The 72,089-nt window shown below is 39.7% G+C and overlaps 3 protein-coding genes and 1 long non-coding RNA gene across 4 annotated transcripts; 2 read left to right on the top strand and 2 right to left on the bottom strand.

Annotated features, from left to right (window-relative positions):
• Positions 1 to 23,029: 23,029 nt before the first annotated feature.
• On the bottom strand, positions 23,030 to 32,021 carry znf217 (zinc finger protein 217). Its single transcript, XM_088292306.1, has 5 exons — positions 31,875 to 32,021; positions 25,702 to 27,038; positions 25,275 to 25,382; positions 23,658 to 24,938; positions 23,030 to 23,256 (listed from the first exon to the last, which is right to left on the bottom strand). Exons 1-5 carry the CDS (start codon positions 31,889 to 31,891, stop codon positions 23,177 to 23,179), a joined length of 2,823 nt encoding a protein of 940 aa, XP_088148432.1. The 5' UTR covers positions 31,892 to 32,021; the 3' UTR covers positions 23,030 to 23,176.
• A 3,903-nt stretch (positions 32,022 to 35,924) lies between these two features.
• Positions 35,925 to 53,023, bottom strand: bcas1 (brain enriched myelin associated protein 1). The gene is made up of 15 exons (XM_088291624.1): positions 52,930 to 53,023; positions 52,794 to 52,858; positions 52,635 to 52,710; positions 50,564 to 50,871; positions 44,764 to 44,904; positions 44,043 to 44,132; positions 42,548 to 42,583; positions 42,060 to 42,278; positions 41,323 to 41,385; positions 41,172 to 41,213; positions 41,010 to 41,066; positions 40,005 to 40,043; positions 39,246 to 39,368; positions 38,169 to 38,387; positions 35,925 to 36,756 (listed from the first exon to the last, which is right to left on the bottom strand). The coding sequence occupies exons 2-15, from the start codon at positions 52,830 to 52,832 to the stop codon at positions 36,685 to 36,687; spliced, it is 1,524 nt and encodes a 507-aa protein (XP_088147750.1). The 5' UTR covers positions 52,833 to 52,858; positions 52,930 to 53,023; the 3' UTR covers positions 35,925 to 36,684.
• On the top strand, positions 38,192 to 46,385 carry LOC148339929 (uncharacterized). The gene is made up of 4 exons (XR_015842583.1): positions 38,192 to 38,396; positions 39,251 to 39,570; positions 46,026 to 46,158; positions 46,274 to 46,385. It is a non-coding gene; the product is annotated as an uncharacterized LOC148339929 (long non-coding RNA).
• Positions 53,024 to 55,700: 2,677 nt separating the features above from the next.
• On the top strand, positions 55,701 to 59,240 carry pfdn4 (prefoldin subunit 4). The gene is made up of 4 exons (XM_088291623.1): positions 55,701 to 55,819; positions 56,988 to 57,095; positions 57,690 to 57,830; positions 58,948 to 59,240. The coding sequence occupies exons 1-4, from the start codon at positions 55,712 to 55,714 to the stop codon at positions 59,077 to 59,079; spliced, it is 489 nt and encodes a 162-aa protein (XP_088147749.1). The 5' UTR covers positions 55,701 to 55,711; the 3' UTR covers positions 59,080 to 59,240.
• The last annotated feature ends 12,849 nt before the right edge of the window (positions 59,241 to 72,089 follow it).

Here is a 72,089-nt window from a genome sequence, read left to right as displayed (position 1 = left end):
TTTGTGCGTGCTGCTGCCTCATTTGCTTGACGTGGTGAAAATGGGTCCTGAACGCAGCCACTTCACTTAAGTGGCCTGGGCCTTATTTGTTATGATGCACTGTTTTTTCACGGGGAATCTTTTCTCTTGAGATGGAGCTGTCACGTTGTTTAAAAAAAAAAAAAAGAAGAAGGAGTGGGGGGTGGAGAAAAAGAAGCCCCCGACGCTGGCAGGAGCCCCCGGGCAAAATGAAAACAAGTAAGTGGCATAGATAAATCATGCCAGCCAACGTCTTGTTGATGGATCAGATAAGACCAGAGCATCTCAGGAACACTGCGCTTAATGGAGGTCCCAGTGGCAGCTGTGGGTGGCTTCATCATGACTGACTATAAGAGTGCTTCTTTTGTTTATGTCAGATCACGATGCAATAGCTAGATATAGAGAAGCAGTTAGGAGTGCCGATATTTGCACAGGGACAGTTCATACAATTTTTGCCACAAAGCACGACCACGATGGATTTAAAATACATAAAACAGCCAACATATAAGTCCAATGTAGACATTTTTAAGTAACGATGTTTCAGCCAAATGTGGCTTTTAATATTCAGGAATTGGAGTGATTTCCATACAAAATACATCCATTTTCAAACAGGCATAAAATGGAACCATCCTCATACAGTAACCAGAGATATATAGAATGAAATATGTTGAAACAGACAGCAGATTATGAGGTTACATATTAATTTATAGTCACTCATGGCGATATGGTTCACAAGGTTGACTTTACTGATGGCAGCGTGGGTTCATTTGCCGCTCATTCCCTTTAAATGCATAGAAATTTTATCTTACACCCGTCAATTTTCTTCTTCTAATGTTGGCCAAAGTGTCCAATTGGAGAGCTGCACATTCATTTTCAATTTCTGGTCTAAAGGCCATCAATGAAACACAACATCCATGATACACAACATCCTTTTAGGTCAGTGGTCTCCAACCACGGGGCTGCGGCCCGGTAGTGGCCCTTGGAAGACTTTGGACCGGGCCGTGGAGCGTCACACAGATGTAAGAAAAAAATCTTGTAGGACTTCTGGTTCATTTATTATTCAAAGTTGAAAATCATTTTCTTTTGAAAAGTGACTCTCTCCGTAACATCAGACTCTTGACACATGTGAAGATGCTAACTGTCACAGTCGCATTACACAAATTTTTAGGCCCACAAGCTGGTAAAATGAGTAAAAAAAATATGTTGTGTGTATATATATATATATATATATATATATATATATATATATATACATATATATATATATTTATTTATTTATAAAGAATCTGCAGTGTGCTGTTGTAACTCCAAAGGATTATCTTATCATATCTTATAATTATTCATCAACTTGTCAAGTGCACCCTTACTCCTTGTATGTGAACAAAGTGACAGTGAGTTAATGATTGACATTCCGGGCTGGCTTCGTGACCATCATTTGTCCACCGAAAGAGCGTCAAATGCCACGGTGTGGGGGTGTCCAAACAATGGGCTCACTGCTGGGCTTTTCGGCCCTCTTGTCAACGGTGCTTGGCCCCCATTTGGAAGGGGTCCGCTTGGTCGACATCCTCGGACACTTTGTGGTGCATCATTAGATGGGCCTGCCAATTTTCCAGTCTTGTGTTTTGCTGGATGCTCTCGATACGAGGCATCGGTCCTCCTCATGTTTGCATCCACCCTGCTGCTTAAGGAGTTTGCCGTTTGTAGATGAGATATTTATTTGCTTAATTTTGGCCAGCCTGACAGGCAACCCAATTGTAAGGCATCACAGTTTTCTTCTGCTAAACTTGCAAAGGCGCTCGAACAGGTAAACATGGTTTAAGATAGTGTACATTTATCCTGACTTCAGAGTGGATTTGTTCAGCGCCTATAAAGGGCCAAGACAGGTTTAGAGCATCATTACTCCACAGGGAGTTTGTAGACGCCGAGTAGCCATGCTGGCGCATGGCTAAATTGGCTGCTTGTCAGTCTGCTTGGCCGTTGTGAGGCACTAAGAAGCCTAATGATGTCTGGTCCGGGCTGCTCCACTGTTTGGACATTTGATCTTCCTCTGCAGGTTCTGTAAGGTTTGAGCTGTTACCACCGAGTTAACAGCAATAAGATTTTTCCCAATGCATGTTATGTGTCCCAGCGGATAAACATGGATACGGGACGGAATGTTAATTTACAGTTGGGCCTTTGAGTTTATTGTGCTGTTAAAAAAAATTATGCTATGCTTTGTTTGGAGACTTTTACACAAGTTCTGTGGATGAGCCGGAAAGAAAAAGTGATCTTGAATTGCGAGATTGTTATCTTGCAGGTAACATAAGCCAAACTGGACCAATATCATTGATTGCATTTGACAAAAAATATTAAAATATTAAATATTAATATAAGTAATATTTTATTAAAATATTAAAGATTAATATAAATAATATTTTATTCAAATATGAACATTTTCGCTTCATTGAAAACTGTAAAGTGGACATATTGTAGGCCTGATTGATCACCACGCTGGCTCAGATGGGTCCGCTCCAGCTCACTTAAAACGTTGAATCGATTAATTAAATCATATTTATATTTGTGAATAATAATTTAAAAAAAATCTAAAATGAAAATAACATTGACTTCTCAATTAAGGAAATGACCTCTCCTTTCTCAAACCTTTCCCTGCGAGAATAAAGCTGCAAACCGACATAAGCAAGCAGGAATCGAAACTCTAAAGCGTTGTGTCGTGTAACCCTTTCCTTTTAATTCCAAATTCAAGCTGTCAAAATTCCTGTGTACTTAGGGCAAAGCCTGCCCACTTCACTCTGTCCCTAAAAGAATGAATAATAGAATCAAGATCATAAAGTAAACACGGTATTTGACATGGAATTTAGGTTCCAATTCAGAATGATCAAAAAAAAAAAAAAAAAAAAAAGATTAAACTCAAAGTGATTCCTTCATTTAGCAGGATGAATTTTTAGATGGGAGGGATCCAACCAAGCAGACCTGCGGGATTTATGGACTTTAAAACCATGCCCACATTTTTTCCCCCCGTGCTAAGATGGTATTTCCTGTGTAGCCTTGACACCTTTGACAATTGGGACGAGAGGCAACCTTCACAACTTTCAAGAGCGCATAAAACTTGTAGGTTTTTTTTTTTTTTTTTTTTAAGTGCAAAAGGAGCGTTCCGGCTCACCACTGAATCAACATTTCAAAGTCTTCCCAGAGCCCTTGACTTGTGCGGCACATGACGGCAAAGACTCATTTACATTGTTGGGATTTGTGCAGAAACTTGAAGGGAAAAATACTCGCTGTATTTGAAACTTGTAGTTGGTGTAAAATGGAATAGATTAGAAAATAATCAAATGACTTATGATTAAAATTAAATGTGAAGATTTATATGGAAATTTTATCAATTATGAATAATTTGGACTTGTATCTCCTCATTCTGTTACCAGATATGAAAATTCTATAAAAATTAACGTACAAAAAAAAATACAATAAAAAAACACAACACTTGTAATTGGATTGTATTCACCCCCAAAAAGGAATAAACTTAAATGGAAATTTTCATTTGCTCTCATATGAACCCATTTTAGGCAATTAACAATTATACTATTTGAAACATCCAAAGTAATTATTGATTTCAATCTTTTATGGGCAACACAAATATTTGGAAATGCCATATTTCATTCAGGGACAATTATTGGATTCCATTGCAAGACTGTCATCAAGCATACTGGTCACCTCCTACATTTATTTGAACATAAAAATATTACATAAAAATTAAGTTGTGCTGCAATGAAATTGGGTTTTTAGTTCGATTGCTTTTGCGTCAATACAACATAATCATGCTAATATTATCCATCCATCCATTTCTGGACTGCTTAAGCTCACGAGGGTCACAGGTTAGCTGCAGCGTATCTCATCTGATTTTGGACAAAAAGTTGACTCCCTGAGTGAGCTGTCAGTTGATTAGTCACCTTGATTAGCATTCTTAAAAGACGCTGGCGCTCTGGATTATTTGCATTCCCATTTAGCCGGGATTTTGCGGGAGGCGCACCGCGATTAAACTTGTCAAGGGGACTTGATTGACAGGGTCACATCTCTACTGAAATGAGGAGACGGACGGGGGAGAATGAGAAAAGTAAAATGGACACTCCATGTGTCAGCTTGCATTTCCTCTGTCGCTGCAACGCTCCCCCTACCAGTCTCACTCAGGAATGTTTTAATTTTACGACTTAGATTCCGCCTGTCAAGAGGAGCTGGATGGGCCTTGGTTCAGCCGAGGAGATGTGATGGGTGTAAAACAATAAAAAAAAAAAAGGAAGAAAGAAAAAAAGAAAGAAGATTAGGAGATGGGCGAGGACAAAAAGGAAAATAGCTCCCTTTATTGGACAGATTTAATTACACTGAATAGAGATTAAGGCAGGCGCTCCAGTGAGGTGTGAAATTAACCCTTGATTACTGATGGAGGCTGAAAACAAGCGTTAAGATTGACCACTTGCTGGTGCAATTATATTGGAGATCATTGCCTTTTTTTGGACCCGCACACGGATAGGTAATGTTAGCGCACCTAAATGAAGAGCGAAAGGTAACTAACTACATTATTAAGCGCTCTTCTGAGAGAGAAAGGACTTGATGTTCAGCCAGAATCGAGTATCTCGCTTGCATCGCAGCATGTAACCTTTCAGTTATGTTGGGCAGAAAAAAAAAAAAAAAAATGAACAACTATTTTAACAATTTTTATGGCTAACGATAAAAACAGGATTTTTACAAAAAATCGCTAGCCTGCATAATTTCAACAACTGTGGTATTAGATTGCCACGGCAAAACACGCAATTGACGCATTTCCATTTTCTAAAGATGGCATTATGACTGAATGGTTGTTTGTCGATTGTCCTGTTGTATTGGCAGGAGACCAGTTCAGGTTGTAATCAGCCTGTCACTGGGGTAGACACCAGCTCACCCACGAGAAAAGTGAGAATAAACTGCTAAGAAAATGGATGGGTGATTTATTTATTTATTTATTTATTTGTTTGCTTCTTTATTTATTTCTGGGGGGTGGTGGAATTCGAAGCAAACATTGAATAGTCCTCATAAGTCTCGTGTGTGATCTTGAGCTTATCCCAGCTGACTTTGGGCGTACACCCTGGACTGGTCGCCAGCCAACTGCAGTTTTATTCCAAACTTGCTGTTAATTACTTAAATTACTTTTTCATTTGGAAACTTTCAGTTGATAGCCACACTCAATACATAACACTTGTGATATTATTTGTCTTGATGTATAATTGTGAAATTGTACATAATTGTATATATAGTCCAAAATTCAAAAATTTGGAGTGACACAGAATTTTTTTTTTTTGGGCAGTAAAATAAATCTGAAAGACAATCTAGACATGGTTAGTGTATTAAAAAAAAGTGCATGTTTTCCAAAAATGATCATAAAAATATAATACATTACCCCGAAATTTTGAACTGTACAAAACCAGTGTTGGTCATATTGTGCATTTTAAAGCTACTAAGTTTGAATTGAAACCAGGTCAAGGAAAAAGACTTCAGCAGTGTACAATTATAAAAAATAAAATAAAACAGTAGCAATCAAGAGCCCATACTTCTGCCAAGACTTAAATTTGTAAATCACTAAAAGCAAGCATTGAAAATATTATAAACAGTTTTGTGAGGTTTATGATGTCATAAATGCAGTAAATGTCATTAACAGGAACGGCCAGCTAAAAACAGTATAGCCTCATCAACAAATCAAATTCACGGAAGCAAAACATCCTTTGTGAAGGGAACAACTGAAAAATCAAAAGAAGAACAATTGCTATTATGAAGTGGTCACATTCCCGCAGCAGGCTGCTGCTCTTCCCATCCCACACATCAGTAGTCAGTCATCCAGGAGGGAAATGTGCACATCCGCTCATTCAAACCTGATGTTCACGACTCGGAGACAGCCAAATGCGCTTCCCCCCGCCAAGGCTGTGGCTGTTTTGTATAATTAGCAGTAATTAATGAGCGCAAAGTCAGGAGTCGTTTGTGTTTTAAATCATCTTAAACGATCCCATTAGCACTTGTCATAGTCGCGTACACCAAACAGCGTGAGATCAATTAGATTTTTGTCAAATTAAAGTGGTTTCATGACGCCTTATTGTGAATCTTCCAGTGGGCCTCCTCCACACCGGACCGGTCCCGGGCTAAATAAGGAGAAGGCAGTAGAAGACCTCCAGCTTGTTGGAATGTGGAATTTTTTTATTTATATTTTTATCGGCAGCAGATCATTTAAACGTGATAAAATCGGTTCTTTCACTTTCACCATCACAAAACCTTTATACGCTGTTCATGTAGCATTTTTAGTAACATTTTAACATTCTCAAATGTAATGCAAGCGTAAAAATAAATTACAAAAAAGGATTGTGGATATGAGACCTACGATTGAGAATTAGGGGCACAAAGAAAAGAAAAAAATGGTATGGTAAAACGAGGAGTAGAAGCTTGCTTAAATACAAAGTCCAATTCGGAATTTAAAATCAGAGTCAGGTCAGATTTTATTCTTTCATTTATCTAATTTATATATTTGCTTAAAAATTTTTTATATTGCCCTGGAGAGGGGAGCTCTCTAATCTCGTTGCACACTGTACAATGACAATAAAGGGATTTCTGATTCTGATTCTGATTTTAAAATTAAAATTCCAATTCCAATTTTGCTGTGTAAAATAAAACTGCAGTAGAGTAGTAGTAAAGTAAAAACTGGGGCTTGAGCTTCCAGTTAATGGCAGTTACGGTTCCACGATTTGCACGATTTGCAGCACCTGCACAATCTAATGATCTAATGTTCCTGTTCTTCTTTTATTGCTTCTCCTATGCACCTTTGGTGGTTGGTAAATACAGTTGATGTATTACCCCCATCTTCTGGTGACCAGTGGTAGTGCACAAAAAGTGTTTGCCAACCAAAAAATGAAAGTCAACACGATTTAGAAACGGGGGATTTTGGGTGTCTGTCTGAGATCTAATTTTGATATAGACAAGTCACACCTGAGTATAAGTCGCAGGACAAGTTAAATTATGAAAAAATAGGATTTCTAGTCTGAGAAATACATTAATTCAGATTCAGACTTGTATTATTATACCGTATTTTATTATAACATAGTTCACATAGCGACAAATATTCTCGGCTTCAGGAGGGCAGATTTTTTTACTTGTGGTCCGTGATTTTGAACTGAGCAACCAGTATAAAGATATTTGCATAACTTTTTGACTTGCAGAAAAAATCACAACACCAGTTCTCACTGAATTCTTAAATTTGATCTTCATTTCTTTTCTTGGGGTGTGTTTTTCACCAAAAAAATGGTGCAATTTTGTGCTTTGCACCGTAAGCACAAGCGCCGGCTTCCAGGTTGTGTGTGCGTGACAGTGTGCATACCATAAAATATGTAGCCTGTCTTGTACGTTTCATTGCTGCAAGCTGAGCAGACAAGGGGGGAGGACGTCGAGGAGAAATAAGGTGCCATAATGAATCTAAAAGGCATAATTCATTCAGATCAAGCGCGCTCTGGGATGAGTCATGCACCGTTGAGCCCCCCCCCTCTCTCTCTCCCTTGAACCCAAACCCCCCTCCCACCCTCCAGACCAACCCAGAGGTCTGAAGACAGCGGTCGAGACGATGAAGGCGGAATTGACGAGCGCACATAAATTCTAATTATTCCCAATGCATGCCACGCTGCAAATGGCCGTCCTCACAGTGGTGGCCCATGATGCCTTTTTTCCAACAAACTAAACCCTCCCTTCTCAAAATGCCTCCTTGGACTATTTTATGAAGAAGCAGGAAGGGGGGAAAAAAAAGAGTATCACAAAGGGCTGGAAAAATAAGGTAAAGCGATCAATTAATCCAGCCAGTAATTGGACGAGTGTGTACATAAGTCCGTAATGTTGTAATGAAAGTCATCCATTGTGCGCGGTCCCTACCTCCCCGGCCAGTGAACCCTCCCCCCCCCCAGCTCCCCCCAGCCCCCCCCCCTCCCATATCATCCTCTGGATCTCAGGTGCTTAGCCATGCAAATCTGTCTGACAGCCCAGTACATCTCTGTCCGCCTAATTGGACAGTATGGAGTTGTTTATGGATATCACAGACATTTAGGGCTCAGTCGGGGGCTGCTCAAAAATCATTAGCAAGCGGCCCCCGTTACTGGCCTGTCAGCTTCGCTTCACCCACGTCAAAGGCGTGCGATAAAGAATGTTTATCTCCGGCGGTGGAAAGAAGAGGGCTCCTTACAGACGACACAAGAACTTGCTAAATGCTCAAAGGAGAGAGTGGAGATTTTAAAAGACGTGTTTTGCTTAAAACAACACAGTTTTACGTTATATGTTTTTGCGTTCACATTGTTGAAAGTAGTCATAGGACCAACATTGATTATCAAAGTGTGGTAGGGGCACCACTTGTGGTACACGGGCTACACAAAAGAAGTACTGACTTAAATTCATAAAGTTATAATGGCTTAAATTTGTATTGTGTTTCAGTACAGTACAAATTTGCAGATTTCAGTTGAAATTTTTGTAAGTAAATTTCATCTATTAGGCCGTTAGCTCTTTTATTTAGGTACACTTGATACCGCTCTGTCCAACAAATTTTTATTGAATCATTATATAAGTACGTTTTTCCTATTTTTAGTAGATTTGTTCAGAATCGTACATAATGTTACAGTGGCTTATAATATTTTCAACTACACTTTTGAGGAATAAAACTTTAATACAACTTGTCTCGTTTTTAACTCACAGTAGCTACTACGCTCTAGTATTTTTGAATATTAGTCATTATGGCAGCAGTTACCCTGCAATTGTCATCTTGTTCAAATTGAGTACGCTTCATAATGTAACGGCAGCAAACGCACAATTGCTCATTTTTTCCTCGACACGTATGGGGTCTCTCATATTTTAAATATTGGTTAAAAATCAGTTTCTGCAACATGCTTTAGGGAAGAGAGTCCAGTACTAGCTTCTTCGGCCCATGCGTCACATATGTCGCTAATCTTTGTCAACTGTGACCTTGTGAAGCCCTTTGAGGAAGTGGACTTTAAGTTAAAGTGATGATGTAATTCTCTTAGTTTTGTTAAAATTGACAATAAAATTCAACTGGTAGTGGCACAAAATAGCTTTTGGGTAAAGTTTGTTCTGTCAATATGCTTCCTTTGTGTAAGTGAGTTGCATTCACTGTCATCATTCATTGCTGGGATCTCAAATTTTTGTTTGCAGGTCAAAGCAAAGAAAAAAAAAAAAAAGTAACCCATAAGTCGGTTGACTCGTACTATATGACGTTTAGCAGTAATCTGCTCTGCTAAACGTGTTTTTCTAAAGCTATGTCATTTCTAAGAAAGAATACATCAAGAGAGACAAAGTCATCTCAAAGACAAGCTCGACAATGCCATCATCGCCGTCCCGTCATCGACGGCTGCCTTTTAGAAGAGGAACTGATTGATTGCGCTCCTTTCCCAAGATTTGATGCAATGCACAAAAACAGGTGAGAGGAAAAGGTTACCATCAAGGTTCAGCAACGCTCACTCGGCCACCTTTTTTTTTTTTTTCCTCCTCTTCCTCTTGAAGCCATTCTATCTTTATTGGTGGACCAATCAATGGCAAAGCGGTGTCTATTGTGTGTTCTGTGCTCGGGCCACTGGCCTCCTCCTGCACCCTACCATTATAGAAATGTTTCTTCCCATCAGTGCCTTTACTTATCACTTCCCCGGTGACATTGAACTTCCGATGCCCCCGCCGACGAGACACATCTCTGAACTCGCACAATCACTCTTCATCCCCCACTAACAATTTAGTAATGAAGTATTGATTTCCAGATTCTCTCTCTTATGGATGATATTAGATTTTGTTTGATAAACTGTGCCCGGGCCACTAATCTGCACGCTCCCCTTTTCCCACTGTCTGTAAAACAAAGTGCCACTGGAGGGATAATGACCGGGGAACATCGATGAACTCATTTCATCAATTTGTAACACTTGACAATGAAAAAGGGCAGGCATTTTTCAAACGGCAATGTCAAAGTTTATTGCTCTGGGTACAGTCTTATTGGAAGCCAGACATCTTGAGCGGCGTTGGGGCCCTAATTTACAGGCCCCGGTGTGCTAGTTACTTTTAAAGGAAATGTTTGGGTACTGGGAGGATATTACAGCTGCACCTGGTTCATCTGATTCCAACGGGCTCCCCAGGGGATTGGCGTGCCATGTTAGAAAATCGGAAAACAGCGGAGGGGAGCTCGGTTACTTGCAATGCAACACGATGCTGCTTTGAGGACATAAATCAGTGGAACGTTCGTGTTTGGCTTTCATGGCTGCAGCAAACGTGAACAACGCTTGCAGGGAGAGTCTCTATGACTCGCAATACATTTTATATTTCAGATTATTTATAGCACTTTACAAAAGTCCACCTCGAGCTTTGTTCTTTTGATTATCTTTTTCAGAGTCAATGTCAACGTAGTGAAATAGTCGAACAGTGCGCATAAAAATACAAAACTGTATAAGAATGGTCCATTAGGAAGCAATTACGTCGGCATCTAAATAAAGGCGCGGAACGGGAAATGTATTTTCACTGGGATCGATGGAAGCAGACAGCAAAACGGTGTTATTTCTGAGCTATGTATGAATTTGTGAACGCGTCAAACCAATTGCATCTCTTCCCCGTCATTACAAATGTACAAAGAAACGAGTGTTATGGGTTTAATGAGAAATTAAGATTATTTTTTATTCATGCACTTGCAAAATTAGAAGGGCAAAGCTTGAAATCTGGGCACCTCATATGGTTGCAATCAATCTAAATATGTCTTTACCGTTATGCAAGAAGAGTATTTCAGTGCGCCACCACTGTTTGTTCTGGCAATGAGTTCCCAACAACAAAACTGTGGCAAAATTGAAGTCGTTATGATTTTTCTTTTTCCCCCATACCAGTTTCAGAAATATTGTAGTTTAAATTACACTTGCATTGGACTGCCATGAAATTAGTTTATTTATTTATTTCTTGATTGATTGTCCTTCCTATTATGGCCAAAAAATTTCAATCATCAATTGTCATGATCGGGATTGCTGATTTGGGTTTTTCTCTTTAGTTTCATGTTAGGCCTTGTCTTCCTTTCTGTGTCTGTCTCGTCATGCTAATTGTGTCCACCTGTGTTCATTTACCCAATTCCTTACTCTAGCCAATCAGCTGCCTCCAAGCCTTTGTGTCTTGTCCAGGTGTTCCTCGTTGTCTCGTTAAGTTGTCTGTATTTAATTTGGCTGCTTTCTTTCAGTCCTTGTCACGTGTCCTGTGTTCAGTTCATGTAAAAAAAATATAATATCTTGACTCATTATTAATCCAATGATATGAAAATGACCCACACAAATTAAATTTGAAGGAAACGCGTGCCTGATGGGAAAATGTCAGTTAGGTGACTATTTTCAATCCGATGACTTGCAATCAAGCCACTTGATGGACAACATGCAAGAAGTTCACCTAAAACATTTAAACCTCAACGGCAAAGTTTTGAACGTGGTGGTTGGTGAGCAGTAAAGCAACCATGCCGGATTGTTTGCGACAGATTTTGTTTGCACGTGGCATTGAGTATCGAACCCCAAGTGCCTACAATGGCTGGGCGACTCGCTACATCCTCTTTTGCAGCTGTCCCGAGGCATATCAGGGTGCGAGAATGCTGACGCTCGCATTCAGCTCAGTGCTTTTCCTCCCGAGTGCTCATAAACTGGTCCCGTTAAACCAAGGAACCGGAATCTCATTAGCCGCAGTCGGCTTCGGGAAAGGAATTAATCCCCGCCTTCACTCACCGACTGTTAGTCTTTGTTATTCAATAAAGAAACATTGAAAAGTTTGTTTTTCCGCCTACTTGCGCTTATATCTGCAGCAGCTACAATGCATCTAAAGCGGTGCCTCTAAATTAAGAGTCCTCAGAGACATTACATGAAACATCAAACCTGTTTGCGCATTTGTAACTTTTCAACACGTGCTATTCTCAGTGTTCACTCGCTGGAGAGCCTCGGGCGGTTTATCTGGTGCAAAGTCAAATCATTTGTTTCCCCTCATTCATCCTGATAGAATGAGGGACCCAGGGAACAACAGCCAATTTAGACGGAAAATTCCCGTTTGGGAGTAATCTGATTGCTTCACTCCCCTGAAATCTACATGTATAGTGTTTATCAAATGGATTACTGGCAGGTAGGAAGAATAACCCAATTTCAGGTTACTTGTTTCTTGCCGTGTAGTATTCAGTGTCACAATGAATTAGCACACAGTAGATATTGCTTTCTCTGGGATGGATGTGTGTGTAACTTTCTTGTTCCACTTGTAGCAGCTCATTTGTTTTTTGGGTTTTTTTTTTCGCTTTTGCAGCTCAGGGTGGAACAAACAATCAAATGTAAATGTTCTGCAATCAGATAATGGCTTTGAGCAAAGCATTTAAGTGGACGATTCAAGCTGTGGGAAGCATGTCTAAACACTTTTATTTTTCACTTTTGCAGGGATGTGACGGTGCTAAAGGCCTGTTAACAGGGCTGGCTATTGTTTGAAGAGGAAGTCAAGTAAAAAAAAAAGTTTTTCATAATAACCTGTTCTATGCGGCCCTACAAGTCTAAACACGGTATCTTGATTAATATTGTGTGGGTGTGCTATGAATTAACCAGCAAAATACACCTGTTTGTTTTTTCATCTCAGGGGGCGGCCATCTTGCCACTTGCTGTTGACTAAAAATGATATCACCTGAGCAAACTGCTTTGTCATTTTTAATTGAAAACAAATGGCAAAATGGCCTGAGATGGGAGACAAAGGGTGGATCTTGCTGGTTAATTCATATACCAAAAACGCAAAATAAATCCGTATGCCGAAACACAATAGTTCCATCATGCAAATTCCGCCATTTGTGATGTTTAGGATTTGATGCAAGCCAGTCATATATACATACATTGTTTACAGCCTTTCATATGAAGCTTAAAATTGAGCTCAGCTACATCCTGTTTCCACTTATCATCCTTGATAAGTTTCTACGGTCATTGAACATCATTTGGAAAGGCATTCACCTGGCTATATAAGGCCAACTATTTACAGTGAATGTATGAGCATAAACCAAGCATGACATTAAATGAATTTTCTGTAGGCACAAATCGGGGGAAGGCTACAGATCATTTGTTGCTTTTACCGAAGTCCCAAAGACATCTGGCTGTCCATCTCATCTGAGCAATCGGGGGATCACGGCCTTAGTCATGTAGGTAACCGAAAACCCTTCTTCTGAGCAAAAAGCAGAACCTTCCAGAAGGACAATGATGCAGCAGCCTATCAATCAATATGGTTAAGTGGCCGGATGGATTTGTTAGTCAGCCTGGAGTTGGCCAAAAGACATGTGAAGGACTTTCAAACCAAGAGAGAGAAAAAATAAATTCTCTGGTCTGATGAGACAAAGATGATTGTCAGATGTCATGTTTAGAGGCACCGCTCATCACCACGACAATCGCATAAGAATTTGATGGCACTATATTTATGGCCTCAAAACATTTTTCATATAAATATTTATTGTAATTATGAAACTACTGCTGTGATTAATGTAGGTCAGTGTTAGACTACGAGTTCCAAAGGGCACATTTGGGTCATGTCTTTGCCTCCTGTAACCCAGGTTAATTTAGCTTCATAAAATAAGAGCTTTTGTTAAAAACAGTCATTCGAGAAATATTCGTTGTAGTTGCTAAAAGGATCAACATGACTTAGAAACGTGTTAAAAGGATAAAAATTGTAAATTCATTGTTTTATTAATGTTTTTGTCATTCTTCAAAATGATTTAGCGCCATGTCAACGGTTTTATTTTGAAGGGCACCTAGCGACGTAATTCCGTTATTCACGTGATTAGAAATGCGCACTTTATTATATTCCTCTCATACTTGCGAATGAAGCTGAAGGCACAGTACGAAATGTTACACTCCTGTCTCGAGGAATGGAACTCAGAAACTGAGGAGCCGCTACGATTTCGCAAAACCGTAACACTGAATGACCTTATCTGCATTTAAGTGGAAAGAATATTAACCGTATGCGCAGCTTCAAAGCCGGTGTATTATTTGTTCCCTATGTAGACAAATAAGAAGCCTTTGAAAATGACTGAAATATTCAAGCTTTGCTTGATTTCAAATAGTCAATTCTACAAATAATTTAAAGGATCTTAAGCCCATCTCGGGCTACTACCAACCCAAACAAGGCCTTAAGTGCTTTGTGTGGCAGAGGTAACGGATTGTACCTGCCCTCCCTAATCCATGGAACATCATCAGTACAGAAGTCAATCGCCCTTGAGCAAGAGCAACACGCCTCCCAAAGGTGGTTTATGTGTGACACACCAATGTAGTCATGAGCGATATCACCCTCTGGTCCAATCACTTCTCCACCTCGTTGTGGACAGAGAAGACCTTGCTTAATGTACAAACACTGTGGCGGGACACTATTCCCTCACCTATTGAGCGACCATAAAAGAAACGGAGTGGAAACCATTAGGGGTGCGGGGGACCGTGAGAGTTTGTCCTCACGCATCTCAGCCAATCATATTTTTTGATCAACTTTGCACTCATGCACTGTAAATGTGTCACGTGCACAACTCTTGCTTTATGCTGTGGCATCTTGCGTTGCATCTTTACAGTAGTTACATCATATTAACGCTCTGTTAGGCACCCTCGTATACTTTGTTTACATCTTGCTGCTCTCATCTGTGGACTCCATGCTTTAGAACTTGCTGTATAAGAGACATTTTTAAGAATGTTTGTGGAGTTCTTTTAAAATCAATAACTCATTCCAACAGCATTTGTAATCGGCATAAACACCCAATGAAGACTTGGTAATGCAGCACGGCATATTGTAAGCACAAGCCAGTTGGAATCGCTTACAGCGCCTGCTGCATCAAATGTTTTTACACTGCATGGGTCTACAGAAATGAGAAATCAGTTTAAAAAAATTTTAACAAAATAGATCATTAAAAATTTATAATTCCTGGCGTTGGTAGTCAGCACCCACTTTCTCTTTTATGTCCTTAATATATTGATTTTTATGTAAATACTGAGGCATGCTTTTCAGAACATTATAATGTGAATGTCAAAATCTTGAAAATAAATGCTGCCACTTGCTTTGCTATTAATTGTATTGGTATATTATGACAGAAGTGTTTTTATATAATTTAATTTAATTAATTAATTATTCACTTCCACATACATTGTGATATAGCATATCTTATTTTCTAATATATTATCACGCAATTGCTGTAAACAGTGATATTATTGGCAAAATATTGCAATAAATATCGTATCTCACTCCACATTTCCCTTCTCTACTTCAGTTTTTTGGACAATTATTTTTTTTTTTTTTATCTTTGTCAGAATTTAGAATCCAATAAGAGGTGTCAGCGACAGCGAGAATGAATATGAATCTTAAGCGAATGGAATTTACTCCCATTAACATTACCACTGCTTTACCATTTTTACAAATCTCCAAACAATGACAAATAATAATGCCACCAGCACTAAATAAAAAAACAAATGACACATAATTTTTCCTCAAATATGACTCTGAAAAGCTTTGGTATTTTTCAGTGGATCATCGCTATTTTAACACCGGATAGAAATGTTTGTGTTTGAGCATCCCAGACCAAACTGTGAAGCGCGGCAAGTCAGGAAAAACAACAGTTGCTTCTGAAGGAGGCTCCGATGTCACCTTAGGGGGAATCACATGGCTGTCATCCCAGAAAGCCTGCCGCATTGACGCCCGCTTACCATCTGCTCCCCATATGAGCAAAAAGGCACCTCAATCACGCTGTCATTGAACTATCACACCAAACACGTTCTCCGCCTTTGGACCACGTCTTGGTAGGAGACGCAATGGTGCTATTTGGCTGCCGCCGATAAGCCGTGAACAATTGTGCGAGAATGTGAGAACATGTAAAGTGTACATCATTGTCACCCCCCCCCCCCCCTTCCGTCTCCCTTGGCGTCTGAACTGGAAGCCTTTGCACTCTTGTAAATAACCCCTCCATGCCTTTGGTTTTATCATTCCCTGAAAAAAATTATCCCGGGCCTCTCCAGAGTCGATGAGAAATAGCATTACTTTATGGCACGGAAAAAAGGAGGAGATAAAAAGAGCAGCTCGGGAGAGTAAAAGGGAGATGGGGCTAAAAAAGGTCCTTCAGGGAATGTGGTGTAAATGAAGTTCCAGGAATGACACAGGCGAGCAATGAGGCGTGGATAGAAAATATACGCTGCACATCATCAGATAGAGATGCCGGTGGAAATGGCTTCATTGAAGTGTCAACCCTCATCCATCAATCAATCATCCGCGAGAAACAATAACGCTGCAGCGGCGGCGGGTCGGCTTTTATGGGGCTTACTCATGGGTATCGGAAACAGCACTTAAGTGTAGTTCTGACACCGGGCGGGAAGCAGAGGTGAGCTGCCGGGCTTATTCCACATGTAGGCAGATGGAGAGCACCGGCTGAGGGGGGCTAAGTATTGTATACTGGAACATTTGTCAGGACATTAGACACAAACAGAAGCGCCGTTGATAAAATATCGAACGTCGAAGGATTTTGAAATCAAGTTTGGATTTACGGGAATATTTTGGAAAGTAACAAATTATTAACTTGCATTTTCTTGCAAAAAGTATTCAAAAAGCAGTAGCGGCCTCAACAAGAGGTGTGAAGTAGGCACCGTAAAATTCGGAATAAGGATGTAGGACACTTAAAAAAGTACAAAACGTATTTCTTAATTTAAGTATTCTGCTTTGTAATTAGCATCTTTGTAGTGATTGTGTCAATTAATACAATTAAAACAATTTTGAAATTGTTTACGTGAGAGCTATTATTCTACTGCTTTTTTCGGATGTTTTAAGTTTTTGTTTCTATACCGGCATTCCGTACTTCATGCCGGTGCAGTCGTATCAAAGTCAACATTTTGATATTGTGACAACACTCTCTAATCTCGTTGCACACTTGAGTACAATGACAATAAAGGGATTTCTATTCTATTCTACTATCAGCCACATCGACTAAAAAGGGAGAATCAGCTTTAATTTGAGGGTATTGATGTTCAACTCATGTGAACGGTGTAAGAATTACAACAGTTGGTATAATTTAGGGGTCTTTTTGCTGCTGCAACTCACCTCATTCAGTGAAGAAAAAGATGAACTTCAGAAGTTCTTGTTCATTCCACCAAGCAAAGAAAATGTGCCCGTTAGTTAGTTAAAATTGTATTGCGATTTTTCTGACAGATGTTGCGATTTCGATTTGATTTGTGATATTTACAAATGTGACGGAAAATGCCATTATACTGTTAAAAACAACAAAAGGTATTACTGTAATAATGCAAGGACACTAAAGAGGTTTAAAGAGGGGGCTGGGTCTTTAGAACCAATTAATTAAGTTATCTATTTGCATTTTTTAAACCCATTTTATACTAATGTATATGTTCTTTGCACACAAAATGACAGATTAAATCTCAATAAAATCATTTTAGCCAAACAGCTTGAAGCAAAACACACTGCCTTTCATTTGAACAACAACTATCGGCCAGACCATACACTGCACGTTCGAGGAGAGCAGCATAAATACAAAGTAACACAAAAAAAACAAAAGACGCTAACTTTACTGTAGAAAATTAACAAGTGTGAACGGCTCAACGTAAACACAGAAGCAAAAATACTGCTAGTGCCAAGGTATATGCACAACAAAACATCCCATTTTCTGCATGATAAGAATGTGTGTTTGAGCATAGCAGATCCGAATACCAATCCGAAGCTTCAAAGTGTGTGAGTGACCTTCAGGTCTCACTTTGTATTCTGATGTCATGCATGTTGACTATTTGAAAAGCACAACTTTGTGTGTTCCCTTTAAGGCATTATTTCTGTCATGGTGATGAAGATACTTAAAGGGAACTGCTTAAAGGGGAAGTCAACGCCCCCAAAATCCCGGCAATAATATATTCTATGTGCCTTCATTTGTCTAAACACGGCATTCTGATTAATATCGCGTTTGCGGAATATGAATTAAATCCGCCCGTTTTTAGCCATCTCAGACGGCGGCCATTTTGTCACTTCTGTCGACTTAAAATGACATCACAGTTCGCAGGGCTCAGGAACTGACCAATGACGGCTCACCTGTTTTCTGAAGCTGAGTCATGATTGGTAATTAGCGGAGCCCTGCAATTGTGATATCATTTTCAGTGGAGAGAAAGGGAGAAAATGGCCGCCCCCCCTTCTGCTTTACTCATGTTCCACAAACGCAATATTAATCAGAATGTCATAATTCGATTTTCGGGGTTGACTTCCCCTTTAAGCTAACTTCTGTTATGTTACGAATGCTGATAACTCGATATAGCAACTAGTTTAATTGGGGGGGTGCTAAATTAAAACATGTCAAAAAGTATGAAAGCCTTCTATAGTTTCAGAAGAGCTCCAGTAAATGACTTTCAAACGAATATAAAGGTAGGAGACACTGCGCTGGGCTATAAGATCAGCACTCTGACAACATAAAAATAAGCACCCAAAAAGCTTAATGGTCCAACAGTCACTTTTGCTGTATATGAGTCTTTTGAATTCCCCAAACCGAGTCTCTTGATGGCTTCTGGGCATCATGAAACATGACACATCATCCATTATTCTGTACATGTGCCCTGCTATCTCAGCTCGCTCCATATGGCCTCTGTTGTCTCCAGACACCCAAATCCCTTTCCTGAGGCCAGGGGCTGTTTTAGTGGGAACCACTACATCGCTCCTCTTCCTCAGAGGAGCGGCGCTGGCTGATGATGATGATGAGCTATCACAGGCAGAGCCCAGATTCCGCCTCGATATACTGACAGGATGTGCAACAATCGACTCGACTGGCTTTTGTTGGCCCAATTGCTAATTCATGCAAGTTGACAATCTGGAGGCAACAATTAGCAGTGATGAAAGCAGGGCTTTGACGATCACAAGAGTTGAGAGGAAGAAGATAGAACACTTCCTCGGCCTTCAAAACGTGTACGTACCTCAGCTGGGGCCTCACACAACGAATGGACGCGTGCATGTTAACGCGAGCATAAAACGGCATTTGTCTTTGGAATGGTGCACTCCGAGGGGTCCAAACGCCAACGAGACCAAAGACGCTTGAGAAGGAGCTGTGAAGACCTCAGGTGCTTCATTCCCAAGTGATGAAATTGTTTTCGCTCTGAAAACACAGCTGGATCCAATTTGCAATTGCAGTCTAAGAATTACTATACTTTGTGGAGTTGGAGTTCTTAAAAGTGTGATTGTCTCTCTCTAATTGATATTGTGCCCCAATTACTTGTGTGGGTGTGCCATCCCTTGATGAGAAATGCACCCCCCCCCTCAAATTGATGCCTGTTTTTCCCGTCAAAAGAAAAAGTACAATTATTGTTTTAGTTCATGGTTACGACCGCACACGCAAAATAAACAGTTAACTGCTGAGCTCATTCGAACTCTGCTGCTAACCAAAACAGCAGCACCCACCGTAGCACAAAAGCAGTCTCTCAGAGATAAATTAAAGTGTTGAATCTTGCCACAGGTTGTAATCGAATCCCCTGCAGAGTATTAAAGTCGATTTCTTCAAACGTTCCAGTTGACGCTGACATCATCACTCCATTATGTTACGTTCCGGAAAACTACATTCGTTGATTATTGCCTGTGCGCAGACATTTTTCATAGTCTCTTTTTTTCACTTGATACAAAAGCTAGCATTATTCAATAGTTCACACGCGTTTGTACAAATAAAGACCTCCCTCCCATCTGCAATTGAGTAAATAAAAAGCAACTATTTGCAGAAATACAGTAATTAACTTTTATGATTACGATGTCTTTGCACCGGGTCTTAAGATGGAAGCAAACATGTGACACGGCACAATCTGTTGTTTCCTGATGTTTCAGTGCTGCAACAAATAAACTTGGACAACATTCAGAGTATCTTTGCCTACTTATACTCTAATCCATCATTAAAAAAATAACCCAAAAACATACCCTGGCGGACCTTGAGACGTGGAGTTGGCGGACGGATGTCATAAGTTGTTGTCGACTAGCGACGTGTTTGGGCAGTGCGGGGGAATATGAGGGTGATGCTAAGTGAAATGCTCATTTTGCGTTCGTGATTACAGAGGCCCATGGGCAATATGCACTAATGTGAGCTAATGCAATAGATTACACAGCGCTGGCCCAGGGGAGCAGACAGCAAACAGATGTGGTCTACTCAAAGGGAAGGGGGGCGCGTGGGTCAAAAAAAGCCCAAAGTTGAAAGTATTCATTGTGCTGAAGATTGTCCACAGTCATTTGTTCTTTACACGATCTTAAATCATGATGGAATCTGTCGTTTTGCAACAATAGTTGATAGTCCTTTCATATATATATATATATCTATATATAGATATATATAGATATATAGATATATATACATTTTTTAACTAATTAATTGCAAAAAAATCCATAATTATTTGCCTTTAAATGCCTTTTCTACTACTATTTTTTGTGAGGCTTTTACCAGGGATTTATTTGAATAATATATTGTAATTAATGTAAAATCACCAAATACGAAGTGTGTGATCCTTCAATGCCATTTAAACTGAATCATCTTTACAGGATTTTTTTTTAAGAAACAATTCTCAAAACTTACACGGTACATTTAGTTGTAAGCACCACACTCCAGCATTGTTGGTTTGCAAGGCCCAGTGGTAACTTAAGTAAGGTGTTTTGTTCTGAGATCATGTGCTAAAGATGTACAGCTAATTTGGAATTTGGCTTTCCAAGTTATGCAAATTAATGTTTGAAAAAAAATAAAACAGAGTGAAAGTATTTAATTGCATTAATTTTTTTTAAAATTAATCTTGAGTTAACGCTTTAATTTTGACAGCCAATGTACTGTTAATGTACTGTACTGGGATTTTGCAATTTGAATATTCATTTAATCCAGTGATTCTTTGCATACCACCAGAGGGAGAACACGTACCACTTTGAGGATCACTGATTTAGTCTTCAATGATGCTAAGACTTGCGAGAAAAATGCACTATGAGCGGGCACCTCGGCCTAGGTGCCGGCCTTCCCGGGCAACAGACATTAAGCAGTTGTTTGTCTGATCGTCATTTCTCAGAGGGCTGCCCAGTGAACCTTGGCCAGTGCAAAAGTGGATTGGCCGGGAGATTAAACCTCAAAACTGGCGCAATTCCACGGATGAAACCTGTTGGAGAGGCTTCTGAATTATTTGGCATCTGTTTTTCATTGTTTCGTTGTGTAATCAATAATTTCATGTCATTATTATTAGGAAGTAATGCCATGTCTGTTATGACACAACATGCACGCGGCTCAAAATGATGCCGTAGCAGATCTCGCGTGGACCCATTTCTTAAGGGGATTGTTTTTCCACCTTTTGACTTCCCCCTCCCCAAACAAGATAAAGAGGAGGGGGGGATAAAGGCTTAAGGGGAAGTAATGTGATTGGGCCATATACGCAAACTGCATCCATGAGAAAATGTCGGGAAAGTGACAGTTATCAAAATCGTCCTCTAGATCTGGTGGTAGCCATACCTGTACGCCACGTAGCTCCGCCCCTGGTTCAGTGTTACTTCTCCCAAGCATTTTACGTCACTTAACATATTTTTAACAGACCGACGCTTCAAACCATAACAGCACTTGTAGGTGGCTCATCAAAATCATCATTCAAGCCATTTAGCCTGTTGTCTAAAATCGCTCTGCCATGGTCAAATGACATAAAAACGTTTGTTCGCTGGTTGTGCTATCGGTGAACATTTCGCAGTCAGAATAACAGTTGCTAAAAGGTCAAAGTGAAATGTCCGGCAGTCTTGACAGAGATACACAGGTACTGGTGGAAGCCTTACGGTCAACAGCTATTCAGCAGGTCCACTACAGAGACGCTCCTGTCATAAGCAGACTAAAATATGGGGCAATTTATTTGTGTTAATGCAAACAAAATAAAATCAATGGTCTGTGCCAGCCTCCCTAGCGTCAACGGAGTCCTACATGGTGTTGGCCTGCAGGTCCATGGAGCTTTCTGCAGTACTGTACTTTGTAAATATTGCCCTCTAGTGGTGGATACCATGCAATCATTGCATTGTGTTGAGCATTGTTTTATTTTTGTTTAATTATACAAAACGTAGAACTAAATGTGCTTGTTCTGTGGCTGTCTAAATGTTGAACCTGACTAATGTAGAGTCACTACATCAAATAATACCATGTTAACCAATAATTGACATGCACCTCTTTGCCGCTTTTTTTTTATTATTCAAAAGTGTAGTACAAATCTCAAACAATAGATTTCCTTGTAATTCATTGTGAAACAAAAACATAACTTAATATCAATTCTTCAAAGTCATATAACATCTTGTAAATCTGACTTTGTCTGAACAATTTTATTCACATTGACAAAATAATTCTTATGGTAGTTGTTATGGCTGATTGCTCCATTGTGCGGCCCTGAGATCCCAGTCCCGTTTAATAATAACAAGCAGGCATGAACAACTGTTGTATAAAATTAAATACTTTAAAGAGTCTGCAAGACCCCCCCCCCTCCAAAAAAAAAGACTGAAAATGTGCCAGGGAACAACGTACAGCACGAACAACCAAATCTGAGGACCATTTGAAGGACAGTACCACCCAATTTGTGCCAATACTCTCGGTCAATTAGACAAACAAGTAGCACATCTTCAGGCGATTGAAGAAAAAAAAACAAAAAACATAAAACACTCTTGACGTACCATGTAATTCTACTCCAACTCAAAACTTTCACTTTGAGCTACCAAAGTTTGACAATAAGAACACACTACACTGTGGGGAGGGGCTTCGGAGAGGGGCTCCAATAATGAACAAAGGAGCAACATTCTGCACAGCATAGGTTAAATGGATATTATTTTTATGTGCTGAAAAGACACGAATGTTATATGGTGAACATTAGTGTGAGTCAGACCGGAATGAAAGCTTCTAGGCCTACAAATTGGAGTTAATTATTTTTTCAGCCTTGGGGGAAAAAAAAGAAAAATGTCCGACTGTCTCAAAAATAAGGTAGCAGCATATGAAAATAATTTCACATTTTCAAAGGGACCCATTTTCATCAGGCCAAAGGTGAAGAAAGATTTTGCAAGTCCTTCAGTGTGCTTTGACATTTTTGCGTTGTATTTATCAGACGTCCCATAGTGTTGATCAGGGGCTGGGGGCTGGAGGCTCTTTCCTGGGCCGGATGGGTCGAGTGGGTAAGTGCTGGAACAGCACACTGCTGCCCCCTGAGGAAAACATCTGGCATGTTATAGATCCACAACACGTGACCCGACTGTGGCCTAAGGATGCTTTCAGACAAGAACGTTTTAGTCTGTCTGAATTCTAACGCAATTTGATTCCTCCCCTTGGTACGGTTCAATTGATCAGGTGTGGACACAGTACTCAAATACGATGTTGCGCGGACATTAATCAACAGTATCTAATGAACTCTGATAAGAACTCAATCTGATCCAACTAAGAAGTGAATGAATCAATATAAGAGGAAGAGAACAAAGGTCACATGGACTGTAGTGATGTAAAAGAAGCAACTGGTGTGAAACGGGCCAAGTTAACAACTACTTGGGACGACAGAAATTGAATTCAAAAAGTGTGAAAGCATCCTAGGTAGCATTTGTAACCTACATACCTGCTCTTGGATTAGCCAGCCCTACGTGGTTTTGGTTCGTCGGGCCGCCATGGTAAAGAGATGCCAGGTTGTTGGGGGTGCAGGAACGCAGGAGGTTCATCATGTTCCAGTCCGCGTCCAAACCTCCTCCATGGGCCGTACTCTTTATTGGAGCCAAGATGCCCGCAGGTGACGTAGCTTTAACGCCATTCCCTTGGAGACGCAGCGTGATGCGTCCGTCAGTCGTCGGTGGTCCTCCAAAGTCAATGTCCATGCCCCCTGTAGGTAGAATTTGCTTGAACCGCTTGCTGGATGGCTCGCCAGTCTGGGGCAGGCTTCCGAACTGGCTGGATAGGAACAGGTGGGCGGCGTCAGATTGCCACATGGCCGCGCTTCTCTCAGGGAAACACCTCTCGGCCGCTGCCACTTTGGTGAAGGTGGCCTGTTGCTCAGTTTGGTACACGCCTGCTAGGTTGGATTTCCTCACTGGGTCAGACTGTGACTCCCCATTTTGCCTGAAACGCTTTCTCTCGTGGGGACTAACGTAAAGAGGTGCACGGAGCTGCTTCGGAGCATGAGGTAGATTGGCGGGCATCGTTTCTTTGGGTTTGGTCGGCGGAGGAGGCGGGGACTTAGTTCGGCGAGGATGTCGCCTGTCAATCATAGCAAGCGGGATGACGTCTTTCCCTTGGAGTGCAGGTGGGCAGCCTGTGAGGCGTCTCTGCTTGCCATGAGTATTCTTTCTTGCACCACCACACTTATCTTTGTGAGTCAGCCTTTTGTGCATAATCAGAACCTCCGGGTAAATGGTTTTATACGTGCAAAATGAACACACAGATGGAATTAACACGCTTCTGGGTTGGGTGCTGGCAGGGACGGAGAGACACACTTTTGAGGACAGATTTAATGGGGCCTCGCAGTTCTCGTCTTTTATCTCCTCCTTCTCCACCTTCAGATTAACAGCTACAGGGCACTTTATGGTCACATTCTCAGTTGCGGTCAAAGCTTGATTAGCAATTACTTTTTCATGCTCGTCATCGTTCTGCACAGCCACTTTGTCAAGCTCGCCATCGAGGCTTTGCAATTTATCCTGCTGTTCTCCCTTCGCCACAGGAACCCAAAGTTTGCTTGTTTTCACTGCTGAATTTTCTTTTCGGTCACTCGGGGAGGGTAAGGAAATCTCGGGTTTGGTTGGGATCTCCACGTAAGGTTTGTCCTTGTGGCGCCTTTCCAGGTGATATTTCAGCGATGTCCTCTGGGCGGCAGCATAGTCGCAATAAATGCACTTGTAGGGTTTTTCGCCTGACAAAATGAGATGGATAAAAGAATGAACAGAGCAAATTAGTATTCACTTTAAAGTAGACAGACAACATTTTAAAGTCAGGTGATTCAGGATCAAACTTGAACTGAAATATCCTGAGATGGAAACAATATGGGTCATCGTCAAACTTGGGTAAATGCTGCGAGCAAGTTAAGTGTGTTTTGCTTTATCTTTGTGCCTTTTATGATGGCAAAGAAGAAAATTGGGATGGAAGTTATTTTCACTTGCCAGTACAGTTCAAAGTTAAATAATGGTGACATATAGAGAATATTTCAAATTTCCATTGTAAAAATTCAAATGGGCTGAATGTACGTTACCTGTGTGAGTCCTCAGGTGCACTGTGAGGTAATAGCTTGAGCGAAATGATTTGCCACAAAAGCTGCAGTGTTTCGATCGCTCTTTAGATTGGTAGAAGCCATCCTCGCCTTTAAAGAAGAGAACACATGACTGGAATTAAACAGGATTCAAAAAGCTCAGACCTCCATATAGCTAGAACAAAAAAAAAAACGCCAGACATGGGTGGGGTACGCCTTCCTAGCTTAGCGACGATATGATACATGGAAGAAACACGGCAGCAAACAGACAAAATATGACAGCAATATTTTTACAGTTGTTCAGATCTTACAAAAAAAGTTTGGGATTTCCATGTTCCACTTCATTTGTTGCTCGTCAAGTCATGTTACTTGAGGGAAAATCTTTCGATGGTGCACACAGACAAAGATAGAGGAATGGAAAAATAGATACCTGTGTCAAAGCCTGCCTCAGCTCCGTCCACAATGAAAGCTGCTGAACCTGCTCTAGACAACGTTCCCTCAGTGGGCAAGGTGGGGCTCTCCTCTCCGCCTCCCTCGCGCTTGTGTACCCTGGAGTGAAGTACTAACTGGTGGTAGGTCTTAAAGCTTCGCTGGCATTCCTCACACGTGGTGGGCCTCTCAATGTCTTTGTTCTTTTGCATCAGGGACCTCCGCGGTCCTAGGATTGCTGCCATGGCCTGCTGCTGAGATCTGAGCTCTCGACTGAGAACCTCTTTGATATTCTTGTCTCCTTGCCCATCAGACCAGGAAGTGCTCATCTGCTCCTTATCTGAGCTGCACTCCTCATTGTCTGTGCTGGCCTCCGGGCCCATCTCTTTCGTAGTAATAGGGCCAACCGCAATCTTGCCCCTTGTGGCCAATTGCCAGGCCTGAAATGTGTTATAAGGATCCAGTTGAGGAATCCATTTTGACGTTCTTTCAGGCTGCAAAGATTCGCCTGCAAGATGAGGCTTGAGATTGAGACTTTGAAAAAAACTCTGTTTGCTCAGAGGTTCGGTCGCAGTGCCCTTTGACTCAGAGTCTTCATCTTTGTCAGTCCCCACCTCTCGATTGTGTACTTTACTATGTTCGACCAAGCTGCTGTGGTCTGGGAAGAAAAACCCACAAACCATGCACATTTTATAAGCAGTGACCACAGGCGCCGACACGGGCTCTTGGACCACGCCGTTGATAGTGACAGGGCCCTCCTGGTCTTGCAGAGCCTTGCTCTTGGCTCCTGACTTCCCGTGCATCTTCATGTGGTTCTTGAGGAACCAGGGCTCTCTGAACCGCCGCCCACACACATTACAGCAATAGGTGAAGTAGTCCTTGTGCTTCCTCAGGTGGGTCTCCAGCTCGCTAGCATCCTGCGACACCAGGCCGCACACGATGCAGGTGTGGACCTCCTCTTTGTCCAGCGGCAAGCCGTTTGGTTTGGCACGGGTTCTCTGCCCCGGGATCCGAAATTCTGCTTCAATTCTGAGCACGGCTGGCTCAGAGAAAGTTGTGGAGTGTTGTGTTAGTACGTGATGCCCCACCTCTTCCTGGTGATTGAACGTCTTGTCGCAGAACATGCAAGACGCCGGAGACTCATTTGCTTCGCATTGTGCCACACTCTTTGAGGGGTAGGTGGCGTGAGGAGTCATGCTCGAACCGGATCCCGGGATGCTGGCACTGTTGCTAGTCAAACTGTCTTGGGGGAGTCCCTCCGGGCTCTCCACAAACGGCAGCAGAGACTGAGTTGGCATTGTGGGATGGAGCAACAGTGCAGCGAAGATTACTGGGAATCTGCAAGTAAAAAGGACAGTTGTTCTTGTCACAAGAAAAATTGCCATCCAATGTTGTGAAAGAGGAAATGAACGTTTATAGCAGCTAGGTTCAGACAGAAATGTGAGACTACTCATTTTATGCTAACAATACATACATAGAATAACCCCTAAATATATTTTATAAGCTTCTTTTCAAAGACCTCTGAGCTGTGCAGTTACATTAGCACACAAATGTAGACATGTTCAAAAGAAATATTTTCATTTTTCACAGTAGGAGATAAAAAACTGGACCAAATGCGAGTCAAGTAACCTACACACAATTAAAAAATGAATGTACAATATGTAAAGAGTCACTTGGACAATGTATTCCCTAAATTAAGAACAAAACAAACCTTGCTCATATCATCACCTTCATAAAATAATGGCCCAAGTAATTTGTTTCTGTTTTTGGAGAAAACATGAATCACTGATTTAATTTCCTTTCAGGGTAATCTGTTCTATTTTAGCAGAGGTGGCCAGCATCATAAGGTTTGTGACGTATATATATTTTTTTGGCAAGCGGTGTCAAACTCATTTTTGTGGATGGGCCAGATCATACTTATGGTTTCCCTCAGAGGGCCGTTATGACGTTACTGCGTCCCGAAACAAACTGATGGGTTAGCGAGTTTTGAAATCAGAAGCCAGGAAATAATTGTTTGTTCAACAATTTATTTTAAAGGGGGAATATTGCTAACAAAACGACAATATCTCAGATCTCAATGTTGTTAAAAGTGAAATGTGTTAGAAACAGGGAGTTGACACACATGATTTCTCCTTTGCGGGCCACATAAAATCAGGTCGGGGCCAGATCTGGCCCCCGGGCCTTGAGTTTGACACCTGTGTTTTAAGGTGACAATATAAAAAATGTTTGCATTAAAATTACCCCCGCTACCATTTCCCCCCCACAAAGACACAAAGCCAGCCTTGCATGAAAGCCACATAATATTGATTAGCTACGTTTCTGCACTTGTTGATCTTAATTTGATTTCAATTTGCCAGCTGCCTGTCATGTAATTGGCCCAAAGATGGAGTAACTGGACCAGCCAGTTATACTGTAAGCACTGAACACGTGACAATATTTAACCTCCAATTGTGACACATCACAATTAAATGTTATTTAATGTTTATTTATTTTCACACGTGCTTCTATCCATTGTTCCATTCACAGGAGCAAATCAAAGATCACGCAGCACCCAAAATGTCACTTTTAATTAAGAACTACCCACACAACGGCAGATTTTTAAAAAAAAAACGGAAATTGTGGAACAGTGGAACCTCTGCAGTTGGACAACAACAACGCCACACAATTTGACCAAGAATTCTAGAGAAAACTACAACTCACACTAAACATGTTTGGAACAAAATTGTAAAATGGCATCTTTTCACTTGGAAATTATAACATTAATTTTGTGCAACAACCACCAACTCATATTAGCCAATCTGAGTTAGGACTCTCAAACATATAAATTAATTGGAAGAAGAATATTATTGACAGTGATGTAGAATGATACAAAGATGACTTGTATTACACCCAATAAGCACAGTATATAAAACTGTAGATTTGCATACAGTATTATCGGGCCAAATATTCTTGGCCCTCTTTCCTCCACCGTGCAGGAAACACAAATGTTACTAACATTAGGGCCGATATTGACATTTTTCCTAGTCGCTTTTTGGGGGGGGCAGGAAATAGTTGCTCGACGGGTTGGAAATGTCACTCAATATTATGAATAATAATAATAATAATAATAATAATAATAATAATATCACATTTATAATTGCACTTTTCCAGACACTCAAAGACACTTTACAATGGATATATTATTCATGTGCTCACACATTCCCACTCCGGTGAAGGTAAACTTCGGATGTAATCACACTGGATGAAAAAGGAAAGGTGACTGCCAGTGTGCGTCTACAGCTCCTCCGACCACCACCAAACATTCACACCCAGCCGTAACCTAGTGTGAGTGGCACTGGAAGTACGGCTGTTGAATTGTCTTGCCCAAGGACTCGACAACAAACATTCAGACCAGGATTCGAATAGTCAACCCTCAAACATCGCAGACACCAGCTCACTACCTTGCTTGTACTAGCGTCTACACGTCGTCACATAAAATATAAGCACAACTTAAAAAAAAACGTTTCACATACTTTAACTTTCACTTTAATTTCATAGTCATTGTAAACACAGGCCAGAGACTGTTGGCGGGCCAGATGTGGGCCCTGGGCCGTACTTTGCCCAGGCCTGATAAAAATCATCCCCTTTTATCAAAGCTTCTTTTCAGCTGCTTTTATTTGATTTTGCTCTTCACAGTGGTTAACCTCATTTTACACAATCATGAAATGGTTAGAAGAAGAAAAATAAAAAGATCACCAATCCCATCAGAAGATGAACCGGCCCAACCCAAGTGGTGCCAAAATGTGCAAAAGTAGATGCCCATATAAAAAGCGCTGGGAAGGAAATAACAATTAAACCCTATAAATTATGCCCAAAACACTGATAAACATTGATAACACAGGGGAAAAATATTGAAAAGTATTTTAAAAAACATTGAAGGAAAAAAAAAAGATAATCTGTTGAGAAACCTTGGATAATTAATGGTGGTAGCACAAAATGTGCCTGGAGTGAACGAGATTGCGTTTGCTGTATTGTCCTGTTGTAGATATGATCAATGGCTCCATTGATCGATTGACAATTTATGACATTACAACCGATCACAGATTTTATATGAAATAAAAAATAGCTACCCAGCCGATCCGATATGTTTAAAGTCTAGTTTATTTTACTGCAAGGAGACTGTGTCGCTTGCTCCACTTATTGCGTCTGCTAATCAATACCCATACCGCTTTCCTATCTCTGGTACAATACTGCAAATACAGTGCCTCTCAACTTAAGTCTCAAACGTAGCAATGTTTCAGAATACTCAGAATATTCAGAGTTAAGCATTACAATGCAAAAAAAACACTACAGAAAACGAAATAAGGCTGCAGCATCGGACTAGGAGCACAGGTGATTTTTTTTTTTCACCACCCACATTTCCACGAGATCAGACCTTGGTAAACGCCATTGCATTGTCTACAATTTTACAGTTCTAAAGTTAAATTAAAGTTGAAAAAGATTGTTAAAAATAGACAAAATGACTTGTTGAGACTCCGTAAATAGTATGTGTAGTAAATAAGTTATTCAAATAGGCAAATTGCACCATCTTGTGATCAGTTTATTTCAACTCATCGCTTTACCTAAGAAAAATGCACAATAAATTACTGCTAGTTGTGGGAAGTATCAAAGCACAAATACTTAGTTAGTGTAATTAAGTCGAGTTTTCTGGTATCTGTACCATACTTGAATACTGTAATAGATAATCTCACTGCTTTGTACTTTACTTGCTACATTTGAAATCTGATCAAGATTTTCTACTCCTTACTTGGTCAAAATAGGCTTGTTAGTTTTTTCAACCCTTTGCGGATGACGACACGACCGCACTTGAGAGCTTGATTTGATTGATAGACCCAAAACGACACAATTTAGTAGATGAAATCACAGTTTGTGTATTATTTTTTTAGTTGTTACCTTTAACGAAATGTATCCAGCATCGCGTACGTTTCTAAAAGGGAAAACTGTGTTTTATGTGCAGGTTTTTGATGTCCTCGTGCAGTTCTCAAAATGGGTATTGTATATAATTGATAATAAAAAAAAAAATCATTTAATTTTTGTACTAAATCACATTTAACATAGTGTACTTTTTTACTTGCTTAACTTAAGAACAAGTGTTGAATGAGTATTTTTACTTTAGCAATGCTCAGTATCGAATGGTTCTGATCTTCAAAACATACCCAGTGTCAACCTTCCAAAGATGTTACAAATATTTGATGACGTCATAAAATGGGGCGATAAGTCAGTCAATAAACGTTCAAAAGCGTCAAGCGTTCTTAGGTATGCTCACATAATTCAAACATTACAGTACTCATTCACATCATGTGCACAGCTATAAACGCCCCCCCCCCTCGCCCGGAAACTTGCCAAGTAGGAGCAAACAATTCTTATTGTAACATGCACGTCCAAGGTGAACAAGAGCAACTGTCACGAACACTTTTTGCTTTATAGTCACCTTCTTAAACAGGAAGCTGTCTTCGTTGCTACGTTTTATTCGGCGCACGAGCCCCGAGAATAAACGTTTGTTAAGAAACGTCCTATTACGTTTGTATTATCTGTCTCTTGTGTACACCATGTTGAAATATTTCCTCAATCAAATGCATCTCACACACTGTAGAAAGACAAACCTTTTTTTGCAATACGTGTACTTACTTTGGGCGTATCTGTCGTGCGTTCAAGATCCAAACAACTTAACCGTCAACAAGTTGTTTTTTATACATTTTTTTTTAAAGGAAGAAACAATACCCGAACCACTCTCCTCTCCCGTTTCCGGTTTAATAACACCGACTATTTTGTCCTTTTTTTATAATCTATTGTTTTTGTTGGAGTGATCTTTTCAAAGTTTACTTTGATGCCGTCTGTCCTGCTCGTCTCACCTTTCCACCCCCAACAAATTGTTCAATCATTTTAGTCAGCCGTTGGGGAGAAGATGAGGCGCGTGCGCGACAGCCCCCCCCCCACCTCTTCCCTTTCTCCTCCTCCCGCCTCCTTGTTTCCTAACCTAACCTCACCTCACGCGCACGCGCGTCTTGCCTCTGAAGAGGAGTGATGTCACGTGGTTGCGACTAACAGCTGAGATGAAAGTAAAACAGACAACTGCAACTCAATTGAAAAAAATGCAGTTTATGATGTGTTTGATCTACTTATAAAATGAGTTACCCAGTGCTTGTTGCCATGTCGACGTCACGATATTCATCAGCTGCGAACGAGCGACTAATCAAGTTTGTATCTGCTCAAATAGATCCCCCTCTCTCTCCCATCGCCGCCCCATACAGTCATATTTAGCGTATTTGTACTAATTCTAAAGGATGTTTAAATGTAAAAGTGCGCGTTAATAACTTCATTTGAGAAGGTGTAAGTTACCTTTTAAAGCGCTGTTGCTCCTCTTCCTCTTTTTCTTCTTCTTTAAGGCACCATGTGGGGGTGGGGGAGGGGCAACCTCCAACTTTTTCACAGTTACATGAGGAGGAGTTTTTTGTTTTTTTTTGCAGAAGCAGGTTGGTTGAGTGAGTCTGCTTCCTCCTATTTCGCGACCTCGAGCTACAATAATGACAAAAAAACAAATCAGTTGATACAAGTAGACGTGATGATAATGTAAATATGACCACTTGTGGAAGTTTTGAATGAAGCTTGTGGTACAACATTGTCAAGGGAATAAAACCAGGAACATGTTGGGGGTTTTTTTGTTTTTGTTTTTTTTTAAATGAGATACTGTACAGTAAAGAGAGTGCAACGTGAAGAGAAGCAGCCCTTCCTCCACCTCTCAAAGCAGCCAGACAGCAGGCATTGATAGCGCTTTAAAAGCCACATGCATACAATGATACAATCAATGAGTATATTCAGCTGAACACACGACTCACAGCCTGGGTGCCTGAAGGAAAAGAAGAGCATTATGTGGAAGCACGCCCAGCTGAGGAACTACAACAAAGAGCATTTGTGAGCCCATAGTACATTAGTTTACTGTAACATCTTCAGTTCATCTTTTGTTAGCCATCATTTTTCACTGGATGAAAAAGTGGATTTGTTGCAATCACCCAGCGGGTGTTGCTGAAATATGTAAATGTCATGCGCTAGTGCTATAATGTACAAACATCTGCATAAAAGCTATGCATTGCAATAAAGCAGCTCAGTAAGCACATAAAGGGAAAGTACTACAAAGTTGTGGTATGAACTACATTTGAAATCACAAAATTGGTTATTCTAGTCATAATAGAAATTAGTAAGAAGAAGAACAAAACTCAATGTCATACAAGTTGCAAAAGTTACAGTCCATAGTTGATACCAAGTTCATGTATTTAACTTTTTTCACATGAATTAAAAAAAAAAACTAAAAATCTCAATGTGCCACAAAGTAGCGCATTTGCCAAAATGTATATATTTTCCCGATTGTTAGTCATTTATTTGTGTCCTTTTATTAACATTTATATGTTTATTTCATGTTGTTCCAACAAACATCTCAGCAAAAGCGATTACACAAAAACAACACCGCCTCTCACCTTTCTCACACACTTTACATATGTTTACAGAAAACAAATATTCTTTTATTTACCTCGACTAGTATTCAATAGTGCCAATGGAAACAGACTCACTGTTATTTACTTTCATCTGACTGTATTGTTTTTATTTTTGACTTTCTAAAAGGTGCAAAACAGCAAACACAAAGTTGGAGTTATGCACCCTAATAAGAAATCGATGTATGCAAAGGGCCATGTGTTTTTTGTTCTGGCTTGTCAGGAGCAGCTGACTTCTTTGTTCTCCTCCAGTTTCATGACCCCAACCCCCCTTCTTATAATGGCTCCTCAAAAAGAGAGTGATAGTATAAGATCTTTTTCCACACCCATGTAGGCTCCATTGTTTCCAACATGCAACCAGCTGTTGAGGTGCCAATCACTGGAAACTCTTGAATCCGACTTTTTTCAGAAGCACATCTGGATATCGATACATTTGTGCATAGTAGTTGCGAAACAACTACAAATGACAATGGAACCTGATGAGATATAAATGCCGGCAAATCTGGTTTGAACTTGGTTTGACACTGATATGATCCTGCATACTCAAAGCAAATGCAAGAATTAATGTTGTCAATCAAATAATAAATCGCAAACTTCCATGCAAATAAACTGTAAGACCAAAATAAAAGTAAATTAAAAAATTTTCATCAAATGATACTTTATTTTTAGTTTTATAAGTCATTTTGTGCAATTTGGCATCATACTGTATATCTAAGTGACAAAGTTATTTGGATTTGGGTTTGCAATTAAATTGCATTCCATGAGAATATCACCTGTGGTTCTACAATCTCCATGAATCTTTTATGAGAGTATTTTTAAGTCTATACCAGGTGTGGGCAAACTACGGCCCGGGGGCCACATGCGGCCCGTTAAACGTTTTAATCCGGCCTGCCAAACTTGAAAAAAATTAAATGAATAAACCTTGTTAATGTTTTATTTTATAAATACTCTGGCGTGTCAAACACATATTTTGTTGTAATGCTTTTGTTAATTTTCATTTAAAATTAAATGTTTTTTTTTTTCTCCGATGAGGTGAGGTGACCAAAACACTCCATCTATCCACTCCTGGTCTGGCCCCTCTGTCTAATTTTAGAACCCATTGTGTCCCGCCAATAAAGAAGTTTGCCCACTCCTGGTCTATTCTGTTGTTTTAAGACTGACTCCAATAAAATGTCATTTTCAGGATTATTTCTAGGCTTTCAAAGGTTCTCTTTGGTATCAACTTGGGATGCTTTTTGTTGTCCCATTTAAAGAGCATCGCCATGACAATGCTGCCCAAAATCAGCCTTCAGGCCCTGCTGTTTTGAGCCTGGTCTGGAGAAGATCTCATGCAAAAAATTTGTAACCAGTTCCTCTCATTTGGCCCCCAGAATCATCTCCACACTAGCAGGTGGGTTTATTAGCTGCGAACCGTGTCGTGAGGCACATTGAGGGCGGCAGGAGGCCTCCACGCAGGCCTGCCTGCCCAATGCGCCTCATGTCCTGGGATGAACCTCAGTACTATGGGCCATGTGGCTGATGTAATCCTTTGCATGATTAATTCCATAGACACAACCATACCACAGCTCCATTCAAATGTCACAGCTTGTTGAAATTGTCCATGAGGAGATTTGTTTGCTAACGAATCAGGGACGGTGCAACACCGGGGCTAGGGGGTGCTATAGTCCCATCAGAAATCTGTATCGCCCCAGTTAAGCTCCGCTGGCATTTTATTTGATAACAGTATGTGTACTGGACAGTGTATATGTATGTAGCTTACCACTGGGGCATACCATCATCAAAGGCAATTGTGTGCATTCTTTGATAACACCTCGTCATAAGTCTGAGCTCTTGTCATGAAGATCAATGCAATATTCACTGAAAAAATTGTCAAATGTGCTATCGTGTGGACATGCATTTCCTGATGCACATCTTTAATCCTTTTAAAAAATCAATTTGAAAGATCCCCGTTTGGTCAACGAAACTCCCCTCCACAAATATATCACTGTCCTGTGAAACACACTTATGTCCATTTTTTATTTAAATTTTTTTCCGTTCAGCATTATAGACATGAAAAAAATGACAAAATCGGACCTACTTGTTTGTGTATTCATAAACCAAGGCGTGGGCAAACTACGGCCCGGGGGCCACATGCGGCCTATCAAACGTTTTAATCCGGCCCGCCGAACTTTTAAGAAATTAAATGTATAAACCTTGTTAATGTTTTATTTCAAAATACTGTGTTTTTTTCAAAGACATAATGTTGTAATGCTTCTGTTCAATTCCATTTAAAATGAAAAAAGTATTTTTTTTTTTCTATGATGAGGTGAAGTTACCAAAACACTCCATCCATCTGCTCCTGGTCCGGCCCCTCTGTCCAATTTTCGAACCCATTGTGGCCCGCCAATCAAAAAGTTTGCCCAACCCTGCGTTAACCTAAGAAGCATATTATCTACGAAAAAGCAGCCAAGTAACGCAACTAAATAAACATCTGAGTTCATGTTGTTTTCTTGCTGCTGTCCATCAGCAATCCAAAAGAATCAAACAATGACTATGAATTTACAGCAAGTGATTGATGCATCACACTTTCTCACAAGTTCAGCAATCACATATGCATAATCGTCGCGTCATGTTCTTACCATCGTCCAAGCCCAATGACTCACTGTGTGTTGTTTTAAGAAGCGGCGGCTCGGCATGAAGTTATAATATTTCACAATGAGCAAGAAACGACAAACCTGTTTTATTGTCCTCAGGAAGTTACACATAAACACGTTCATAGAAGCAGACAAAAACACATTGTTAATTGCACAAGAAAATGCCACAGGACAGCCACTACTTGACAGTTCACAAAGAGGCAACATCATATTGATATAGTGTCAGTTGCAATTTATATAACACGTTGCACAACATTGATGATCATTTTATATTCATTCCCACGTGGATTTGTTATTTTCTAAGCTTGCAATTATTTCCAGACAGAGTAACGATTGTGATTTATCTCAAGGGTCCAATAGATATCCAATATCTAAGAACAATTCACATAAATGTAACATCATTTTTAAGTGCAGGCTATTTTGTGAAGCACATACACAAATTTAAGTTGACTCCATAAAAAAGAGAACGCTTTCTGTTTTTTGTTTTGCCACTACAGTAAAGTGTGATCCCGGAAAAAGTGTTTGTTAGTCGTCCAATGCCAATTTCATTTCATGTGTCAGGTCCGTCATTTGAGCAAGAGTTGACCTCATCCACATTGTCACTGAGCAGACCATCTCAAAACTTCACATCTTCAACTACCTGCACACTCTGTTCAGGTCACGTTCACCCCCCCCCCCCCAATTGTATTGGCCTTGAAAGAGCTACATGGAAAAAAAACAAGCAATTATTAATGTGATGGTTCTGCGAAATGTTGGCATGAGCCAGAGGGAAAAATAAAGATTGAGGGGAGTCTATACAGAAGAACTTGAGTGTGGATTCCGTTTTCATTTGGTTGCTGTTGCCACGGTCATTGGCTCGGTCTGGACTCCGGCGTCTGCCGAGTGACGCTTCTGACCCTAAAGAGAGGAACATCACAATATGGATCAGAATTGCTTTGTTGTTTGTTGTGTTTCCTTACAAAGAGACATGGCCAAATGCTTGTCTAGCATGAATGACCTCCATGTTACGTTTTTCTTTTTGAAGGTTAATGTGGAAGGGGATCATTTTGACGACGTAGTCATCTGTACGCAATGGCACAGTGAGGATCGACCGCACCTGGAGCAAGTCAAATATTTGCAACCCACTAATCCTTGGGTCTCTTCCACCTTTTCAGTACTTAGCCTGTGGGACAAAACAAATGCGCCACTTTTTATTTTTTACAGTGTGCACCACTGTGGCCATCTACATATATAGAAAGTAAACGTCAGTCTAAGGGGAAAAAAACAAGACTACAGTCTGAAATCTCTAAACATTTAACAAAAAGGTGGATGGCGTCAAGAAGACATGAAATGCACACTGAAATTTTGACACTGTATAAAATATTTATCACTACTAACTATACAACTCATAATAATAGTTCTTCTTTGCAACATATACAAGAGTGTAAACTAGAGATGATCAAGATATAATAAACTAGGCAAAACAGATTACAACGTGATTAGATCTGAGACAAACAATGAACAAGGAGGATTTGATGGTTACATTTGGGCCATCTATCTCAGGTCCCAATTGGTTTGATATGTTTGTGATCCAGCGTAAACATACATTCAATCAAATTTTTCATGCCGTGGCCAAACTGTACAGTTTTTTTTAAATGCCAGTTAGTGCAACAAAATTCCAATATGAATACTGTAATAATATAACATGCATTAAAATACACAGAATAAAATTCAGATCTTGTAAACGGGCAGGTTGCACACAAACTGATGATCAAACGTACTTTGATGGAAACAACCACTTCATGGTCAACATAAAAGTTGACTTAAGTTAACCGGTGAGCTGCTGCTGCCATCTAGTGGAGACAATGATACAGCATACTGCAACGTGTTCGGTAATAGGGCCTTTGAAATAAGTTCCCAAAGGGAGCTGTAACTAATTTATGTTCGTGTAGGAGCTGTAACAGAAGGACCGAAAGCGCCCAAATTAATTAAATAAATACACCATGAAATATTTAATTAAAATCGCCATTAAATAATTAATTGGTTCATTCATTCATTAAATATGGAATTAAATATATCAGATAAATAAATAAATGCATCATTAAATAATTAAATAATAGTGTAATTAATTAAATGTTTCATTTATAAATAAAATGTGGAATTAAATAAATCAGTGTGTCATTAATCATTTAATTAATTATTGACAGTTTTAACTAAGAATTTCAAGGTTTATTCATTTAATTCTGGCACTGTCAGTCCTCCATATAACTAAATATTGTTGGTGTTTTATCATTATTTATATTTTTTGGTTTGTTTTTCGTTTTTTTTACCAGATGTTTCAAGAAGAGCTGGATGGAGTTCCTCTTCTCTGACTTCCGGGTCGCATTGGCAGCACTCTCGCCAGCTTTGGGGGCCACTGAGGCCGCTTTGTCGTCTACGACCATCTCGCTCGTCTTCGCTGCCGCTTTGGGCTCCTCTTTGGTCTTTACTGTTGGAGGTGTGCCTGCTGATTTGACGGGGGCGGGGCTCGCCTTTTTGGGGTCACTCGCCTGAAAACGGTAAGTGGAAAACACCGTGAGAAAGGTGCATAGGATGATAGTTTGTTCGGTTCTTCAATTAAAATGACAACATGATTCCATTGTGCTTGTTTTGGCTCCACCCACGGCATAAATATAAATTTGATCAGACTTTTAAATCGTCTCGTTGTTCACAACTGAGCCTAGGCAAATATTTGAAAAAAAATAGGAATATCTGTTGTCGCACCACCAAACAGAAATGCTTCATCTAATGGAAGAACATTTCATTGTTCTATCTGTCACTAATAAACGATACATGAACAGAAGACACATTTTTGTAGTAAATACAAATTTATTCCCAGAGCAATTAAGAAAAAATGGGTTATTCTCGTGCCACACCTGATAATCTCTAAATGTGCCGTGCCACAGGGTTTTGTGAATCTGAAATCACTGCACTAAAACACATTTCATGCCAAGTACCCACGTACCGAGCCTAATTTCCCACTTAAATACAACAAAGGCACAAAAGCGGTTTTATCCTCCTCAGCCTGCTCTGGAAAAAATATAAATGTTAACCTTGTTAATTATTTCCATTTCTGTATGGTTATCATCGAAGTCAGCCAAGCCACAGACTCAGTGATTGTGATGTGAAACGGAGAGTTAGCCAATAAGGAAGTGAACTAAAACCCAAAACATTGTCGGACATCACAAATGATGTGTTGAGTCCTTGAATAACATATCACAAGTTGTTCACCACAATAAAAATGGCAAGGACTTTGCATAAATGACATGACCGGTGAGTCCAAGGTCACACTCAGTTCGAACAGTCGCCATATTTAACAGGATAGGTAACATAGAAAATGAACAGATACTTTATCAATAGTTTCTTACTTTAGGCTTCAAGAAGGAGAAGAACGATGACTTTGATGGGTTTTTCTTCTCTTCTTGAACCGGCGGTGGGGGTTCTGGCTTCGCAGTGGCCTCCAGAGTCCCAGCTTTAGAAGGATCCACCTTCTTTCATGGAAGACAAAGAAGGACCATAAACATCACAAGCTACTTTATGAGGATGATGAGAAGGACGGCATTAAAGTGGATACCTAAGAGTGAAAGATGATGTTAAGAGAGGAAGAGATTGAGACCAGAACCAAATCTCAGCAAGAATAGGAAGAAAAGCACACCCTGATTCGTCTGCAGTGAACATTGTCTTGATAATAGTGTAAGTAGAATTTTCATGCATTATTCACTAAGATGTGAAAGAAAGTGTCAGCCCGTAATTTTAACAAAACATGAAACAAATTCCGGGACCTTCATATGGATCTGCATCAAAGTGGAACGCGTTCTGCCATGGCTCGTGCCTCACGACTCCACAAAGTTTTATGCTAAATGGTTAAATCATTTTTGACAACAAATCAGCAACAAGCTGTTAAATTAATGACCAGAGCTGAGACCTGCAAGTCAAAGACAAGTAAAAGATGATAAAAGCGCAGAATTGTTAACAAGATGGAGAAAAGAATCAAATCCCACCAAGAATTTAAATGTCCAAATCTAGATTAAATACAACCCAGAAAACCCTCATCAAAATAATATACTTTATAAAATATATATAATCTGAATGTTGCCAAAAAAAGTGTAACTCCTCTCAGTCATTACCTCATTTTCTATTTCTGGCTGTGGTGTCTCTACTGTCATCTGCGGAAAGGAAAAGGTTTTTATTTTCCTACCAAGGATGCTACTAATTAACAATTTTTGAAATTATTGGTTTACTCCAGTCCATTTTTTTTTTCGGGTGTATTACAGCGCAACCTTTAAACTGGTTTAATTTTTGGATTTGGAGACATTATTTAGTTATCTTTTTTTTCTCCATTAAATTATTAATAATGCATTTATTAGAAAATGTTTTATACTTTTCATACTCATTTGTTTGGCTGTTTTTTTTTGTTGTTTTTTTTTATTATTTTATTTTTCAGTTTTGGAACTGCTCACATGATTTGAATGTAGCTTTATTTTAAAGCTCTCACACTTGCCGCATCTCTTACCAAAGGTAAACGATCTTATTTTAGTCACGGCTGTTATATTACTAGCATGTTTAATGTAATTTCAAGAACGACACACATTTAAAAAAATATATATCATCCAAAAATCAAGACGGAATAATTATGCATGTGAAATTACAAAAAAAAAAATTCGGGAGGTAACATATTGTGACTGTGAGTGAACGCTAATGTGGGCAGCTAACACTGCAGCTCTGCCACGCTTTAGTCTTTTCCAAGATAATATTTTCGTGTTGTCTGCTCATCGTCTAAAAATAGCAGCTCTGCCCCCTGCCTAGTTTTCAAATCATAGGTTGGGATATTTAATAAGTTCGCAGCATAGTTACTTTTAGAAATCTGTAACATACAGAACGGCTTGCACAGACGTATTTAAAAGGGAGCGAACAAAATATTTTCCTGGCTGTTTAATGGGTGGCAGGCAGGTAGTCTACTATAGAAACCCAACTTGTGTATTTGTCTGTCTCTGCCCAAAAATGTGACCAAATGACATATAAATGACCTCCGGGTTGGTCCGCTTCAAAATTTCCCGCGTGTTAAACATCATGGCTACTGCTGCCAAAGAAAGAGGAAAAAAAAAATATTTACACATATTCAGCTACTTTACCTTCTCCTCTACAACCATCTGTGTTGCCTCGTCTGGTGTCTGCTGAGGTTCTTCAGCCTCATTAGCAAATACAAATGAAAGCATTTTTTTTATATACAGATGAATGAAGGAGAATTACTTCAGTAAATGACACAAGTCAAATATTGACTTTCAGTAAATTACCTTAACCTCTACAACTGCTTGGGGCACATCCATCTGAGTTTCCTGTGGGGTAAATTAGTGTTTTGTTTTTGTTTTTTTGCCTTTTTTTTAATACAGTGAGTAGTCGAGGCAGAGCACGATTCGCTTCTCGAGTGCAGCTGAACAAGTTTACCTGTTTTTCTACAATTGGATATACCACAGCTTCTACTGCTTGCAGTTGTGTCTCCTTGTTAGTCTGCAGCATATTGAAACACGTCTTATTTAGAGTTAAGTATCATCATTAATGGCAAACCTCACTAGTCTGCCATCAATACATGCAACGCATAATTTGCATATATTACATTTATTGTAATGAAACAAAATGATATCAATGCCAAAACAACACAAAGTCCTTAATATCAGTTTTGTAGCTTTTCACTAAATCACACAAGTAGTACCTCTTCTCTTTTCGTCAAAGATCAAAATAAATTCCAAAAGTGTCATTAAAGCTACATTTCCTTCCTTCCTGATTCTGATTCTGAAAGAAAATGAACCTTTAGATATGTATTCTACCAAACATCCAGAGGCTTTAAAAAGTCTCCACACCCTTGTTCAAATGCCATGCTTTTGTGTTAAAAACAAAGAGACGCGATAAAACATCTCAAAACTCAAGAGGAGACAAGTGAAGGATTATCTTGTCAATGCACGTGAACCTTTAGCCACTTCCAATTAAAAGCAACAAACACAGTTCAAATGATGCCTTCAGGCTACCCCGATCACCTTGCAACCTTTCAGCATGTCCTGAAAGCTGTTCTCAAAATGATGATAAGTGGAGATGGCATATTTGTATTGGTTGTTCGCTCTACCTCAAACTCACATCCAATTTAGCAACTTCTTACAGGTTTATTACATATCTGCTGTTGCGTTTACCTTTGAACGGAAGAATGTGCTCAGAACATCTTTGGTTGACCTCCCTTTTGGGGATTCCGCACTCTTTGCCACAGCTTTAGTTTTTTCTTTGGAAGTGGCGGGTTTGGCTGATTTGCCACTTGGCTCCACTTTGACGTCCAGTTTGGGAAGCTCTGGAGGAGGAGGTGGTGGGATCAACATTCCCTTGGAGGCTCCAGGAGGATCAGACACTTGAGCAACCTTGGGCGAGAGAATGAATTAGAATACTTGTCTGCAAATGTATGGAGCACTTGCATTCCCAACATAGTCGTTTCAACAATATTTTAACGGATCCCCTCGAATAGGAAGCAGACGTACCAACCATGCTGCAATGAAGTGTTTTATACTATACATTAAGTACGAAAAACCAGGATTATTTGAATATTTTTCAAGAGTATGACAAAGGAGCTTAACCCGAACACAAAGTAACCAAATGGCTTTCTTTATAAGGAAACAGACAATATGCTCACAGTGGCAGTTGGCGCTGGCTGTTTCTCCCTCTGCTGCTGTTTGGCAACAAAAAAAGCAGCAATTTAGTGTAGCTCAAAAAAATGCCAGTAAACATAAAAACATCCCGCTTATGTGTAATAAAAAAAATAAAGCTTGTCCGATCGACCCCAAGTCTGAGCGAGTAGCTTAGATCAACTGTACAACGTATTTATTTTATTGTCACTGTTTTATGAAAAGCAACTACTGTATTTTCCCGATAGTCAGGCGTGCCTGTATATAAGCCGCAGCAACTCTTGAAAAAGTAAAATAAAATAAATGAATAAATGAAATACAAGCCGCACCAGACTATAAGATGCAGTTTTCTATTTTTTACTGTGAATGCACATAGAGGTACATAAACAGATTGTTAAAACAGTGCCTTTTAACATGGCAACAACTTTGCTAGTTAAAACAGAACAGACCGACAGACAGAGGAAAAAAAAAGGATTTAGTCAGCGTATTTTCTGAACTATGGAGAGCCCCTACTGGTGAAAGAAAAATCAGCAGAAAAGCTGCACCGTTGTATTCGCTGCATGGTTCGAAATCTAGGAAAAAAGTAGCGGCTTAGAGTCTGGAAAATACGGTAGTTCCTCTTTTAATCCGAATGTCGATGAAATATCATATTTGTTGTTTATTTGGGCGTAGTACTTCATTCATTGCGGTTGTAACGGTTTTTCCTTCTTCACACTTTATTGAGTGTAATTTTAATTTAATTTTAATTAAAGCAACTTGATTATTTTGTTGAATAACTTAGATGCAGATGGCATCAAACAGTGACTTTAAGTAATGTCAATCACATTTTACAGCAAAACATTTCGTTAAAGAACATAACTCGCTTAAGATCCAGGAATGCTCTTTTCACTCTAGTTTAATGTTTTTAAAATGTTGAAACAGACTTGCTCATAATTTTGTTGTTTGATCAAGGACAGATTTGTAAAGACAAGATAGTGAGTGGATTCTTATCTTGCCATTTCAGTTCCGCTCAGCTCAAAACAAATTTTAGTGCCAAAGCTTTTCTTAATGATTATATCGTGACATTTAAAATGTCCAACAACTCTGTCTTTGGCAATGTTCGATGCAATTTACTCCGATATTTCCATTCTCTGGCCTAGCAAGTTGTGAGAGTGGGCGGAGTGCCTGTCAGCAAGGGCACGCTTTGAACTACGGAAGCTGATGGAAAAAAATCCGATGCAATCAACCCAAGTTGATCGACGATTAATCGCCCTGCCTTAAGATTAACATTTAAGAAGGCAAAATTATGAGGAAGCAGGCTTGACAAGGTAGTCATGAAACATCAGTTATGCATATTTCTGGCATCGGGTGGAATCATTGCATCTCGAAAATCATAATTTTTCAGGGAACCCAAAAAAACTCAATGAGAGTGAGCCATTTTTAACAATTAAGATTTTCTTAATAATTTGAAAAAAAAAATGCTGTCCCGTTAGATTGATCTTCGTTTCATTGTGTCATGGTCACCTGATCCTTTGGTACTTCAGGAGTTTCCTTTTTGGATGTTTTAGTGGGAGTCATCTGCCAAGCAAGGGAAGGGACAGTCACCGTTAAATTCTGCCATGAAAAAAACAAACAAACAAACACAAAAATAGAATAATAGGATGCCCAAGCCTTACATTATCAAAGATTGCAACGCTATTAGAAATGCTGAACAGAAGGAACTAGGCCTTTCATGAAAGTAAGAATAGGCCTCGCCAATAAAATAAGCGCTGTGTACACAGCGCGTCGCGGTCAGAGTGGCGGCCATTGTGCTCTGGAGATGGCGTAGGCCTGCCCTCGCTCTATCTTTACCAATGTGAACTTCCATCCGCACAGGCCTCCCTTGTGAGCTCACACGATGGCTCCAACAATGGGCCGCCACATTCCCGCATGTTCCAAGCCTTGATTAGCATGGCGCGAGGGCACTGTAACTCTTTAAAACGCCACACGTCCCAAACGACGGCATGATGAAGAGGAAACAATGGTCGTCTGTTGTGCGTCAGGGTATGATTTGTTATGGATAGCTTGCTGCGACTGACAAGGTCATCATTATGATTTATACATAATATTAGCATCAGGACGGCTTTAAAGAAAACAATTATTTGGTTGAGCTGAGTGATTAAGAGCAAATTAAACCAATGTTTTATGAAGGTCTTCAAACTCATATCACAAGTTTTCATGCTTACATTAAAAACGTCTCACTTACTAGATTTTTGAAGAAGTTCATAACTGGAGTCCCTTCTGGGTTAGTCTCCTCTTCAGCGGTTGGACAGTTAGCGTTGTCAGTTTGTTCTGGAGTCCCACACTCTGGTTCCGTCAGTGCCTCTGGCTTTTGGTTAGCTGTCTCCTAAGCACCATCACACAGAGTTAGCCTTTTGAGGGTTATGCAGTAGCAGAGCAGAGCAGCAGCGTCTTAATCACAGCTTTGAGATGGGAGCACAATTCCAACCATGCCTCTGCCTACTCTGCACATTGTAAACAATAACCCTTTTATGAACGTGCATGTCCCCCCCACCCCTCTCTCATTGATATTCAAGTATGTTGGATGGTCATGTCTCAAGAATTGTTAGAAAATCCAAATACCTTGCTATGTCCCTATGATGAGGGTCTTTGAAGTCACAAGCTTTGATTTTAATTAATTAAAGATAATGAATGCTGGAATTTATTTACCACATAACAAAACTTACATTTCTTGACCATCAATTTAGCTTCTGATGAATGTGCTTTTATGAACATTGGAGACAAATGAAAGTTTTCCACTAACTGCATTTACATGTTTAATGTCAGAAATAATTGAGTCCACTCGTAGCATTTTTGCCTACATATTTATAAATATAATAATTTTATAATATAATAATAATATAATAATTTTGTTTCTACAAAGACCCAGATGTGAAATGTAGAAGTACAAAAAAAATAGTGGTCACATTATTGGTAAAGCATGCTGATAAAATACAAACTAGTAGCCAAGAAGTATAACACTCAATTTGAATGTGTATATTTTAGTTTAGTACTCTAAAGTAAAAAATGTTTATCGGTTGATTGTTGCCGTGATATAAAATGAATCATACATTCGTAAGAGATGTACGATTCTGCTGACCGCCAACATGCTAACTGCTATCTAGTCTTCATGCTAATGTTAGGCGGTCAATGATGTTTTAGCTAACACAAATCAAGCAGTCATTCTGGGTCATTGAGTAACACAATCTCTTTTATTTCTGCCAATCGTTGCAAGCATTTAGGATGTGAGAGATCTTTGAATTATTTACAAAAATTAACAAGGTCTTTTCATTTCAGTCCTAGCTTAGCTCACCGATGTGAACCTCCAACAATAATTGTTTACTTATTTATTTATAAATGCCTATGAGTAATAATGTTTACTCGCATTAGCATCTGTTCAATGCTTCATTATTCAAATCTTGATTCAACCCTGGGGTTCACATTCACGTTGTACCACGCCCCTTACAGAGGGGCGGCCATTTTGTGAGCGGCTTCACGGAATATCAGAGGCGGGAAAGATGCAGGAAGATTTAAGAAAATCAAATCAGATCAGTTAGCAACCAGCCCTCTCTATTGGCTAGCGCTCATCTGCCACACTGAGGTGGGTCCTGCGCAACCTTCTGCCACTCATCTGTCACAGTCGTTGTCCACTCCAGTGCTGGCTCCTCTCCAAGTTTGTTCATGGCACTGCCGTGAACATCAGTGTGTCTTCTCAGGCTCGACTACCAGACATCTCCTTAAGTGGTGATTATTGTCTTGGTGGAGGGCTACAGACTTCTTCGCCGTCCCCACCGCATTGATTTGTTGAGGAATTCTCTGCATTCCGCCACAGTGGACGCCATTTTGTCTCTGTAGTTGACTGTGACATGGATGGACGCTCCCCTCATTTTATTACCCTCATATTGTTGATTAATATCGTCAGATTTTTGTAAATTGTATATTGTGAGTGTGTTTTAAAAGTGCAATATAAGTTTGATATTTTTAATTAATATGATGTTTTTGTCAATCCTAGGAATTGTTGTCAATACTCGGAGGAAGTACACCACAGAGAACATTTTCACTCACGGGAAGAAATCCACACAAAAAGATCCTGGCCTGAGATTCAAATCTGAGATCCCAATAGGAGCCTTTGTGGCATCTCTGATTTCAAATTCACCGCTGCACTGACATTAACTAAGCTCCAACCAATAATCATCAATCTTGCAAAGATACTTTTTTATTTTACTGTCAACATTTCTGCAGTGCAAGGTGAATTAGATATTCCAGGTGCCTTGACATCATCAAAATGCCGTTACATTCACTTCTGTACATTTAAAAGCATAAAATAAAAAAAGTCATTCAGAGGCAAACGAAGTTATTGTAAAAAACTACTTTTGTATTTCATTGCTACTCTTCTATTGGAGCAACTTGGATGACAACCGTGATGTTGTGACCCAATGAAGATACGTCAACATCTTCCAGTCTGTAGGGTGATTCTTCAACAATGGCTGTACATGAAGACTTCAACCTCAAAAGTAAAACTTCCATGTGCTCCTGGTGTTCCGACGTTTGGTCAGACCACCTTTCAGTAGGCCTAATTTCTGTTGAGTCGACACTTGATTGAGCCTCTGAGTTCGTCGCTGGTGCTTCGTCCTCTGAGGTCCCAATGCAAGCTTCAGTTTCTGCTTCAGCAGCATCCTGTGAAATAAAAATTGCTCCAACAACAGTCTTGACGACAGTTTTAAAGCACGTTGAAGCTGTTACACAAGCATGAGGTTGGTCGAATTCATTCATTGCTTTTTCTACTCCACTTGTCTTGAGAATTGCAGGTTGTTGCTCATGTGAGGGATCATCAGAAAAGAGAGGAGCTTCTAACACTTTCATATCAATCAAGGATGTAGATTCTTGAACATCATGTTCACAGGTTTCTTCAGTTTGGACAACACGGTTCTCTTCTACTGGTTCCTCGTGGACTGAGCGACGTGAAACCGGATCATCTTCTTTTAATGGTTCTGCTTGCAAATCAAACCGTTCTCTATATCTCATTTTGCAAACTTCAAGGTTCTCCAACATACCGTCAACAAAAGGCTCGATTGCGGTCACCCCTTGATCCCTGCGAGGACTTTCATTTTCTTCTTCGGGCTCATCCAAGATTGCAGGGTCTTCCAAAGATGTTTCCTCAAAATGGCTCTCCTCTTTGGTAGAGATGATTATCTCCTGTGCAGTTGGCTCAAAGTTTTGTGGGATTTCATTGAGTGTTTCATAGAATTCATCTTCTGCCAAAGAACTTTCAGGTGTTATTTGTGCTTTGCATGTCGTTATTTCATGAATATTCCACAGGGGTACTCCGTTTTTTAGCTGAACAAAGTCCTCAAAGTCAATCTCATCTTGAGCATCCTTTCCATTTGGCTTGCACATTGCAGGTTCTTGATCGGATGGTTGGGGACATTTGGCTTCCGCCACAGTTTCTAAAGATCCCTCACAAGATGATTCATGGATCGGGGTGTTTTCCTTTTCCATGACAAACTCAGTTTTCATCTGCGAAGATTCCTCAGCGTAATCTTTAGCAGGGGTAAAATTCTCATTCTTAGTTATCTCTGAGATTTCAGAGACCTGTTGCGAACAGAATCCAGCTCCCACAGATGCGTTGGTGTCATTACATTCGGTAGATAATTCTTTGATAAGTGGATCGGCGTCAACGCTTTGAGCGTCATCTTTAATAGGCATGATGGTCTCCTCCACAGCTTCTTTTGGGACCGCGGGGATTTTGAAGAGTAGTTCCGAGCGGTATGCCACAGATTCCCCAGATGCTTTGGTGACTTCACATTGAGAAGATGAATTTTGGATGGGTATGTCTTTAGCCACACTTCCTAGGACTGCCTTGCTTTCCTCTTGTGTAGATCCAGAGGTAATCTCGTCATTAGTGGCGGTAATGGTATCCGCAAAGGGTGGTTCTAAATCAGCCGGAACAGTTTCTTGCTGTGCAGAGAAGGACACAAATCCAACTGCAGTGTTGTCATGTAGTTCCAGGTGGCTATCACTGGAAGGTTCCAGAGGTGTGGTAATCCCGAATTTTGGGTTCTGAGAGGGCCGGGCAAATGTTTCTTCTTGTATCTCATTGTCAACTCTGTTCACATCTGGAGGAATGTCAGATTCTGCATTTGTTCCAGGTGTGACGTCAATCTGTTTATCCGTGCAAATTTCTGTGTCTGGTGAACATTGATCAAAATGATATTCAGGAACTTCATGAATGGTTGACAGTTGCCTTTCTAAAGAGGCTTCAAGCACGACATCATTTTGAGCAATATTGATACCTTTTTCATTGACTGGTTCTGTTCTCTCTGGAATTAAATGTTCTTCCTCCTCTGAGATTGTTTCCATCATCGTGATTAGCGGCTCAACATAGACTGATGGTAGATCATTTCTTCTCTTGATATCATGCATGATGACTTCAGCTTCAATAGTCGCACTCAGAGGTCTTTTGTCTGTTGAGCCTCCTTCTCCATCCTGAAGCCGAGGCACGTTGAACTCCTCAGCATTTTCACAGATGGATTCTACTGGCTTACATTGTTCTGGGATTTCTGGATCAATTTCATGGCTCCTTTTTCCAGGATTTTGGATTTCACATTCACCAGTCACCTCCACCCTTTCAGCCCTGAACAAATTATCCGCAGTCATGACGTCAACAGTGGTTTGTCCAACAGTGATCCCGGCTGCCTGGTTGTCGGATGATTCTTCTTGTATGTTGTCTTCAACCGCCTCCTCTGCAATTACAATATCAGATTCACTCGGTTCTTTGGCTCGAACGGCTCCAACCATCTCTTCGACCAGGACCTTGGTGTTCACTGCTCTCTCCGCATCATCTCCTGTTTGTGTAGAAATATTTGCTTCAATTATTGTCTCTGCCTGAGTGGATGATTCAGCTTGGTGATGCAGATAATCCGGCTCCTCTTTGGGTGTAGATGTGGTGACTGCATCTTCTCTGCTTGAACTGGATTCCTTTATCATGAAAATCAAGATTAATATTTAGAATCACACTTTGGAGTTTGACTCTGGGATAGACAATAACCACAGATTTGAGTTATTCTACTAAAAAAAAAAAACAGCACTGACCAGCATTGTTTTGTCGGGTTTTCATGCTGGTCTTACTGGCAGCAAAAGCAAAACAAAACTTGATTCACTAGATTCAAATAGCCAAACCTGCAGTCACTGGGCAACTCACTGCACCAATTGAGCTGAAGAATTGGTTGAATTGAAACCATAAACCTTTGAACTCTAAGGACAGCCAATCTGAGCTGCAGCGCTTATGTATTCGGACAAGGGTCAGCAATCCTCTTCCTCGAAGGCTGGCGTCGTGCCTGTTTTCCAGCTCTCCATGCTGCAACACACCTGATTCCGATGATCAGGTAATCAAGGTCCGCAAAAGCTAGATAACGATCGTGATCATGAATCAGGTGTGTTGCAGCACTGAGAGATGGAAAACAGGGAGGACACCGGCCCTCGAGGAACAGGATTGAAGGCTCTAGCACATTCACAACTAGAAACTTATTTAGCTGCTCATTCTGTCCATTAGTTTTGCTGAAAATAAAGTATTGAGTGGGCATGTTGTTGATGACAAAAACTCATGACAGGTAAAGTGTTGGCGCATTTCCTTTCCATTTATGTACATATACGACCACAATGATTACCCACAGAATTTGTTTTTTTTAATTCTTCAAGCAGACTAATTAAAGAGTGGTCTTTTATTTAGTTATTTATTTTTTTATTTTTATTTTATTTATTTGTTTTTTAAATTTCATTTAATTTTATTTTATTACGTAAAATAATTACCGAACTTATTGGAACCCTTTCCTAAACTCGCAAGAAACTCGACCACCTGATCCTAAAATCCTGTCCACAACCTTTAATTCAGAATTGTTTTCTCACTCCGATTAAAAATCAACCCTAAACATTGGCCTTAAACCTGACTCCAAAATAATCCCAACACATTAAACCACAACCAAAATTTCCAAAGTGAAAATACTCACCAGCTGAATGTCGGCGGCAGGTTGACTTGCATCTCTCGCAGTATCCTTTTGGGTTTCTTCTTCAGTGACATTCTCTACATCAACTGGTGCCTCTGGTTCTGATTTCTTTTTGAATATTTTGTCAAAAAGTTTCACTTTTTCTTCAGGTTTCTCAGCCTCCTCTGTCTCTGGGGCGGCGGCCAGCAATTCGGGAACAACTTCTGTTTCAACTTGCTGATTATCCGAGTGTACCACCACATAGTCACATTCTGTGGCAGAATTGAATGCTTCAGCCTTGCCGTTTTCTTGGTTTGGGGTCAAAGTTTTAACTAAAAAGGATTAAAAAAAAAAAAGTCAAACAAAAACCTAAAAATCTTGACAAATCAAGAGCTGATTGTATTTCTTTTTTTTATTTGATTTTTTTACATTTTACGTTTCACCATGGTCGGTTAGTGGAGGAAGCTCATTGACATAAAACTGATCTAAAGACCTTACATTAAAGAAAAGTTTGCTCTGATAATTTTTCTGTGGCCAATTAAAATTTTGAACCATGCATCTGAAAAACTGCTCCGGGCGAGGCCAGCACCGGCAATGTGCTTCAACGCAGACATAAGAGGAGTATTGTCACCGTTAATATGACGTGCGTCTGTTTTATGACTGAACAATTCTTGTTTCTGGCATTTCAAAAAATGTTTACACTACTGAAGAGGATGTTTTTTGTTCATTTGTCGTTGACATAATTAGTATCGTGTTTTTGTAAACATTTAAGATGACTATGAACCCAATAGATATTTTGGTAAATGACAATGAAAATATAACATTATTGGAGATCCCAGCATTGAGATTTGCCCTTAAAAGCTTGATTTCTCACAAAAACAGATTTGGAAGCTGATCTACTAAGCGGGCGTACCCAGGACATGTGTCTGCTGAACAGATAATATTGACACACAGTTAATTTCTTGTCATTTTGAAGGCTTATTTGCAAATAACACACACAAACTGATTTATCAAACCTGAAAGGAACTGCAATGGCTTATTTTGTGTAAGCGGTGCCAGCATAGCGCAGGAAAAATGAGGCTAGCGAGGGAACTTTTCTTCTTGCGTAAACACTTTTGGAATGCCAGGAACAATAATTTATTCCAACATATTGTCTGTTGAGCAATGCAATATCAGAGCTTCTCAATAATCTGTGAGCTGAGTTTGAGCCTGTCACAAGAAGGAGTCATGCCATTTTGACTAAACGGTAAACGCTTCCTGTGTATTCTTTTAAAGTTGTTATCCAACGCAATTTTTGCAGATTATTACATCAATTCTCGCATCACAAACGCTGAATCATTTGAAAAGATCAATGTGAATAGTGCTCCTTGAAGTAAACATGGGCTGGTCTACCCAAGCACATGAGATTAGCCTGATCACGACTGTGTCAACATCATCTCACTGGATAATTCTCTCTGCAGGGACAGTAACTGCACCATGACAGATTAAATACTCCCATTTTAGAGACTACGCCTAGAGTTCACAATAGAGGGGACAGGAAACAGTCACTGTTTGCCCAGCATTAAAAAGTCCAAAAGAACAATATATCCTGGACATTGAAGGCTGATTTGTTTATCACTGAAAGATAGATAATAAGTTTTGATGTTTTGAAAAGAAAGGGGCGGGGGGACAAATCTGATTATGTGCTATCCAACTCGGCAACCACGTTTTCAACGTTACAATTACAAATACAAGTAGAAACTTAAACACCCTTGTCAATTCAGAATTACAGCAGAGGTATGACAGCTATGGTTGTTTAAAAATTCTGTGAGTGCAGTCACTATTCACTGCACCTTTTTCATTCATCCAGCCAGGTTTTTTTAAAAATGTTTGATGTTTTTAACCGTGGGATCTTATTTTTACACTTATATGACAAATAGAATATTAGTTTTACTTAAACCACTGTACTTTTAAAGATATAACCTCTATTATAATTTGACCCTGGAATAAATGTTCCATTTCCAGTTTTTCCTTTGGGAACATTTTTTCCAAATCCCCAAAAAACAATGATATGGACCTTTCAGGTCCAAATGGGATCTTAGTATTAAAAACTCACCACCAATCTCTAATCCATTGGATGTGATGTTTGCTGCTAAGCCATTCAGTCCTCCGTTTTTATCATACTCCTTGATCTATGAAAAAATTGTATGAAGCAACAGCAAAAAAAAATTGCAACACAACAACTTTGTCAAAGTCTAGAAGACAGTCATTTTACCTTGCTTGAATCTTTTTTCTTGGAATGCTCATTCCCCATACTTAAGAACGAAAGCTGCAGGTTTACTGGAGCCAAAGGAAATTAGTATATAAGTAACTGTAGCATTTGGTCATGGCACATTAATCAACTGTCTTACCAAAGCTTCACTTCAAGTCAAAGTAAATTAGATCCACCTCTGGAAGACAACAGGTAGACTGACACCCTTTCAAAAGGGGTGGACTCTCCGCTCCGGCCAAATTCTGCTTACGACTGTTGTTGACAGGCCATTTTATGTGTGCTTGCAGATGGGTGGGACTGTTTTTAAATAATCAATCAGATTGCCTCCCCAAGAAAGGGCCAAAAGACGGGCAACAGCACATGATTAGTTCAAGCTGATTCTTCTGTGAGCCCTCTTCAGTCGCCAGCCAGTAATGAAACCAACAGGATGTGTATTGAGGATGTTGACAAGGCTCGCCACGTCACTAAGCATGACATATATATATATATATATATATATTTTTTTTTTTTTAATATATTCCGTGTTTTTTCCCAACACAAAGCCTTCCCCCTACCTCGGAATGAAAAGTGGTGCATTCCTGTTGTTTGTAGCCTGCAAAAAAAAAGAAAAAGATTAACTGTTTTTTTTTTCTTTGGTTTTATTAAACAGTTCAGCATTGGCGACTCTGCATTCGGCTGAGTGACATTTCAGTTCTTGGCTGTTTTTATTTTTTTTTTTTTAAAAGCAAGATTCCAGTTTCATTTAATCAAAACTGACATGTGGCTTAAAATATCTAAAGTGCCGTTACTCCATTTCAAAGCAGAGATGTTTGTGGATTGTCAACAGTGAGAAATGGCTCTTTTTTATCACAGCTCATCAAAAAAGACAGAGAGCTGTGTGATGAGATCATCTGCCACATTGTTCTGTTAAAGATTGCGCAATACTTTCCTGAGGGGAGCGAGGACATCAATACATCAATACTGCAAACCTTTCAGCCATCAAAGACGTCAGCACATCAACTGATTTCCTCCTTTTATCAGTCTTTGGGGATTTTTTTTTAGCTGTGGTTGTCTTGATTGCAAGGACAAAAGTTCCTTAACGTTTGTTTTGCTCCTCTCTGAAGCAAACATCCACATACACATCAGTTAGTTACAGTGTGAAAGAAACACATTTTTTTGTTCTATTTAAATGAACCCAAAATATACTGTATTGAGGGTAGCTGTTGGAATGCTTGAACACAATGCACTCATTGTGGTATGTAGCGTGCACATGAAGGTGGGCGTTGGATTCCCCCCGTCTGGATTGTGCAAACTTTGTATAGGGCCTTGACGCAATGACACATACCAATTACCTAAGGTGTTTTTTTTTTGTTTTGCTTTTTCTTTGGATTATTTTATGATGCCACCACAAATCGATAATTATGACGAAAAGAGTGATGAAAACCGTCAAAGAGAAATGAAAATTGCAATGAAACATGTACGTGTGTCGCCTCTCAGTGCGATCTAAAGTGATACAATTAATGGTAAATGGGGTGTTACTTGTACAATTAAATGAACACTGTGTAGAATATAGTGCCATCTAGTGGTGAACTAATAGAATGCAACAAACTAAACTTGGAGCACGCGTACTATAGTAGCCTACAATAAATAGATTCACTTAATTTTCACTATTTTTTAAACTCATTTGGATAATTTAGTTTCCTTACTAAGCATGCTGCTGGATTCACGCTACCAAGCGCCATGGAAAGGATTGAGCTTTACTTTCGAAGGTTCTACTGTATATTCCCTTGATGGCATGCGCATGTACTAGAATGGATTAATGCTGCTCTTGCTTTACAGATGTTCAGTAAATATTTGAGTATGGGTGCAGTACTGTTTGCTGGCGAAATATTGACAGTGCACTCATTTAATAACACCTCTGATATTTTGTCAGTGCCATGTATGAACACCTTCAGATTTAAATTTCTCCAAAGAAAATTATAATAATTATATGATTATAGCACACCTTAAAGGGAGTATATTATGTTATGGAAAGTTGGGTTGTTAATATTTGAATATAAATAGTGGTGTCTCTAGAGTGCCTGTCCACCCATCAAGTGTAATATTACATCCATCATTTTTCTGCACAGTTTATTCTCACTTGTGTCACGGGTGTGCTGGAGCTTTTCTCAGCTGACTTTGGGCGACAGGTGGGTACATCCTGAACAGGTCTCCGTCTCCAGCCTATAGCAGCGCACAATGGAAAAACAACCATTCACAGCCAGAAACAATTGAGTCTTCAATTAACTTACTATCACTGTGCATGTTTTTATTTTGAATGTGGGAGGTTTCCCGATAAAACTCATGCAGGCAGGTCTAATATGAGTCAATCATACATTTATTTGCGTTCACTGTCACAATAGCCAAACAGACCATATTGGGTCAAAACATAACTATGATGTGCCGCGTAACAAAAATTATTTTGACACCCCTACATGAGGATAAAAAGGATAAGCAGAGCTGCAGTGTTATGTTTGGTTTAGTTGCTGTCCGTGTGGGGGTGGGAGATATTTATTTCAGTGATGTGTCCATGTGCTACAAAGTTACTTTCGTTGTCCAGGGCACTCACTTGTTTTCCAAATTCTGGCCCCAACCTCCGAATGTACCACCGACATTCTGCTAAATGGTTGTTATGCTACCAAATGCCATAAGTTTGCAATTTGTCCAAAAGTATGTGAGACAGGATGGGGAGATGATTCCTCGATAGTGACCCGTACAGTTTGCTGTTCTTGATTCTTGAGGTATTTTGATGTGACCATGCCACAGACATGTTATTAAGACAACTTAACGTCATTTTAAGTGTGTGATAGATGCACAATATGTATCCTTTTAAATGCATGCAATGTGTTCACGGTTCACGCTACCGCCCACTTCTGCGCATGAAAAAAAAAGTTGGGGAAAAAATGGTCCACAGCGGCGCTAGGGGCGCTGTTTGCTCCACTCAGACCCTCGTTTTCCCACAATTTGTCGACGAGCAAGTAAAGATGGCTGCAACCATAAAGACAACTACCGTGAGTTGATTTTAAATGGCTATTCATTGTCTTTAACATTTGCAACCGCTGTTATATGCGGCTTGTGTGTTTTCTGTATGAAATTGCTGGTGGTGCCAGAGAGAGCTTGCGACATTTTTAAATCGCAGTCACACCCTCACGTCAATCAGAGCAGCATGTGCGAAGCGAAAGCTAGCTACCTCGCCTGTCATATTTGCAATATCATAGAGCGATTTCTTCTTTTTTTGAAGATCTTAATTCGTATTCAATCTGGTGGTAAAGTCGTTGCTCAAACGAGCTCTCCTTCTAAAAGTAAAACAAACGAATGAACAGAATGACAATGCTTTACGCTAATGTCGTTCAGAGTCCCTTTTTATAGCGGTTACTGTGTTCTGTCTGGCTTTGTTTTGTATTCGGGTAGGTTGATTGTCATTTGCATGTCTATAATTTTCTGGGATTTCCATAAATGTTTGCGTGATGCCATGACCATGTCATGAATTCTTGATTGTCAACAGCTCTATGGGACTGCTCCGCAAAAACACACTCAGAGAATAAAATGGCAGCACTTAGACTCACCTAGGAACTCGTCGAAGTAAAAATGACCTGTTCCTGTGTGCAATCAATTTATGTCGGTTATATCAATTAAAATACTGTATATTAATGGGATACACAATACTTGTACAGTAGTTTGTATATCCTTTTAAAAAGCTCCGATACCATGCACTGATATCACAAGGTTTACTTTATTGTTAGGAGCTATGTGGTGAACAAGTCCTTGCATCCCCTATTTTTGACAAATTCTCAAAATTATCTTGAAACATTGGCACCATGATCTGTTCACACTAGTTGGGATAGGGGGGGGAAAGGTGGCAGCGTAGCACTGCCGTAGTTCACTTGAAACTGATTTTGGTTGTGTTCATATGTGATTGTAAGAGATTGACAAAGTATGAACCTTGAAATTGGTGGACACCTGTTCATGGGTGCTTGACACTTTCGTCCTGTTATGGTTGTCCACCAATTTTGTGTCAATTGATGAAACTTGTATTACAGTCATTTTATTTATTTTTATTTTTCTCTCTTATGAGGTACTGTGTTGTAAATGGAGTCATCTTTTTTTCATGTTGAGGCATATTTAGGAAAATGTGTTTGCCTTGTTCTGACTCCCACTGAACGCATTTCTCACTCGCAGGGGGTCGAAGATGTCAACGTCACTTTTGAGGACCAGCAGAAGATCAACAAGTTTGCCAGGAGCACGAATCGAATGACAGAGCTAAAGAAAGAAATTGAGTCAAAGAAGGTAAGCAGCTGTGTGAATAAATTTCATGTTTTTGTTTTTAGCCATCACATTTTGCCGTGTTTTCTCGGGCTTGGAAGGTTTATAGTGGAACCGCTATGGCGAGGTACACGCATGCCGACAATTTGGCATTTTCCATCCCTTGCGATGCCAAAGACCCAATTCAGATTTTTCTGAAAGATTATCCTCTAATGTGGGGCATGTGAAGATAATTTTATTTCTTTTACCTTGCTTCCAAGATGCTGGTCAACATTTATGCATGTATATTTGAAGTTTGAAAATAAAGTCCTGTGTAATTTCCCTGAATATTCAATTTAATTCCAAATTATATGACTTCATAGGTAAATTTCAAGGTTCCATGGTACTTTTAAAAAATAACTCTGTTTTGAATGTATTTTTTTATAAAGACGGCCATTCTCATGACCTTTTCTGCAGTATTCTGATACATACACATTGCAGCGTTGGTAATGTTTCTCTCCTAAAGCATCACTCATCAGACAGTTTGTTCCACGCTATTATCCTTGACGGCAGCACATTGCGATAATAATTCATCTTCCTCTGTGCTTCCCACCACTGATGTGTTCTCCTGCCTTGCAGAAATCACTGCAGAACTTGCAGGACGCCAGCGACGACCTTATGATGTTTGACGACGATTCACTGTTGATCCCTTACCAGATCGGCGACGTCTTCATTAGTCACACGCAGGAAGAGACGCAAGAGATGCTGGAGGCTGCCAAGGTAGGTTCACTGCAGAGCTACTATCAACTCACAAGTATATGGGACATGAAAAAAAGTTGCCGATATATTTTTTAAGGAGTATGAGTACAAATAATAAGTTCCCAATGAATTTGGTAAATTACAAATGGAAAAAGCTTAAAAAAAAAGATGCAGAAAATTTGCTATTTTCATGAGCTGGGTCCACCCACTGGCCGTTTGACCCGGTTTGTGCGTGACATCACTGGCCCAACGGGGTCCTTTTCAGACTCTGAAGATGCCGACGATAAGAAGTCGGTTAGTATAGGTCGCTTTGTTTTTATTATTTAATTTAAGGAGAGATGGAATGAATCATAAGAAAAACCACAACAAGCACACTTCACAGCCAGAAAGTCTGAGATGTGGCTCGATGACGTCATATCCTCCTCCATGATTTCACTGTCGCGCTGGCCCCGTCCAGAAGATCTTCGGAGCGTTATGCTAAATCCGCAGCAATGCGTATCAATTCGAGAAAACATTCATTGCGACATGGACATTTTATTGTTTGATACATTATAAGATTTGCAAAAAAAAAAAAAAACATGTCCCGTACACTTTTTAATGCACACAACATAAAACAATCAGGTAGCTCTTAAACTCCAAATTAGTAATGCTACTCAAAGATCCATCCATCCATTATCTGATCCGCTTCTCCTCATGTGAGTCGCAGGCGTGCTGGAGCCCAGCCCAGCTGTCTTCGGGCGCTAGATGAAATATTCAATAAAAATATGATGTAGTTTGGAGTCTTTCCGGTGGCACATGTTTGTTTTGGCTTTGACGCAAACGCTCCTGACAAAATCCAAATGTTCCTAAATATTCCCATAGTTCCTGAGAGGAGATGGAGGAGGTTTGCGTCAGCCTAGCATTGACCACTTGCACAACATAATGACATCCTTTACAAAGATAATCTGTCAGATTCCGCTGAGCTATTCATTTAATAATAACAAATGTAGAACGTTGGTTGGAATAAATTTTCACAATAATGATAAAAATAAATCAGATTGGAAAGCACCTTTCACTCATTCAAAAATGTAGTCTTTCCTTGGAACATGTGTTTGAACCCCACCGTTGGTCATTCTAATTATCTTGATTCTGTGAACAGGAAGCATTGCAGCTGGAGGTCAAAGGGCTCGACGAGCGAGTGTCAACTATCCAACAGCTGTTATCGGATTTGAAGGTGCAGCTCTACGCCAAGTTTGGGAACAACATCAACTTGGAAGCAGACGAAAGTTGAGCCGACACTTTGTCAGCAAACCCAGTAAGGACTTTGACAGAACATTTGCCGCACAAACAGAAGACCTGACATGTGATGTTACCGCAAAGAACCACAAGGACAGCGATCAACAATGGGGAAGAAAAAATAAGCAGTCAATAAATAAATGCCCTTCAAGTGTATTATTATTATTATTCCATCTCTATTATTTTTTAAGCCTTATTTATAGGAAACATTTGAAATTGAATGGTTTCGTGGTTCAAATCTTGGCTCTGGCCTTCCCGTGTGGTTTTAGTATTTCTCCCCGTGTGCTTGCAATTGTTTCGTATTTTAGTCTGACTTCTCACACATTCCAAAAACATGAATGATGAGGGTCATGAGTGCGTCGGGACAAAAGACAGAACAAGTATCAAGTATAGTACAGCATATATATAAATTGAGCGAAGCGGACCTCGTTGGTTGACGTGGTTGTGGATCACACTTAATGAGTCGTTCCCTGCTGGTGGACTCTCCCACTCCACATCTTAATTCCTGAGAAACAACTACCTGTGCTTTAGATGGCACAGCATCTTCAAGTTGCACTTGTTAAAAGTGCAGATGCATGGAAAAGTCTCAATTTAATTCCCCTTGTGATCATTTTTAGGCTGTTCTCATGTTGATGACCAGAGTTGAACCACACCGGGAAAATAGCTCGTTGTGTTTTTGTTGCAGAAGTGTGGTTATACTGTTTAAGTTTCCTCGCTCTGCAGAAGCTTTGTGGTGTAATTGTTGTTTTCACATAACATCTGGGTGTTTTTTTTATTTTGTTTTGTTTTTTAAGACAATATCAAGTGAAAAGCGCAAGGTTCTCCACATTTAAGTTGGCTTGTTTGTTTATAATCGATCCCTGCGATGCTTCGTTGGAGATGGACCCTCTTGTGTCACGGAGGTAAGTCCATTTCATATTATCGACTTAAATAGACAGGTTTGGATGGCTCATTTATTTTAAATTTATGGCGTCACTTGTGGCTTTACACCTATTAAGAAGGCGTTTGTAAAGATGCTGTAGGGCAGACGTTTGCTTTTGTGATATTTTCAAAAGCTTTTTTTCCACGGTGGGCGTAACAAAGCACCGCCCTTTTGTGCAAAATTATCCGCTGAAGTTTGAGGTGAGCGCACGCAAAAACATCGAACTTCGAGTGCAGTATAACAGATTTTTACATTTTCGTTTACAGCCCAGCGGTAAGCAAACAAATGTTCACTAAAAGTATCATGGATTTTGGGGAAACATAAAATAAACATTCAGTGGTGAAGGAGTGCATAAATGCGGTTGCACAAACATTATTTAAAGGAAAACACAAAACCCAGATGTGTGAAATAATCAACCAAATCCCAATGGCCCTGACTCCGTTCCAACCCAGAATTTTGTCACTGGCAGGGCAGTCACAAACTCATTTTTCTCATTAAGAGAAGTTAAAAAAATATTCAAAAGAAAAGCTGTGGTCAAAGCTCATTTTGAATTAGTTTTTCATGAGGACGGCCATTTTTATTGATTGTGTACTGAACATGTCGACCTGTTTTACTTGGAAAATTAGGCTTTCCGTTTTTTTTTTATAGGCTGATAACTCTTTGATTTAAAAAAAAAGGTAAAAGATGTTAACTCAATTCTTAGCACTTGATATATTTCTACAGGAGATATTTTGCTGTTTTTTCTGGAAGTGGCACCTTTAAGTTCCTGGAGCCTCATTTTCTTGAATGTGAAATAAACGCCTTATATTTGTTTGACTGGCAAAGGTGTTTAATGGGAACATTGCTAAATATTTAGTATATAAGTGCGCTCTGTTGAAAATGACTAAATATTGAAACTATATAAAAATGTGAACATGGGCTAGACATTAAGGGAAGTTGGACTTTGGTTCGGACCTTTTAATTGGAAGACATTTTCGTCTGTGACTTTTAATTGAATACCTCTGCAATAGGCATTACATTTACCGATTTTTCCCAGTGCACCTATTAATCTTTAATTTTAATAAATGCTATGATGTTATTGGTCCGGCCCGTCTAACATTGAATTTGGCTGTACGTGGCCTCTGAACTTAAGGGACGTTACAACTTTGTCTCGTTAGTTTACGCTGGGCTTTTTAAAGTGACTGTACCTGCAGAAACCGGCCACAGAGGGGCGCTGTCTCTCCAGCAGTGAACCCACACAGGTGACCATGACCAAAGAGAAGTAAAGTCAGAAGGTCTCGCTGCGCTAAAACACTTAATCAATGAACCATGAAGAAAATGACAAGGGTGGAGGTCTTGGTGTATGTGGTCTTAATCGACCTTGGCTGTCCAATGTTGGCTCATCTACGTGATCTCTTCTGTAGTGCTACAGTGGAAAAACAATTGTGTTTGCCCTTTGCTGTTGCACGATCGTCCAAATGTCAGGACTGTCAAGCAAATCCGTGGAGGCAGCTGCTGTTTCTTCATTCTGTGCTGCCCCTTTTATCCCTAAAAAGTTACCAGCCGTGGCATCACATTTCGAAGCAATGCATGTGTAGAATTAACACCAAGGCCTGATTGTTCCCTCTCCTTGTAGTTTTCATGATTGCAAGTTTGTTTTTAGATATATGATATATAAAACAGTCAAATAAATTATATGTGCTTTGAAAAATGACTCTAAAATGTACTACTTAAATGACTATGAAAGTGGAAACTTTACTCAGTGTGAATTGGAATTTGATCTGACAACTTCAGGATGTATTCAAATTTAAATACTTTAAAAGGACAAGTCAACCCCCCCAAATTTCTTGATTATAATATGTTTTATGCAGCGCCACTAGCCTAAACACGGCATTCTGACTGATATTGAGTTTCCGGGCGGCCATTGTGTCACTTTCTGTTGAGTGAAAATGACAAATTGCTGGAGGCGCAGGTAACGACCAATCACGGCTCACCTATTTTTTAAACTGAGCCATGATTGGTCGCTGTCTGAGCCCTGAGCAACTGTGATGTCATTTTCAGTTGACTGTACGTGACAAAATGGCCGCCCACTGAGATGGCTAAAAATGTCTGGATTTTGTTGCTTAATATATTTTAATGAACATTTCTGGGTAGACTTCCCCTTTAAGAGATATTTATTTGTTTTTATATATGTAATTATTATTTTTGTTTTATTTCTAAACAATGCCTTAATCATGGCAACCCGGTATGGTAGTGGTTAATCTGCCTCACGGTCAAGAGGTCTGGGGTTGCATTGTCTGGTCTTGCTTGTGTGAGTGTACTCCTAGTATTCGGGCGTCCACCACATTCCAAAAATCTTCACTTTAGGTTTGTTGAAGACTTTCAGTAGGTATGAGTATGACTAATAGTTTTTAGGGATTAATAAATTAGCAACTGTCTGCTTGTCCAAGGTGGACTCCGCCTCTCACCCAAAATCAGATTAATGAGGATAAACAATATTAACAATGGAGGAATGGCCTCATGGATGGACTTCAATCAGGTTCCTTTCGTCAAGACATAAATGTTGAGTAGAATAAACATGAGATACTTTAAAAAGCTCTTAATGTCCAGGTGCAAAATAGAGATTAACTACAAACAACCCAAAGTAAACAAAAAAAAAAACATCCATGGGATGCATAGTCATGCCAGGGCACTCGTCTTTCCAGTTATTCATAATCATCGGTGTCTTGCAAAATAAAACTAAACTGGACAAGTAGAAATAATCCAGAGGAAATAATTATCCACAGGGCGCTCGTTTGCTCCATTCTCCAGTTATTTGTGATAACAGCTACCTACCCCAATAGAAATCAACAGAACATGGCCTTCTCTAACGAAGTGATGGCGTGCCTAAATTGGTCGAAACTCAATTGCTTAAACAGCATGGAGATTGCCGGCGAGTGGGTGGGGGGGAGAGAAGATGGCGAGGGGGGAGCTGGCACATCATCAGAAGCTCGCCCTTATTGCGCTGTGCCCACATAGATCCGATCAAGAAGCTCACTAGCAGCGTCTGAATGATAGGACATAAAAGACAATGAGGATTTCAGGTGCGTGAGGGCAGAAAGGCGTGTGAGCTTCAGTGTCACTTAAAAGTGTGCGACACAAACCTGATTGTTGCAATCATTTAAGAAGCACACAAATGACGCACGGTTGTATTATGTTTGAGACGTTTATTAGTTTGTCTATAATGAGTTTTGGTCCCTTTTCTACCTTGGACAGTTTTGCTGCAATGTCGTTCATTTCATTACTGTCTATCACGTTGATCAGCCAAGACTGCAACGAAACAACACTGCAGCATTAAGCATCACAACAATAAAGACAAGTCATCCTACGCGTGTGTTTGCGGTACAGAACGGCGAGTGCCCTGGGAACACACTGGTGTCCCTGAGCTAACAGCCTGCGGGTTATTTCAAGATTTGTTTATCTTCATTTATGAATGACTTGGAATGGAAATCAAGGCAAACTCGAGTTTTTAATTCCCACCATAATTCTCCCTTACAATCACACACCCCTCATGTGTGCAGCATAATGTAAAACATTCAATTTCCTTTCCCACCATCAAACATTGAGCAAGTCAATCACTATATGAGAGAGTTGCAAATAATTCAATGAATATCATTACCGTTGGCTACATTTCTTTGGAAAAACTTTGGATCAAACATAAAAGATTTGAGGAGACAGTTCAGAGTGCACAATAAGCGCGACTGAGGAGGGCTACTCAGCTAGCAGGCCACTCGCTGAAATTAATGGAATCGAAATAAAAAAAAGCGCTGGTGAGACTGTGCAGATACATGGATTGGTAGAATCGCTGTGATACAATTTGATAACGATTCATAAATGATAAAAAACAAATGTTTGCCACGTGGGCTCCTGAAATGAACGGACTCAACTCAATCATCAGCTTCAAAGGCTAATATTTTGAAGCATTTGGGTTTTATGAATATGAAAATGGCCTACATAGAGTTCTGTGCAGGGAATATAACTGTGGACACATTTTTGGAGCCAAAAAGATTGAATGAACAGCCAGGTGAAGTCCCTTATCAGAGCTTGTAACACCACCTTCAAGTCTGGGAAAAGAGAACTGCGGAGCACTGCCAGAGCCGACCTGAAAAAAAAAAGGAATGAGGAAAAGACATAATCTGACTGCCAAGAATTCCTGGAGTTCTCAAATTGCTCAGGGCGTGTTCTGACAATTTTACACAGGCTTCACCACCAACTTCAGTCTGTCCCCACAATCCACTGGCCTGTCTGTAATCGCCCATCATAATCCCAGCACCACTGAAAACCTCCACTGCCAGCCCTAAATATTAGCAAGTGCCTGTCGTAATTGGTCCTCCAACACATCAAGACCTGCCTCCCTCCAATCAGTTTTTTTTTTTTCGATTTGATGCACCTGTAGCGCCTGCCAGAGGGCAACAGGTCAAACAGGTGTGAACTCGGGTGAGAATTGTCTTTAATGACATTGAGAGCTCTGCTGAGCCACTGGGTGGTGTAGATGTCCGACAGGAAGAGGAGAGGGCAGCCAATAATCCTCTGCGCTGTTTTGACTGTCCTCTGGAGTCTCGCTCTGTCTGCCTCAGTGCAGCCGCCGTACCAGGTAGAGACGGAGTACGTCTGCAGGCATTCGATGGACGAGTGGTAGAAGGCCAGCAGAAGCTTGAATCCAATTTCCTGAGGACCTTCAGGAAGTGCAGACGCTGGTAGACCTTCTTTATCACTGCTGTGGTGTCCAAGAGTGGTCATCGGAGATCTGTACTCCCAGGAACTCCACAAATTCAAGATAGTTTTCACTCCTTCCAGTGGGAATTAGCACACACTGTAATTTCAACAGTCTACATATAATAGACTAATGGTAAATTACAAATGTTTGGAGTTTTGATGGAAAAGTTCCCTCTCACAACTTTGTTTAATGATGCTGATGTCAATGATGATGCTCGAACATTCAACATCGACACAGCTGATGACCTGTGGGTGGCTCCAGCGAGGCAATCGAAAAAGTCAACGTTGCTCCACAAAATTCCTCAGGCGGTATTTCCCGAAGAAGAATGAATATTTTACATTCACCCTCGTAGGATTATGTTGAAGAAAAGATTTTAAAAAGCAGATCAGTCATATTAGTGCCGCGCCGACTCAGCTCTGCTGTCAGCCAATTAGCCTCAATTGATGTTGCAACAACACGCGCCGTCGTCATTTTCACACGAGGACTCACTTTTACCGCCTAATAGGATGCTACAACGACGGATAACAAGGAGGAATTATGACTTTTTTAAAATCAAAATCTCCTGTCACCATCGTAAAAGCATCTGCAGCTGTAAAATGTTTCCGATTTGAAAATGGTGTCTCGCCATGGCGCCGTTTTTTCCTACAGTCCAATACATATTAAACGGTATCCAATACAGAGCACAATTTCAAGTGTATAAAACGAAAAAGACAAAAACATGCGCCCGCCTGTCTCGTGTGTTTGGTTTTGGGGCTGACGACAAGCTAGCATGTTTGCTTCCATTGGCTGGATATGGAAACGTTTTGCGCTTCCTGTACACTAGGCGGCGCTTACGCACCAAAGAGATGTAATCTGCCAATGAACTATTCTTGTTAAATCTGATCTTCTCATGTTGTCATTAATGGCACTGCGCCATGTCATTATTTTGCTACGTAATCATCTTAAACTTTTTTATTCCAAGAAATCAGATGCCATTGATCCTTGAAAAATTATTGGTCATATGCACTCCCTCATGCGTCTCAAAATGCTGCCATTTTTGTGTCACCCCCATCGAAGAAAATTACCGTATTTTCCGGACTATAAGCCGTTACTTTTTTTCATAGATTTCGAACCATGCGGCTAATACAAGGGTGCGGCTTTTCTGTGGATTTTTCTTTCACCAGTAGGGGCGCCCTATAGTTCAGCAAATATGCTAAATAAATCTCAATTTATTTTTTTTTCTCTTGGGTCTGTTCTGTTTTAATTAGCAAAGTTGTTGCCGTGTTAAAAGGGATTGTTTTAATTTGTTTTTGTACCTTTATGTGCATTCACAGTACAAAATCGTTCTGTACATGCAGTAAACAACAATTTTTTTTCAACATAGAAAACTGCATCTTATAGTCTGGTGCGGCCTGTATATCATTTCATTTGTTCTTTTTTTGTGTCCCCCCCCAAAAAAAGATTTGCTGCGGCTTATATGCAGGTGCGCCTTATAGTGTGGAAAAACACAGTAGTAGTAGTTGCGCAACTGTGGGCATATGGTTAACACGTCTGCCTCACAGTTGACATTATGAATTTAAACCAGCCTCCAGAGCGGAGTTTGCATGTTCTTCCCTTGTTTGCATGATCTTTCTCCAGGTGCTCTTGCTTCCTTTCACATCTCCAAAAACGTTCATGTTCGATTCAGTGAAGACTCAAATTGTCTATAGCGTGTGAATGGTTGTTTGTTTACATGTGCCCTGTGATTGCATCATGACCCGTCCAGGCTCTACCCACATCTATCTTCCAGCTCACCCTTGACCTTAACAAGGACAAGAGCTGCAGACGCTGATCTTAATCTGCATTCTCAAATATTCCTCTCTCCTTGTCAAAAGGCGACCTGGAGTCGGGCTTTTATGCAGAGTGCATTACATCAGATATAATGATTTAATGCACAGAAACACTTTGCACTTGATTCCCGTGTAAATGAAATCAAATTGGAGGCAGAGTTTGGTCGATTTTTGAAAAACATAAAGATGCTCTCAGCCAAATGATGTTGCATGCTTTAAATGAACGTTGAACACCGTCAGCTAATGGTGGTCTAAAAAAAATGCATATATAATAAGTTCCCATTTTGGCCCGCTCCCACTCAATTCCATTCAAGTTAGGCATTACTTTTTTTAAGACTGCTCATGCAAAATTATATTTCATAATTATTCGCAGGAAAAGTGGAAATTTAATTGTTCACGGAATGCCATTTAATGGACACTTTAGGTGACCTCCCCTTTTAAAATGATAGATAATGAATCCATTTTTTTCTATGACTTTCTTTTCTTATAACTTGAGAATACAGTCGCAGCAAACTGTCTGGTTTCGTGTACGTTTACGTATCTGTGTCGTCAACCATAATGTAAATGTCTATTATACACATTGATCAAAATACTTTGACCTCAAACAGATGAAAAGATTATCAATTTTACAACTAACGCTTCTCCATTGAATTAAATGTCTTCTCGTCCGCTGGAATGACAACAATCTTTATCATTTGAAATGAAGTGAGGCTCGACACTTTAAAGACCAATGTAAATATTTAAAGTTTTTTTTTTGTGTGCGTAATGTTTAGCCTCGTTCAGGTTATTATTTCATCTAAATCCCAATCATTGATGTCATGAAAACATCCTCTTGACCAAGCTAAGATGAGTATGAAACAAACTGAATGCGTTGTCCATCTCTTTGATGAATTTGCTTAAAGAAGATGAAAAATGTAATCTTGTGCATCGGCATTCTTCACCTCATCTTACAGTGTTGACAAGATTGTTGACATTTTTGACATGATGAAACCTTGTGTTGTGTTCGCCATCTCCCTTGACATCGGTGACCTCCCATTTTTAATTTGTACACAAAGTTTGATATTTCAATCAATAACAGTGCCATCGACTTTTTAATAAATATGGACAAATGCAACATCCACGGGTGCAACGCCCATGGCAACCGGTACTACTACTAATATTTTGGATTTATATCGAGTTGCGTTGATATGAACACAAAATAGTTACCAATTGCTATAATACCTTGATCAATACAGATAATTCCCTCAGAAGAAAAATAATAATCAAAATTGTTAACATCCGACTAATTTTCTTTATGAAGCAAATTCCTCTTTAAATACGAAAGATTTTTCCTATTTTGGTTCGGAACCTTGAGGTGGCATTCTGCTGCTGCTCAATGAGGGGGTGGACTTTTTATAGTGAACGCCCAAATCCTAAATAAAAAAAAATAAAAAAAAATATATATATATATGTATATAAAATTTTATTTAATTTTATTTTTTTCCATATCACCAGAGCTATCGTGTTGCACAAAATAAATGGGATGCTTTTGAAAATATATCTTTACCTCGTGTACACTGACTTTTAGCGTTTGTCCTGCCAAACGTGTATAAATGTCAATGTGTCTCTTGCAGACTTTTTTTTTTCCTATATAAGGCCCACTGAGATGTTTATTTTTTCGTACACGCTTCCATTCGCGGTTTCACTGTATCTCGATCTTGCCGTCAGTCTCTCCTGTGCCGGCGTTCTGATTTGATTCACTAGAATTCGAAACACACTTGCAAGCCTCTTGAGAGAGTGTGTGCATTCGTGTGCAATCCTCTTATTTCCAGGATGATGATTAGTTGAGCTTCTCACTTTGAGGTGAGGCCATGCATCACTTTTGTCTCAGCACACTACAAAGAAGCAGCCTGATGCAGAATTGTGACAAGGGAAAATTATTAATCAAAGAAAATAACAAGATGTAAGTCCTTCACATACAAAAAAAATAATGAGAAAAAAAAATCACAGATGACCCCCCCCCACCCCCTGTTTGGTTTGATGAGCACTCACAGATAAAAGCACTCCATCAGCACTGAGATATTTCATTTCCCATGGAGAAATGCATTCGTAAAATAATGGAAGACATTTGGGCTAAATGGATATTTGTGCGCTGTTTTTGCACGACACATACGCACTTTGGAGGCATGTCAGGTTCAATTCCAAAGTTTTGAGGCGAGTGGGCTGGAGTTGAAGTTGTGTGGAGTGTGTTTAAATGATGCCTGCGTATGAGGAGGAATTTAATGGTTTAGACTGTTAATGCGGCCACCGTGTGACAAGCATACCAAAGCAGTCCAGTTGCGTACAATGGCTCGTTTCCACAGCAACTTGCTGCGACTCGGACTTTGTTTCGTCACAATGACCAATCAGAACCACAAGTGCTTTTGAATCATTTCCAATCAAAGAAATTAAAAGTAGTCGTAAATACTCTCAAGTAGTTCATTTGAACGAGGGTTCATTTTCTTGAATCGTAGCCTGATTGATGCCGGTTCCAAGCAGCGTAATCAACGCAGGAATGTTGAGTACGCTGCTCACCTGTAAGCACACAAAAGTACTACTACTGTTACTTTTAAGATTTGGGGTTCAAATATTGATTTATGAATGTCACATTTTTTTAGTTGTTCTTGTTGCTCTTTCGCATGCAGCTTTGTCTAATTTTATTTCATTTTTTGTTTTTTTGTTTTTCAAGAATCACTCTATTTACTACATTGGTATCAATTCAGATCGGTAATGGCAGAGTAACTCATGATACGATCGTCTGACAATATTTTTCCAACAATGCTGATAGAATTGCGCAATAGTAATTACTCTGTAATTATGTTTAGAAAAAAGCAGTGTTTTGAAAAAGTACATACTCCTTACGGAGTGGTAGCTTCTGCCCCCAATCACACAAATACATTATGACCACTGCAAATTCGATTCCAAATCAAGACATTAAAAAAAAATCTAATTAATAATTAATATTGTAATAATAATTAATAAATAAATAAGTAAACAAATATATAAGCAAATAAATAAATAAGTAAATAAATAAAAAACTAATAATAATAATGATAATAATAATAATAAATAAGTAAATAAATAAGTAAATAAATAATAAATTTAATAATTTAATTTGTTATTCCAGAGTGAAGAAAATGAAATACTCAGCACTGTACTATACAAAGTCAAATCACTGGAACACTGATTATGGAAAACTGTACAAATATTGAGTTTTATGGGTCTCATATTTGGGTGGGTCTTTGTGTCACACCACAAATTTTTTATTGGATCAAAATTCAGCGATTAGGCTGGCCGCTATCATTTGATTGATTGCATCCAAGATGCTGCTCGCAACGCTGGTTTCAAAGGATTTTACCATTTTGCGTGTGGTCACATGACCTCTTCAGTATTCATATATTCATATACAATACAATACAATATAATTTTCATAATAATCCATGATGCCTGTTATCAGATAAATATGCCAAACACCATATCATGATGCTTGCGCAAACATGGTTCAGTGTAACTGTGTGTCAAGGTCATTTGCAGTCCCCCGCCCCCAAAATCTTGCTTTCAGTCCACAAAATGTTGCGTCATTGTGCATTTGGTCCAATATTACAAATGTAACCTCTTTAGCATGTAGTTTTTTTTTTTTTTTCAATAATGGGTCTTTTGATGGGGGGCTGTCAATGTGAAGCAGCACAATTAGGATGGTGAAACATGCAATAATCATTGCAAACGCTATCTAGAGGAATCTCCTTTAGAAGGTTCGAATAATATCAGTTGAAACTTCATAAGAAACTTCCACCAGCCATATTCCATTCTGTTTGAGTCTTCGGACTACTATGCATGTTCATTTTATTCAGAAAAGCACACACAGTAGAGGAGGGAGCACAATGGATGTGCCGTTCCTGAATGCAGGTATGTGTGTGTGTGGGTGTTCCTGTCAAATCACACGAACGTCTCTGAAGCTGCACCCTTGAGAGGCGCCCGCCTACGTCAATTATGGAGGCGACGTTTTGGGACGTTCCCCTGAAAGCTTCATCGAGATTTCCTGCTTGCATCATAACATGCTCTCACTCCGACAATCTCACAATGCGCGGTGGCTACGTATTACCATGACAAATGGCACCTGTTTTAACGATAAATTTGAAGGCCTTATGATGTTGAATTTATCTGGCATTGGAATTTTAAACGAGTCATAACTGCAAGCTCTTGATGCGGCATTATATCTGATCACTGTCACTGTTGATACGGTGACTGTAGACCAGCATCAGATAATCGATACTTAAATTAAATATCCATAACATGAATATAAAACTGTATTATTTTTCACTGTTTTGCCCATACATGAATCGTTGCAAAATCGCTTCATCATGTTGCACCGCTGCCAAACGAGACTGCAATTTCCAATTTCCCCTCGAATAATAACCGTTGACTTAATTATCTAATATGTGCGCTCTCCTTTATTATGTAGAAATAGTTTTCACGCCTCAACAGTGGCTAACAAAGAATCTTGATACGTGGGAGGCTAGAAACAATTACAGGTGAACTTAATTAGACCTCTGACGTTTGAATCCAACCTCCAACTGCCCAAATACTTTTTACTTGGGATTTATTCTGTGCTTAAATGACACAATCAAATAGGAGTTTACTTGATTTATTGTGGTAAAATTAACATACAGTAGTGTGATGATGTTTTAATGAAAAAAGCACTTTTGGAGCATAAAAGTGCAAATATTTGAAAATGTGTCAACAAAATCAAGTTCGCAAAAGAAGCATAAGCCTCTATTTTTGTCGATTGTGCTTGGGCATAAAAAAAAAAAAAACGGCGCATCTTCATTTTCGTGACGATGCAAGCCTAATTTAGTGTGTTTGGGAATTTGGAAGGCGCACTTCACAGCGATGATCTCTGATCGCCCAAGCAAACTGCTCATCATCCACATGTGGAAGTCTGGTTGCAGTTTCACAGAGGCAGACGCGATCTTCTGAATTGACCCCAGCAAATCTACTTCCAATTCTATCATTTTTGTAACAGAATTAGAGGAGCAATTTCCATTGAATCTGAGAATTGAAAATGCGCCATCTACAAGTAGGCTGTGATTTTTCTGTCATTGAAGAGTCTTTGAGGCCTTGGGCCAACTGTCGGACTGATAGGAGTTTTGAGATGTGATTGCGCCCCCGCTCCCTCCCAAAGTCATTTTCAGATTCCTGCGGAGACTTTTGAGACATGCTCGTCCTCAAAGCACTCCCACATTCATGATGAGTCTCCTGCTTTAAGTGGGTCTAAAGGCCAAATGGGATCACATGATAGAGTAGCCTTATTGCGGAAGACATGGAGCCTGCCACCATGCTTTCCCGTGCGTTTGCTTGTTTAAAGGTAGCGTGAGGAAGCACACGGCTGCAGCTTAAATTATTACTCGGAGGAACGAAAAACATGAGCAAACGGAATTCGCATCAGGCTTTAATTTAATCGGGATTTGTGCTCATCCTCCTTGACTCAAAGAGTTCGTCAGCTGAGATAATTAACTTTGGGA

The sequence above is a fragment of the Idiotropiscis lumnitzeri genome, chromosome 3, assembly GCF_059441095.1.
Source record: "Idiotropiscis lumnitzeri isolate Australia: NSW breed Sydney's pygmy pipehorse chromosome 3, RoL_Ilum_1.0, whole genome shotgun sequence".
NCBI lineage: Eukaryota > Metazoa > Chordata > Actinopteri > Syngnathiformes > Syngnathidae > Idiotropiscis > Idiotropiscis lumnitzeri.
Note: the sequence above shows the minus strand (reverse complement) of the source record. Positions and strands in the feature narration are given on the sequence as shown.

Bases quoted from the DNA above. Each gene is read 5' to 3' on its own strand.
- pfdn4 (XM_088291623.1), top strand. From the start codon at position 55,712: ATGGTCCACAGCGGCGCTAGGGGCGCTGTTTGCTCCACTCAGACCCTC. The intron at 55,820-56,987 runs GTGAGTTGATTT...TCTCACTCGCAG, and splicing joins CAACCATAAAGACAACTACC to GGGGTCGAAGATGTCAACGT. The intron at 57,831-58,947 runs GTAGGTTCACTG...TTCTGTGAACAG, and splicing joins AGATGCTGGAGGCTGCCAAG to GAAGCATTGCAGCTGGAGGT.
- znf217 (XM_088292306.1), bottom strand. The intron at 25,383-25,701 runs GTATCTATTTTT...TCTTCTTTAAAG, and splicing joins TGAGGCAGGCTTTGACACAG to GCGAGGATGGCTTCTACCAA. The intron at 24,939-25,274 runs GTAACGTACATT...TCATTTTGTCAG, and splicing joins GCACCTGAGGACTCACACAG to GCGAAAAACCCTACAAGTGC.
- bcas1 (XM_088291624.1), bottom strand. From the start codon at position 52,832: ATGGGGAATGAGCATTCCAAGAAAAAAGATTCAAGCAAG. The intron at 42,584-44,042 runs GTGACCATGACA...GTTGCCAAACAG, and splicing joins CTGAAGTACCAAAGGATCAG to CAGCAGAGGGAGAAACAGCC. The intron at 42,279-42,547 runs GTGAGCATATTG...CTCTCGCCCAAG, and splicing joins AGCCAGCGCCAACTGCCACT to GTTGCTCAAGTGTCTGATCC.